The 71,388-nt window shown below is 45.3% G+C and overlaps 2 protein-coding genes and 1 long non-coding RNA gene across 5 annotated transcripts; 1 reads left to right on the top strand and 2 right to left on the bottom strand.

The window, feature by feature from the left end:
• Positions 1-18,380: 18,380 nt before the first annotated feature.
• On the bottom strand, positions 18,381-44,354 carry MAP3K8 (mitogen-activated protein kinase kinase kinase 8). Of its 3 annotated transcripts, none has more exons than XM_083467066.1 (10): positions 43,647-43,853; positions 35,439-35,527; positions 32,934-33,298; positions 30,281-30,445; positions 28,608-28,869; positions 25,852-25,958; positions 24,896-25,048; positions 22,646-22,892; positions 19,667-21,065; positions 18,381-19,321 (listed from the first exon to the last, which is right to left on the bottom strand). In XM_083467066.1, exons 2-9 carry the CDS (start codon positions 35,455-35,457, stop codon positions 20,935-20,937), a joined length of 1,449 nt encoding a protein of 482 aa, XP_083323192.1. In that variant the 5' UTR covers positions 35,458-35,527; positions 43,647-43,853; the 3' UTR covers positions 18,381-19,321; positions 19,667-20,934. The 3 variants fall into 3 exon arrangements, with proteins under 3 accessions (XP_083323192.1, XP_083323193.1, XP_083323194.1); XM_083467067.1 differs by lacking the exon at positions 43,647-43,853 and adding an exon at positions 37,070-38,784; XM_083467068.1 differs by lacking the exon at positions 35,439-35,527 and having other exon boundaries at positions 43,647-44,354.
• A 7,902-nt stretch (positions 44,355-52,256) lies between these two features.
• LOC310689570 lies at positions 52,257-55,516 on the bottom strand. The gene is made up of 2 exons (XR_014517510.1): positions 55,108-55,516; positions 52,257-53,623 (listed from the first exon to the last, which is right to left on the bottom strand). It is a non-coding gene; the product is annotated as an uncharacterized lncRNA (long non-coding RNA).
• On the top strand, positions 55,511-71,137 carry MTPAP (mitochondrial poly(A) polymerase). Its single transcript, XM_083467017.1, has 9 exons — positions 55,511-55,732; positions 57,307-57,479; positions 58,062-58,295; positions 59,999-60,223; positions 63,948-64,159; positions 66,030-66,256; positions 67,134-67,226; positions 67,317-67,390; positions 68,562-71,137. Exons 1-9 carry the CDS (start codon positions 55,561-55,563, stop codon positions 68,898-68,900), a joined length of 1,749 nt encoding a protein of 582 aa, XP_083323143.1. The 5' UTR covers positions 55,511-55,560; the 3' UTR covers positions 68,901-71,137.
• The last annotated feature ends 251 nt before the right edge of the window (positions 71,138-71,388 follow it).

Genomic DNA, 71,388 nt, shown 5'->3' with positions numbered 1-71,388 from the left:
TTGGCAGGAGCAGGGACCGAGCAACGGGAACTCACCCCATTGCGGGGATTTGAACCGCAACCTTCTGATCGGCAAGTCCTAGGCACTGTGGTTTAACCCACAGCGCCACCCGCGTCCCTGCCAGTCAAAGTAGACAGTACTAAACTAGATGAACCCATGGACTAACTTAGTCAAAGACATCCTTCCTATGCAGGAACAGCATGTCTTGAGCTCACCTTGGACTGGACCACTTCACTTCATTGAAGGCATCCATGAAGATGGCTATATAGAAAGCCTCATAATACAGGCCCCTGATGTCTCCCTGTGCTACATAATCTTCTGCACGTCCATTCTAGCTTATCTTGGGACAAGAGAGAGTTGTTTTAGCACATTACACAGCAAAGATTTAACCAGGTTTGCCAATTGGCGCCCCTGCAGGAGGCAGATGCAACTTATTCCTGCCCTCTAATGGATTATTTAATGTAGCCCTCTACATTATTTGTGACCAGCATCAAAATATGCCTTTTTAGGAATTAAAAAAACAAATCAAAGTAATTGAAATCAATCAAAACACAATCAAAACAAAATGGCTAACCTTTTTTCTTTAAAGCAGTCAAAAGTCAAACACAGTGGACAGCATAGATAACTTAAAAGCTTTCTATCCAGAGAAGTGTTGCTGAAAATAAAGTCTGTGATGCCTTCTGAAAAGATTTGCACCAAAGGTAAAAGGTGGACTTCTTTTGGAGGGTGTTCCAAATTGTGAACGCCACCTGTAATGGTTTCTAAGGGGTTGCTTGTGCGTAAGCAGGCACCTATCTCCCTGGCTAGGTGCAAACACCTGGCTGGGCTGCCAAAGTGAACCTTATCTGTCCGAACCGCCACTCACCCGTGGCTGACTCAGTCGCTGGCAGAATCCGTGAGTGGGCGTTTCTTAAACTTCTTCCAGCAAAGAAGCTCTTTGACACCTAGTCTCCTCTTACTCTCTCTGCGTGAAAGCCTTCTGTGCAGGGAGGGCGTGGGCAACGGAGGACCCCTACTCTCCCCGCTGGTCCCAGGCAAGGAGTCATGGGACCACCTCGCCACTTCCCCCACCTGCCCCCCTTCTCCACTGGTGCTACGCTGATTCTCTTCCCCAGAAGATGGGCTGCTTCTCCCGATCCCTGGACGCTCTCTGGAATCCCTCTGGCTTTTGCGCTCTCCCTCCAGTACTGATGGCAGTTCCCTGACACCACCAAAAAGAACTCACATATTTCTTAACCCTGTCTTGGCTCATTATTTCATTGCACGCCTACCAGAACAGCTGTGTTCAGATGTAACACTCAACCTTAGTTTAGCATTCTGTGAATGGTCCTTGGCCTCATGTGCTTCCCTCTCCCTTCTGCACTTCCTGTATGGCTGCAAGAAGGTCAGTAGCGTTCAGTTCCATTTTCAGCTAATCATAGTTCATACTTTTATGGGAACCTGGCCAAACTCTGGTGACAAGGAGCTCTGCAACAGAGCACCTCCTCTGCATGCAGAAAGTTTCAGGTTCAATCCCTGATGTCTCAAAGTACAGCTGAGAACATCTCCTGTCTGTAACCCAAGAGAGCCACCACTAATCAATGGCCTGACTCAGTATGTGGCAGCTTCCTGTGTCTCTAACTACATTTAATTACAACAACTATCCATTCCTGCCATCCCAGTTCCCAAGTAATTTCAAGCAATACTTGAGGAGCGGGAAAGAGAGATAGAAGGTTTGACAGGGGGATTTGCTACCCGCCAGTGTTAGAAACTGAGATATGAAAGCTAGGAGCTAAACGGCACCTTAAACCTGGGTTATGGGCGCAACAACATAATGTCTAGGCGCACTTTTTTATAACAAGAAAACAAAGCTGAAAATGAATGAACTGCAGCTAAAATATTATGTTCGTTTTTTACATGGTTCAGTCCTTCCCCAGCCTACCCCCCTAATATTCTTAAGAGGGTCTCTTCTCCAGTCTTCAGAGAGTGGCTAGAAGTGGGAAGGCAGAAAAGGGCCCTCCTTTCCTCCCACTCTGCAGTTTTAATCTGAAATCTTAGGCGCAGGATTGTGCCCCAAGCTCAGAAACTGTTTGCGCTAATGAAATTCCCTGTCACAAAATGCACCTGGAACAATGGGAGTTTCAAACTCTGCTACCCTCCCACTAGTGGAAAGGTAAGTGGTAGAGACTGCCGCTACAATCATCCACATTATACACAAATGTCCCCCCATGGGGAAACACTCATTGTTGACAAGAGTCCCAGAGTCCACCAACATACTAACCCTAAGCTCAACTTGGAAATCTTCAACAGCAGAAACAGAAACATTTTTCACAAGGGGGCACACACAGAATATATCAGCTTGTCATTTCAGATCAATGTGACTGCCAACCGCAACCATCAACAAATATGAGCCATAGTTACTAGAATGAAACACAAATTTCCTGCCCTTTAAATACAACATAGAGGTCACTCTTCGTTTGAGAGGATGGTTGGAGCATTGTGGCTTTGTGGTGATCAGTGCCTGTTCCTGAGCTGCTGTTGAGGTTGTATGTTTTTGTTTTGAGGTTAGCATTTGCGTCTCAGGGTGACGTTCCTTCCAACGGCTGCCATTGAGAGGAACTGCTGAACATAGAACACTAAGTCAGCCTGGATAGCTGCGTTGGTTAGAGCAGGGTGCTGATAAGGTTGCAACTTCAATCCCTGTATGGGACATGAGGGCAACGTTGATTTACCCTCTGTGATTCCCAGCAGCTAGTATTCAGAAGCATTACAGTGGTACCTTGGTTTATGAATTAAATCTGTTCCGGAAATCTGTTCTTAAACCAAAGCGTTCTTAAACCAAGGCGTGCTTTTCCATAGCAGCAGGGGACTCAATTTACACTCAACAGGAAGCGGAACATGTTCTGCTTCCAAGGAAAAGTTCACAAACCAAAACAACTACTTCTGGGTTTGCAGCCTTCTTAATCCAAGGTGTTCATAAGCTAAGCTGTTCTTAAACCAACAGTAGACGCAGAATATACCAGAGCTTTGAAGTTCGTTTTTAAAAGTAACTCGTTCAAGTTCATGTCCCAAATTTCTGTTCACATTTGTCCCTTTACCACATTAACTAGTTTGGTTCATGTTCAGTTCACAGTTCAATTCAAGTTCATCCAAATGATCCGTGAGGGAGGGGGATTCAGCAGTCAGAATGTTACAAGCTTCTCTGCTGAAGTATAAAATATACCAGAAATGGCTAAGAAAACATCAAGGCACTTAATTTATTTCCCCCAACAATTATGATTTTTAAGCTTAGAGGTCCAAGGAATCTAAACAGTAAAACAGCAATAAAAAAAACACATATAGGAAAATAAACTTGAAAATGAACCAGAAACCATTCAAAGTTCTACCCCAAAAGGAACTTAATTCATGTTCATGGCACTCAGCAATTATGAACACTACTTTCAACTGTAGTTCAGAGATTTTTGTACTGATTCTGTGAACTTAGCTAAACTGAACTCCTTCATTCAACAAACTGGAACAAGCCCACGTTGGCTAGCAGTCATCTTCTCCGATCCCAAATGCATGAGAAATGACAAGGCGGCACACCAGCTTGTGCCACTTACTGGGGGAATTTGTGTGTGGAGCAACATACCACTCCCAAGGAGCTCCCACACATACTGGAGCTGGCAGGAAAATCTTGAAGCCCCAGATGAAGCCACAGTTTACCACCTTGTGAGGGAAGCAGAGGCAAGGAAGGAAGCCGTGTTAAGACCCAGGCATTTTCCCAGAGCTCTGTGGAAGCCACAAACCTTTTACAGAGAGCAGCCAAAATGTCACAGAAATGTGGCGTGCTTTTGACTTCTCCAAAACTCTGCATCAGGGAAGAGGTTGACGTACAGCAAGGAGCAAAGGAAAACAAAACAAAAGAAGTCCTGGAAGTTGTGGCCGTGAGGCCAGCTGAGGCTCAGAACCAAGAGGGAGAATGCAGGATAACAAAATCCCTTCCACATGCTACAAAAACCAGATCCATCCCACACCTTAAACCAGGGATGGGGTACCTTAGATCCGAGGCCTAAATACGGCCCTCCAGGCCTTTCTGTGTGGCCCTTGAGATTCTCCCCAGGCCAACTCCTTCTCCAGCCTTGTTCAACATCCTCAAGAGCTTTGCGTGTCTGTAAAAGTCTTTGAATTGAGCATGCCTCTCAGTTGCCTGGATGGAGAGATGTTGGTGTTCTTAGAAACCTGGAATGTTACGAGCGGCATCCATGGTTCTGTCCAAAATTTACCTCTGGCTCCACGCACCAGTGGCAGATGTCCATCCGTCCCCCCAGCTTGTTACCCATGGTGAAATGCAGCCATTGGACTGCAAAAGATTCCCCCAACCCTGCTTTAAATTAAACATCTGCATCACTTAATATTTAAGGCAGCCTCTAAAGGGTTTACGACAGGCATAGGTAAACTCGGCCCTCCAGATGTTTTAAGACTACTATTCCCATCATCCCTGACCACTGGTCCTGTTAGCTAGGGATGATGGGAGTTGTAGTCCCAAAACACCTAGAGGGCTGAGTTTGCCTATGCCTGGTTTACTAAAATGCCATGCAATCTTAAACAATAGTATAATACACTGCAATAAAACAATAAACAAAAAGTGAAGTGGGGTAAAACTGAACACTTTGATTTTGACACCCCCCCCAAAAAAAGCAACTGTCCTAATCCAAATTGGGTGCGTTGCAAATCTGTGAACCACAGCAGCTTCTTCTTCAACAGCAAAAAAAAAAATCCACACTTCTTAAAAGTGTGAACAACACCCATGTCATGCGGCTTTCGCTCTGTGCACACGTGAATGTTGCAAGACATATGAATGTCAAAAAATCATGGTGTATTCTCTACCCAAGGAAAACTTGATACTCAAATTACAGGCACAAGGAAACCCAAAAACCAACCTGACAAGAGGCTCAGCGAGTCAATAAACCCTTTACTTCAGACTGTAACTTCCTTAATTCAGGGTACTTTCTGAGTACAATTATTTGCCCTTTGGATTTGAGTTTTATAAGGCCTTCTCCAGATGATCTGTCTATTGAGCATTCATCTTGATTTGCTTGCACAAATTTCTAAGTTTCTGATACACGCTTGATTTCCTCCCACAAAAGAGAGACAGCCCGGGGGCACTTTGAGTCTGTGCTGTCCGACAGTGAAGGTGTTTCAATTAATAGGAATACATCTTGGCTGGCCATTATATAGAGATAATGGGGTGTGTTCAAGACTAGTCCCACTCAGCATGGGCCCACTGAAATTAATGGGTGTGGTGAACTCAGGTCCATTCATGTCAATAGATCTGCTCTGAGTAGGCCTTGGTTGCAGGCAACCCATGAAGGTTGCCTCCTAGCACTTCAACACATTCCTTGGATGTAAGGCCAGTTGATGCCAATCAGAGGTCTTCTTCCTAAACAGTGAGCTACTCAAAGCCACCAGCCTCGTACATCAGATATGTAATTAGGCCCACATTTTACGGTCACCGCCGCTGCTCGTTCACCTCTTTAGATCAGACGCATCATCAGTGCGTCACTATCGGCCAAGCGGCAGTCATCAGGACTTTTGCAACAGAAGCTTGTCTTCAAGCCATCTGAAAGCTCAGGTGAGGAACAGGTTTGGCAGGTTGGGTTTTTCTCTCGCTCAGAGATGAGACCAGTCTCAGGTGGCCACTTAGACATTGCCAAAAGGAAAAAGGAAATGCTTCACACACATGAACAAGACCCAAAGAGGGTGTTTGCATGTGCTAAATTATATATATAAATGCAAATCTAGACATAATTATTATCATTTAAATAGAAATAGCATATTCCTTTCACCAGGGTTGGGGAAACTGTGATCATGTCTCCTGGCTCAGTCTGCTGCCCAGGTGTTACCTGCTGCTGGGCAGCTGGATGACCTCTCCTGCTCTCCTTTCTGATGGCTCTTTATTTTTAAACTGGACAGGAGAGTGCTTTAGACTCAGGCCACTATCTGGGGCATGTGGTCATCCTACTCCAGTCTGGCGTGCGCTTGCAAACATCAGTAATAAAAAGTATTCCTTTCTTGTTACTATATCATTCCATCTGGGCTCCTCCGGATAAAGCATCTGCATTTGGATAAGCTGTGGATGCAGCAATTTCAAAATAAGTTTGCAAGCCAAATAATTTGTTAATATATACAAAATCTCACAAGTCCCAGCAGAACCGTAGAACTGTAGATTTGTAAGGGACCTAGAGGGACATCTAATCCAAAATCCCGCAATGCAGCCATCCCTGGGGGGTGGGCTCGAACCACCTTCCTTCTGGTTCACAGCCAGACCCATTGACCCATTGTGCCACATGCTCCTTGTAGATTCATAACATATTACGAATAATTATACTGTACCCTTTTAAAAATGTATCTCTTTAGAATAAGACTTTTTTAAAAAAAGCAAACTGTTGTCTAGCAGGAACTATTGTTTGTTTTTGCCAGTGCCACTGCCTGGCTATGACGATCAAGTTGTGTGTGGGTTTTTTTAACTAGCTCTGCCCCTGTGCCTTTAACATGGCTGGGAGGCCATATTCCTCCATTCCAGACACTCTTGCTATTTTAGCCTAACAGCTGATGCAATTTCTACACTGTCACTATTGTAGAACCATTCCTAAGCCAATAACGGTCAATGGATCAAACTGTTCCAATGTGATAAAGGAGTGTGGAGCAGGGGCGTAGGAAGGGGGGTGCAGGGGGTCCTGCTCACCCCGGGTGTCATCCCGAGGGGGTGACAAAATGGCACACTGCGGGAGGCAGCACTTACCACGGGGCCTGGCCTGCAGCGCGCCCGAGCCATGCATCTCTCCTGGGAAATGGCAGCGTGGGGCTTGCGTCCGCCAGGCGGACTCCGTGGGCAACTCACCGTGCCACCCCGCCTGGGTGGATCACCACCCTGCCCCTATGCACGGATCACTCTGCCCCCCGCCGCTCCGGGTGCTCCTGGTGTGGAGGCAACTGGTTCACCCGCCCTGGATGTTGAGCCAAGAGGGCACTGCAGGAGGTGCTGCAAAAACAACAAAAAAGAGCCCATTTGGCCCATCCCCATTCCTAATGTGGCATCTGGCCTGTTTCTGTCAGAGCTTCCATATAACCGAGCTGCAACGGCTACTCCTCTGGCTCTCCTCCGACAGTGATTAACAACCTAAGCCTTTGAATGAGACTTTAGGCACGCTCTCCATTGTGCAGAGTACTCAGACAGCAGCAGAAGGAGCCATGAAATATGTGCTACATTGCTACTTTATTTCTGACTACACAGGACAGAAAAGAATAAGCATCTGCTCTCTGTGAGAGACAGAAAACAACAGGTCAAAGAAACAGGAAGCCAGTAACTTCAATATCCGTCTCCCGACTCCCGTGAGACTTCCAACAGTCTGGAATGTCAACAGAGTCTTGTGACTCTAAGAACTGCACAGTGGCATAACTGAAACCTAACAGTTTCTGTGCCTTTAGCAACAGAGATTCAGAAATTAAATGAGTTAAACATTCGCCAGTGTGGACATAAAAAGATGGTGAGCACCTTATTTGCGTTCTCTCTTTGTGTCAGTTGCACAAGAGCCCAGCCAGATCGTCTTTAAAGAGAGAGAACTTTTTGGCAGGGACTGCTGCAGCTCAGTAGCAGACAGGCCACACTTGATAGTCTCAGGTTCAGTGTTAACAGGTGAAGTGAAGGATCTCTGGATATGAGACCCTGGAAAGTTGCTGTCAGCCAGATTTGACCGATATGCGCTAGGTGGTCAAATAGTCTTATTATGATTCTAAGCAGCTACTTCTGCTAATCTAGGGGGATGGGGACATGATGTTGAACTAGACCCCTGCCCATCACCCCTGACCTTTGGCCATGCTGGCTGGGGCTTTTGAGAGTCAGAATCCAACCCTGTAAAAAAATAAGCCTCTCTGTTCAATGCGGTTTATTTTCAGGTAAGCATAAGTTAATTGCACCTAGAACCCATTGATATCAATGACATATTTTGTTCCCATTGAAATCATGTCATGATTAACTTGTGTCATCAAAGTCAATGTGATTTAAGTGCAACTAATTCCCCCCCCCCCTGAATCCAGTGACTGGATCCAGTCTTACGTCACAAAGACCAACCCACCAAAAGCTGCTTGGAAGTCCCAGATCACTAGAATTTTAAGTGAGAGCCACACCTATTCATTCTCTTCACTCACTTTATTGCATAAACCTCTGCGATGTCCCTTTATTGTATAAGAGAGTGTCAATAAGCATTGTGGGTGTTACAATTTAAACCAATGTGATTACTCATGTGAGCAATTACTCACCTAGGTAGTTGCAAAATCGGGCCCTTAGGGATGCTGCTACTTAAATATTTTGTGTTGAACTAAGTGTCTAGCAAGAGGAAAGAAAGAGAAAAGATTCACCCAGTTATCATCACCTGATGCATAAATAGCAACCAATGAGAGTGCTTAGTGAGTCAGATTGGAAAAGGGACTCTCCTAAACTCCGACATTTTTCAACATGGAAAGAATTACTACCAACAAGAAATGTTATTCCCCCAGAGTCTTCCCGTGTCTTAATTAGTAATGTTGAGAACAGTTTCATTGTGCAGCTAGCTCCTCCAAAGAAAATTTTTCCAGCTGATGTTTGCCTGCTTTTTCAAGGAGGAAGTTCAAGTGTGCTTGTTGATGGGAGCTGGAATGTGGCAATGCCTAGAACATACCAGGTTGGAGCTGGGTGCTCCAAAACTTTTTGATGCATGCAGCTGCCCTTTGGGGGGCAAAGACAGGACAGCTTTCCTGATGAGCCTATCATCTGGTTACATCTTGTGACTTTTGCAGGAAATTCTGTATAACATTCTGAGAGAATGTGACTTCATGGCTGAATCCTGGTCTCTCAGGTCCCAGTCCAACCCCCTAACCACTACACCACACTGTGGTTTACCCCAAGGAGCTCCTGGCACCTCAGAGAAGGACAATAAATTGGTGTTGAGCATGCAGCAGATGGCCAGTTAGATCCTGCTATCATTCAGAGGTAAAAAAAAACAGGTAGGAGGTGATGGAACATCTCTACTGAAGACTAAGGACAGCTGCCACCAGGCAAATAAATATTTAGCCATTCTCACCCAGGATCCATCTTTCTCCCACACATGAGACCCAGTTCTTAATTTTCAACCATCTATAGTGATAGCCCTGCTGTTGTGACCTTGTCATAAACTCTGGGCCACCAGCTGAGGAACAGCAGAATACTGGACTAGATGGGCTAATGTATGTCTATAGCTGGGGAAATAAAAAGGAATTGAATGGGAAGAAAGAGGAGGTGGTATTGGCCAGGAATTATGTGGTCCATTTTTTCAACTGCAGTAAATGCAGCTTTTTATTTGGGAGCTGCTGTGGTCACATGTACCATTATTATTATACTTTTAAAAATTATTTATGAATTTATAAAAGTACAAAAATACAGAACTGAAGAATAAAACAAAAAGGTGAAAGAAAGAAAGAAAGAAAGAAAGAAAGAAAGAAAGAAAGAAAGAAAGAAAGAAAGAAAGAAAGAAATGATACATTACATCAATCCATAATTTTATTCCATCCTTCCATGGCTCCCTAAAGTTTCCCACCCCTGCTGCATATTCTTTTTTTCCTAACTATTTAAACATACAGGTTCTTCCCATTATAAACTCTCTCGCTCCCCCCCCCCTCTCTATATATATATACACACACACACACACACTATAAATTATTATAAACCATTAATACTATTGTGGGTGAGCATTGCTTCTGGTTCACGAATCCCTTTCTTTACCCAGACAGGCCAAGCACAGATCCAAAGACATTTACACAAAGTGCTTTTTTTGGTGTAGGGCTGTGTGCTGATTCCCTCAAGGGAGATGTGTTTTATCACCATCTACCTCTGACTGTTCACCTGCCCACTGAAACCAAAGCAAACTCCTGAATGTCTTCAAAACTCCACTTATGGAACGCTGCAGCACACAGCTGTTTTCTGTGCTCCAATAACTGGTGGTTACAACTTTCTTCTTTAACACATCAATGACAATACAGCGGTGCCTCGCAAGACGAAATTAATTCGTTCCGCGAGTTTTTTCGTCTAGCGAATTTTTCGTCTTGCGAAGCACGGTGTCGGAAAAGTTTTGGAAAAGCTTCAAAAATCACCAAAAACCTCAAAAAAGGCTACCACACCGCATTCTATGAGTTGCTCCTCGAAGTCAAGTCGCAACTGTATTAACGGTGTTAAGAAAAAGGAAACAAACTTGCAAGACGTTTTCGTCTTGCGAAGCATACCCATAGGGAAATTCGTCTTGCGAAGCAGCTCAAAAACCGCAAAACCCTTTCGTCTAGCAAATTTTTTGTCTTGTGAGGCATTCGTCTTGCGGGGCACCACTGTATAGTGGTACCTTGGTTTACAACCATAATCCATTCTGGAAGTCCGGTTGTAAACCAAAACAGGTTGTAACCCAAGGCACACTTTCGCCAATGGGGCCTCCCCCCAAAAAATTGGTTGTAATAAAAAAAAAGGGTTGTAATCCAAAAAAACCCGGTTTGACATGGTTGTAATCCAAAGCAGTTGCAAACCAAGGTACCTCTGTATAGCACATGTCAACACATGTTGTGGGAAACAGAGGAGCAGGATAGAAAGAAGCCGTTGGTGGGTTGAAGGAAAGTCCTTTCCCCAAAAATTAAGGGTGACATAAACTTATTCGCTTCGATGACCTTTTGCAGCTTGTCTGAAACCATTTTTTTATTTGCTTGTTTCTGTGCGTAAAAGCAGAAGAGGAAGGAAAACATTTCTTCCTCTTTATTGGCATTACTTTTTCTGATCTTTCCTCAAACTCATGACAAACTACAACTTCTGTGGTTGTTAGAAAAGGGTTGAGTTTTGGCAGGCTGAGGGGGTTTCACCAACAAACAACTGGGAAAACAATATTGAAACTCAACACAATGTCTGCAGACTTCAGCTGTACTCCTTGTAACACTAACCTGAGAATAAGCCTTTCTGAACACAGTGGGGCTTACTTCTAAGTAAACATGGATATATTGGATCAGGCCGTAAAGGTATTCTCGTTGTTAAGGTTGTGTGGCAGTTAATTGGTGTGGTCATCATTAGATAAGAAATTTCAGAGTGCACCTTGGCAGTGCTATATGTTAGTGAAAATAACATATGCGATGGGTTGTAAATTAGTCAAAACGACATACAAAAATGTGTTTATTAGGAGCAATCTGCACTAAAATGCTGGTGGATTTTCATGAGGATTTTTTAATTAAAAAATCACAAAAGTGGAGCACCAAATTTAAGATTGGAAAATGAGAAACTGTGAGTGGGGGGAAAATGGACAGATCCTTCCATCTTTGGATGCAGATTTGTGTGTGCATTCCAGCCCCACTAGTGTTTCTCCACACACCATCTCAAGTCACATCTGGGCAAACAAGGGATTTTCCCAGTTCAGAAACAGTTCCAAGGAGAGAAGCAAGGAGGGCTGTGGCCTGGAGACAGTCCTGAGAGCTGGACAGAGATGCTCAAAGGGCCCCATTGGCCTGAGGTCCCTTATTACTGGTACAGATTGCCCATGGTTCTCCCCTGCCCTTTCCTTCTGTCTTCCCACTGAAATCATAGTGTCGGAGAGCCCCCTAGTCCAACTCTCTGCTCGATGCAGGGAATCCAGAACCTGAGCTTCCCCATCAGATTGCTTCCCAGCTTCTGCTTGAGGACCTCCAGCAAGGGAGAACCCAACACCTCTCTGGGTCATTGGTTGCTTTGCTGAGATGCTCTTACCCCTGGAGAAGTTTCTCCCCATGTGCTACCAAAACCTACCAGACTCCCTCCCCCAGTTTGTTCAGGAATCTCACAGAGAACTTTGTTAACTGATAGCTTGGTCAGTAGAGCATGGGACTCTTAATCTCAGGATCCTGGGTTCAGGTTCCACGTTGAGTGAAAGATTCCTGCATTGCAGGGGGTTGTACTAGATGACCCTCGTGGTCCCTTCCAACTCTACACATTTGGGATTCCGTGATTTTCAAGCAAATAAAGGATCCCCTCACTTAGGCTCTATCTATCTATCTATCTATCTATCTATCTATCTATCTATCTATCTATCTATCTATCATCTATCTATTTATTTATTTTATTTTAAAAAATTACCGGTATTCATTTTCTTTTTCATTCATTACATACATCTCAGATTCTTAACATTTATTATGCATTTCTTCCTCCCTCCCCTCCTAGGTTTCCCCCAATTTCTGCTTCTGGTTTGTTTCTCCTTTCACCCACTTTGCTACCTCCTAACAGAAAAAGTTATTAATAACAGAACATCGAACCTAAAAACATAGAAGTAAAAGTAAATACACCATAATATTTCTCTATCTCCTAAACATTTTCTAATACTAATAGTGTGAATGTTTATTTAAATCCTGCCATCAAGTCCATCGACTTTCTTTGTTTCCTCAAGTTTAAAATAAGCGGTTCCCATTCTTTTTCAAAGTCACTGTTGTCTTTTTGTCTGTCATTTTTGCCAGTTCTGCATAGTTCATCAACTTCTCTTGACTTAGGCTATATCTAGACAAAGACCCACAGTCCCCTCCTTGCTGTCTTTAATTTCATTATTTTGTTGTCCTGCAATGTAATTCGCCTATTTCGTTTACACATGCTTCCTCCTCCCAGAATAACCCAATGACTGGAAACAGCAAGCCGAAGTCTGGACTTGGGGATGTGGGCATGAAGTGACTGGGTTTAGCTTCTGTGGAAATTATCTGAGAGGATGGGTGCCATGGCACAAATTCTCGCCAGCCTCCGTGACCCGTTATGGAAAAGCCTGCACTCCTTTAGTGAAGAAGCAGTTTTTCCATGAGAAAAATCTGGATGCCAAGTGCTCCAGGGAAACAGAGAGCACCAGGTCACTGAGTGCAGTGCAGACTATGCCAACCTTGGTATTGTCAGAAGCAGCTGATCATCAGAGAGAGAGAGAGAGATCTGGCTGCCTCTTGAATCACTCTCTCTCACATACACACAGCTCAGCTTCACTCAAGGCTGCTTCCACACTGAGCACAGACTATGGAGTAGCTATGCTCAGTGTTCATTCACTTTTGAAGGGGCCTCTCTGTGACATCACAAACACCCTGCTTCCATTTCCCTTTGTTCAGCTTCCTTCTCAAAGCCCAGAAAACCCGACCTTTTCAAAACAGTGTTTCAACACTTCATGGACTTTAAGCATCTAAAAAAAACCATACAACGTTTGAGATCTACATAGCATCCTATTGAAACGTTACCCAAGAAACAACTTAGCTTCACAACTTGAGCTATTCTCTGCAATATGGTTGGGTGAGCGCCAACTACACTAGCTGGGCTGTCTACCAAGAAGACGCAAATCCAAAGTCTTCAAGTATATACAGTGGTACCTCGGGTTAAGAAAACTGAATTCGTTCTGGAGGTCCGTTCTTAACCCAAAACTGTTCTTAACCTGAAGCACCACTTTAGCTAATGGGGCCTCCTGCTGCCGCCGCGCCGCCGGAGCACGATTTCTGTTCTCATCCTGAAGCAAAGTTCTTAAGCTGAAGCACTATTTCTGGGTTAGCGGAGTCTGTAACCTGAAGCGTATGTAACCTGAAGCGTATGTAACCCGAGGTACCACTGTAATTTCATCTGGGCTCGATATTTCAACAGCAACGAGATTAGAAAGATTCTGTCCCCAGCAAAAGCAACAATTATGAATGTGGCAGTCAAATTACTGGAACTGGCACACATAAAAATGTCAGTTTTTGAAGTCCAGATCAACACGGATTCTGTTGAACTCCCCCCCCCCCCGCCACTGGCCAGGGCAGACAAATAAGTTCTGAATTCAGGACCCAGATCCCCTCATCCATTTTCACTTTCATTTCGACAGATTCCTTAGCAACACCCACAGCCCAGTGTCCACCTCAGACAGTTACCTCTACCTCCCAGTAATGCCTCTCTGAAGCAGGCTTCTCATAGCCCAGCACACAGGTAACAGAACTAATGTGTATCTGAGTAAAGAATCATGCTTTGTGCACCTTGGATTCCCTGACAGCACTAGATGCACATTAGTTGGACCCAGACTCGTGTTTGCTTTTAAGGCCTGTGCTGGCAATGGCAGGGCCTCTGCACAAGTGTGTCTTGTGCAAAGAAGTCTCCTTAAAGAGAGATCACACAGCTTCCCTTTCAGTTGCGGTGAACCACAATCAAGCCCTTGAAATGTTTCATGTCTTGAGACAAGGGCGGGGGAGTTACAGCCTGCATATTTATATGTTTGGTCCAGGACAAAAAAGACTTGTTGTTTTCTCAGTATTGTGTTTCATCTTATTGTGTGAGACAATGGCACAGTCTAAAGGGAATGTGGGGCCGGAGAGAAAAGATTCCATACTTGCTCAAGGTCTGTTTGATTTCCTGTAGAAATTCAGAAGCTGGCTGTTTACAGACTATCTCTGCATCTCAGTGATTTGCTTTTCAACACTGGTGATTTCTGCACAGATAACTTGATAAGTTGGTCGTCATAAGTCTCTCTTCATTGATGATGTGTTACGTCAGCCTGTAGGTCCTTCATCACTTGACAGAATTTCTTGTATTCCAGTGTGATCTTCCAAAGGTTTTGCTAGATTTTGCCTCAGACCCCTTCAGGGAAACTTCTCAGAACCACTTCCTGCTGCTTCCTTTGGGATTTAGAAATATTTAGATTTCATCCTTGTACCCATCATCTGCTGGTTCCAAAGGACCAAAAATGTGACTTGGGTGAGCACTCCATTCAGTACACTTGTAGCAGGAGTACTTGGTCATCCTTGTGGAAGAGGTTCAGAGACTTCTGGTGGAGCTCATGCATGACAACTATGACATGCCACAACTGGCATTGCTTCAGAAGCCCCAGGATGTTTCCAAACCGGCTGTTTGGCCTGTGTGTGTTGGAGCAAATCAAAATGTTCCAGAAGGCCTGCAAATGCCATCTTGGTAGTCAAGATAACCCCAAAACTAATGAGTAGTTGTGGCAAGAATGAGCTCATATATGCTTATGTTTCCTTGCTTGCTTTGATGTTTGCTAATTGGCTGGCTTTGATGCTGTGCTTATCTGTGAGCCTTGGGATGGGCCCAGAGAGGGGAGAAGCTTTGGATAGCTGCCGCCTATGGCCTCAGCGAACAGGTGTGATGGGAGGTTCTGGACAAACTGATGTGTGTCGCTTTGTGCATAAAGGATGCATGAACATTTGCTGGCGTGTGAACAAGTCAAGACAACCTCACATTGCATCAAACCACTTGCTGTAGCCCTTTTTGGGGCCTGCAGTTCAGAACAGCCTGGTATTCATATTAGGAATGGTCTTCCTGCATTGAAGGTAGGACACATCACTATCAGAGCCTTGCCAGCATGGGATGATGGAGGCATTTTAAAAATTACACCCACAGTCTAAAATTACAGGCTTCTTAAAAATTTATAGGCAAATTGAACAGGTGGCCTCATTCTGGATGCAGTCCACTGCTTTCCTGACAGCCATCCTTACAAAACCTTTCCAAGCTGCTCTTTTTATAGATTTGGCTCAGTTCATATAAACGCTCTGCTCAGCCAATGAGCACCAACCAATCTACTATAGGAACCTGCCTCAGTTTCTCAATGGCCCACTAAAGAGAGTTGCCGTGGGAGTGCCCATGGATTGCTCTTGCTCCTTCTACCTTTGGTCTAAAATTTAATCAACCTCACCTGCAGATTTGGGGGCCAGCAGATTTGAGGGGTTTCTTAAATAAAAAAAACATAGAAGACACTTTGATCCATGTTTACTATGTTTTTATTTACGTATCTTTAGTTATAATAAATAATAAAATATATTTATAATAAAACATAATAAAGTATACTAACGGATGCCAGATAAAATAAAAGTAGAACTAAACATATGAGAACAAGTTTCCATACCAAAATCAAACACAATAAATTAATATCACAAGGTTCTAAGTAACACAAATGTGTTTACATCATCTTGAACATTATTACTCCAGTACATTATAGATTCCATTCCTGAATGAAGACATTATCCTTACCTGTTGCCTGTCCTCTCTGGTTCTCGCTATATATGTATTAAGCTTAGCTATGCATACTATGTCCCAAATCTAGTTATTCTCAAAGATGTGGTCATGAAGTGATTGCTTTTAGCTTTTGCATAAACTATCTAGGAGAATTCGGTGCCATGGCACAAACCTCAATGAACCATTATGGAAAAGCCTGTGCTCTTTTAGTGAAGAAGCAGTTTTCCCATGAGAAAAATCTGGAGTGCTCCGGGGAAACAGAGAGCACCAGGTCACTGAGTGCAATGCAGACTATGCCAACCTTGGTATTGTCAGAAACAGCTGATCATCAGAGAGAGAGGTGGGAGAGATCTGGCTGCCTCTCTCACACACATACACACAGCTCAGCTTCAGTCAGGGCTGCTTCTGCAATGAGCATGGACTGCGGAATATGTTCATTCACTTTTTGAGGGGCCTTTGCATGACATCATGAACACCCTGCTCCCATTCTCCCTTGCTTGTTCTAGAACGGGGGTCGGCAACCTGCGGCTCCAGAGCCGCATGCGGCTCTTTAAAGCCTTTGCTGCGGCTCCGGGGCGGTGGCGAGGGGAGGAGGCGAGGGGCGGAGGTGAGGGGAGGAGGCGAGTGGCGGAGGCAAGGAGCGGAAGCATAGGCGCAGACTCCATGGGGCCTGAGGGGGCCTGAGCCCCCTCAAAAATTCGTTTGGGGGGCTCCGCCCCCCCAATAATCTCGGGCGCCCCTCCAGCATCAATCCCCACGCCCGCGCCGCCAGCCCCCGATGGGCGCCCCCTCCCCGGCTTGCCAGCTCCGCGCTACTTTGCTAAAGTGCTACTTTGCATCTTGGGGGCCTGACACCAGAAAGCGAAAGTGGCTGGCATTCGGAATTCCCTAAGAAATTGTATACAGTGGTGCCTCGCAAGACGAAAAGAATCCGTTCTGTGATTCTCTTCGTCTAGCGGTTTTGTTGGTTTTGTCGTCTTGAGAAGCAAGCCCATTGACAGATTAGCGGATTAGCGCTATTAGCGGCTTTTAGCGGCTTATCTGCTGATCGGATCAGCTGATAAGCAGCTTAGCGGCTTAGAAAAGGGGGGGAGGGGGAAAAAACCCCGCAGGAACTCGCAAGGCATTGTTGTCTTGCGAAGCAAGCCCATAGGAGATTCGTTTTGCGAAGCACCTCCAAAACGGAAAACCCTTTCATCTAGCGGGTTTTCCGTCTTGCGAGGCATTCGTCTTGCGGGGCACCACTGTACAGAGTACAGTTGGGAGTCTGTCACACCTTGCATTTATCTATCCAATGGTCAGGGATGATGATAGCTGGAGACCAGCAACACTTGGTGGGCAATGGGTTCCCCATCTCTGACTTAGGAGGACCTATTGAAGTTAACCAGCAGAGGTCAGGCTCTCAGCTGAGTCTCTCTCACTATAAGAAACTATAAGAATGAATTGCGCGCCAAGGCCCAGTGACCTGCAGTTCCCTGGTGGGTAATAAACACATGGACATGATTATTTAGGTTTATGAGTTCAAATAGGCCACAGCTTTATTGGATACAGATGTGAGCTGTTTGGCTTAGGCATTGGGTGAAACCAGGCTACATCTTGATTCCCACCCATCTGTAGGGAGTCCACCTAAGAGTAAACCACCAATAGGGGGAGCCCTATAAGTTACATCAAACAGGGGCACACTGAGGTCCCCGTTGGGTTTGTGGCATGGCCCTAGCCCACGTCCAGGCATCAGGCAGAATCCACACCCCCAGATCCCTTTAACAGGATACACTTAATGAGGACCAGCCAGCGGAGGTGACAACCTCTCCTCCATCCAAAGGCCACCCCAATGCCTAACCTCACCAAGTTGTGACGATTGCTACAAGGTAGGTGAAAACCAAATGGCTGGTGCCAGTTTGCCAAGTGGAAAAAATTCCTACCCGGCCCCAACAACATGGCGGCAAACATTGGTGCATAGCAAGGTTGTGTCATAGCAAAGCATAAAGAGAGGGTGGGTGGGTTGGGAGATCCGACAAGAGAGGAGGGCCCCCTGGCTGCGCCACGGTTTAAATTTTCTGTGGCCACGCCCCCTACCAACACTGATTGGACAGTGTGGCCATGCCCAGCACCAGGGATGCAGCAGGCAGATAGCATAAGGGGGTGTCAATCTCTGCCCCCCACCAGATCACTGCAGGGGGCCGGATGCCCGGCCACAACACTGCCCACTGGAAAAGGTGAGCAGATTTCCTTTATTGATGATCCTCCCAATTGCTTTGAAATTGGCAAGAGTAACTGACCACAAAAAGGGTGATGGAGCAAAATATCTACAGGAATGCAACTGTTTTTACACAGGCTAAGAAATGGGTACACACACTAAGAAATGACAGAATAAATGCACACAAGAACACATGAATTTATACCTTCAAATCTTTAATCCAGTCCTATTGGAATCAGGAGTGGAAGAAATTAATACAAATATATTTTGTATACAAAGAGCCTTAAATATAAACTTTGAAACAGATACGTTGTTTTATAACTAGTTCTATTTACAACATACACAGTATGCCATTAAAAAAGGGAAACAGGTGGTTAAAAGCGACACTAATCCTTAGTACACAACTGTTTTATAAAAGTTTACACATTCATCCCATGGGATGTACCAAACTATGTTCTTGAAACAGCTTTACTGCCCTCTAAAACATCACATTTAAAGGTATTCAACATCTTCAAGAGAAAAGGAAGTCTTTTTCCATAGGAACATAAAATAATGTATCATTCATGGCATCCAAACACATGTTTATTTTAACAAACATGAAGTCTTGCAGCCACAAACTGAACCACCATCAGAACTGGCAAAGATTCCCAAACACAGTGCAATATTGTTCACCAACATTATACATCAAATGGCTCGTGTGTACAGCTGCTCTTTTCTTTGCAGAAGTTTGCAAGCCGGAACTCATTCCGTGCTTTTGCACAGCTCCCATTCATGCAAAAGAACATTCTGGAAAAACTACACCTGATGTGGCTACCTCAGGCTGCAATATGATGCAGAGCAAGCCTCAATGGCATTCACCTCTGAGTAGACATGCCCAGCATTGCACTGTCAGTCAAAAGGCAAGGGTGCTAGTGCTTTCTGAACACCACCCTACTATGTGCAAGCAGGAGACATGCCTGTCGCTACATTTTGCTTTATTTGCTGGTTTTCAGTTCTAAGAGTCTGTCTTCAAGCCACAGGAGTCCAACTATTTCTTGACAATGGGCTAGATCCTGAATCATGCCGCAATCCTAACTCCTGAGAGCATATCAAATTCAATGGGATTTACTTCTGAGTAAGAATGGGGGACGCAGGTGGCGCTGTGGGTAAAAGCCTCAGCGCCTAGGGCTTGCCGATCGAAAGGTCGGCGGTTCGAATCCCTGCGGCGGGGTGCGCTCCCGTCGTTCGGTCCCAGCGCCTGCCAACCTAGTAGTTCGAAAGCACCTCCGGGTGCAAGTAGATAAATAGGGACCGCTTACCAGCGGAAAGGTAAACGGCGTTTCCGTGTGCGGCTCTGGCTCGCCAGAGCAGCGATGTCACGCTGGCCACGTGACCCGGAAGTGTCTTCGGACAGCGCTGGCCCACGGCCTCTTGAGTGAGATGGGCGCACAACCCTAGAGTCTGGCAAGACTGGCCCGTACGGGCAGGGGTACCTTTACCTTTACCTTTAAGAATGGGCAGTGCTGTACAGCATAATGCTAATCATGTCTATTCAAAATAAGTACAATTTGGCGTTTGCTCCCAGGCAAGCGGAGTAAGGATTGCAGCTTCAGTCCCTGTTGAAATCAATGGGACAATTTAGTCATTACTTATGTTTACAGCTCCCATTAATTTCTACAAGCTTATTTCGGATCTGCCACAACACCCTTGGCCTATATACCAGGGTTCTCAAAACTCTGGTGTCAGTCTTTCAACTTAGCTTGGGGGTGGAGGGGAAGCACCTGACTTATTCGCTGCATAGACCTGGGGCAACAAAACCACTGATTCACCCAAGTTGGCAAATTCTAAGTCTGAAAAGCGGGGAGATCAAGTAAGCGCCACAGAGAGAGCTTGGGAAATGTGTCAAAGAACCCAAGGGAAGCAAAAGAAGGGCAGGGAGTGGAAGATAGGGAGTTCCCTTCCTTGGCATCCAAAACAAGCCATCAGCAAAACAAGTGGGTGGTTGGGTGGAGATGGGCAAAGATGCTCATGCCATGCTGGTTTGTGGGTCAACTGAGCTGCTGCTGGATGCAAGCAAAAATCAGCAAGGGGAGAGGGGACAGAAAAAACCAGGCACCCCAACTAGCAATGCTCCAGGCCTTCTTGGGGAAGCCAGCCCCATGCTATAAGCCAAGGATTTGCAAAGTGGAGGCATCCTAGCCAAGGCAACGCTACAAAAAGCCACTGCTGGAAGCAAGCACTGTTTAGAAACAGCCGTAGATCCGATCCAATGTGCACTTTGATGGTTCTTAGGTGGAAGGGTTCAAGGAGTCTTAATGGGGGTCCGAATGAAGCTTAGCTTAACTATTCAGATCCAGTCAGGTCTGTCTTTCTTTTTTCTTAATGCACATTACGTGTGTGTGTGTGTGTGTGTGTGTGTGTGTGTGTGAGAGAGAGAGAGAGAGATAGAATTCTACGATATACATATACAGATATATATACACACACATACATACACACACAAATATTTTTACACACTGAAGATTATTCAAATCACAAATGATGTGTGCACGCAAGACACACACCATATGCCAACGAAACAAGTAATCTGTTGGCGTTTGCTTTCATCCAGAATGTAAAGACAGTGGTGATCCTTATATATTGGTCAGAATTCCCAAAAGGGTTAGCTTTAGAAAAACCTTCAAGTGATAAAACCGACTGCACTCTTCTTCAAAAGCAGTTAGTTCTCCAAGAGGCGTTATCTCCTTCTGTCCAGCACAAGAGATCCTCAGATTTATTCGTAGTCTAGCGTTGTTGCTCCCCGGACAATGTTAAAGTAGCCAGCTAATGCTCCAATGTCTATGTACAACGATCGCTGCCTCTTTAGCAGTTCCGATTCCTCGGTAATCCCAAGACTTGAAGAATCTGACAAGGAAGAATTTTAAAAGAGAGAGAGATCACCATATGATATTATACTGCAAGACACGTTTTAGAGTAATTGGTGGTGATTTTTCAAATCTGCTTCAGCTCACTAAATATGCTTCTTTTCGAGAAAACTAATAAATCAGCAGCCTTTGCAGAAGAAAAAACACAGACTCAAGGGAGATGAACCGTAATAGGTGGTTACAGCCATTCATCCAGTCCTCAGTTTAATTCTTCTGCAGCATCAGTAAAGTTTACAATGAGTAGAAGGGATGTTTCCTTTTTACAAACCTATTCGTAGGGGACAACTTTCTTAGCAAGTGAAGTGCAAAGCATGAAATAGTACCGTTCTTGTGTGCACTAATCTCTCTCTCTCCATCTATCTGTGCCTCCCATTTCTTGGTGCAGTTTACCTCCGGTATACCAGAAAAGGAACCAGCACAGGAAAATCAGGCATCATGAATGCAAATGTCTGACAAACCCTTGCTCTGCCTGTGCTGCAGCTTAGCTACCTATTGCTGCAAGCTCGAAAGGTAGTGGTGCTCCACTGACGGGACCGCTGGCATATAAAAGGTCACCGCTTCCATTCTAAACACACATGCACAGTTGCAAGCCCCATGGAGCACAGCAGGGCTTAGTTCTGAGTAAACATGCATGGGACTGCACTGTTAAAGGGCTAGGATATTGTCCCCAACCACACAATGTATGTTTTAGCAATCATCTTAGAAATGGTCTAGTAGCAGGATGTGGGTGGGACATCTCTGGACAGTCAGACATAATTTTGCCTATTGCTGTTTGAAAAGGCCGGATGCAGGTAATCCCATACTCATGTGTTTTTTAAAAAACCCCACAAAATTTCAGAAATCGCATTTTAAAAATTTGTATGTTGTTTTAACTCTTTATTTGCATTGCTGTTGTTTTCCCTCAACACATCCTGTTTCTTAAAACAAAAACAAAAAACCAAACCTAATACTCAAAATTCTGGAGAAAAGTATTTCACAATTCTGGGAGCTCCAAAATACTTTTTTTTTTCTTTTCCCAAGAGCTTCCTGGGTGACTTGTGTGAGCTTGTCATTGAACTGATTTTCCAGGAATCTGCTGCACTGAAGCTAAACCCTCGCTCCACTGGGAAGCTAATGAGATTTCTGAAATGAATGGGAACCTTAGCCTGACCTTATCCTAAGACTTTGACCACAAGCCCTTAAACTTCAACCTTGCCGTAAGCACAGCCTCCGCCTGGAAAAGACTAGAGCAGGGATAGGTCCATGTCGAGCCTTTTGGATAGGAGCAGCTGTGCACTCCCTCCTCCAGACAAATACTCTGACAAGAGTCTATGTCAGCCTCCCATGTTCATCTCACTCCCTTCACCTGCCGCTTCCACCTTGACCTGTGACCTGACAAAGCGTTCCTGCCTGGTACAAGCTCAGTCCCATACCCTGTCGCTTCTGTTAGAGCAGGGATAGGGGGCCTGTGGCCCTCCAGAGGTTATTGGACTATGATACCCATCATCCTTGGCCACTGGCTGATGGGTGCTGGAGTCCAGCCACACCCAGAGGGCAGATGTAGGAGGATTGGTTTTGTACCAGCAATGTTTTCTGGCAGCTCCAGATCCTCCCTGGTCATCAGCCTTTTCCTTTCAAAGAGTGCCGAGTCCAGGCTCTGACACCGGGGCTGTTCCTCCGGAGGCGGGTGCAAGGCCTCGTGCTTAAGCAGCTCTGTGGCAGATGGTCTTTGGTTTGGGTTCCTTTCCAGAGAAGCTTCCAGCAACCTTCTCATGCAGGCACTGCAGTCCTCAGCAATGTCTTCCAGAGGCGGCGCTTGCTTGTGGATCTATCGGGAGGGAAGAAAAACCGACTGCTTTTAGCACGATGCTCACTGAGAGGGAGAGAGATAAACAGCTTCGGAGAGGCTCCTTTCTATCATAAGGTTACCACCCTAGGAATTTCCTTGCCCTGACTCATGCTTTGGAAAACTGCCACTCTGCCGCCGTCGTGGAGAACCACGGCAAAGCTGGAAACGGAGCCAGTTTCACAACAAACCCTAACAAACTGGCTTAGAGTTCACCCAAAGGTCGGAGATCCTCGCTCCGCAATCTGGGCCAACGAACACAGAGCAACTAGGGGACGATCCAGCTTGCAGGCCAAAATGGAGCATCGATTCAGTTTCGGCAAACATCGGTTTGTGTGCTGGCAACGTGACACACTGGTTGGCAGTGTGAGGAGGCTTGGCACCTCAAGGTCACCATGCAAACACAGGAGTGTAAGGAGCTGCCTTATACTGAATGGGGTCATGGGGACCTGCCAGCTCAGCACGGCCTACAGTGACTGCCAGCAGCTCTCCAGGTTTCCAAGCAAGAAATTTCTCCCCCCACCACCACCACCTTGATATGTGAGGGACTGAACCTGGGAACTTCTGCATCCAAGGCAGATGATCTACCACTCGGCTACTGGCTTGAAGAAAATATGCTAAAAAAACCACGTCTGCACACAATGGCTCCAGTTTGCGAGGCCTAAAACTTTGGGACAGTCACGGGGGCCTGAGATCATTGCCCTAGAGTTCCTCTGCCAAGTTCACATTCTGCCTGTGAACTTCACAGCTTGCAGTTTCCACCTCCCTCCCACTCAGATCAGAGAGAAACAAACAGAACCATTCCCCTTGTTGTTCATACTTCCACAATCCCAGGGAAGTTTGCCAAGTTCAAACAGCAAGAAGGTCAAAACGAAAAGGAAAAAATAGACTTGGGAGTGAGCGATGCAACTGTGGAAATGCACGTCTGGGGCTTCGTTCTCGTTGAGGCTCTAAACCTCTGCTGTGGCTGTGCCACTTCAGACGACAGGCGGGGAGCTCATAACCCAAATGCTCCTCTAACTTTCGATTTTACTGTGTGCAGGATCCTCTGCCGACTGACAAGCGTTTAACCATGTAAGCCCCCACCTGCAATCTGAAGTGCTGTCCAGATCCTGCAGGTTTGTCACACTTTGGGGACGGGGGCAATACAGAAGACACACAAGCATTCTTAGAAATATATTCATAAGTAGCTGATGGAGCAAGCTCCAGTTTGGGTCACAGCAGTGGTCCTGAGTGGGAATCTAACTCTTTCCTTCCATGCCAAATGAAACCACCCCTCATCCTGCTCCTGGGTATGTGGAGACAACAGGTATTTGTATCCTTCCATCCACATAGCTTGGTGAGGCTAATAGCAGGGGGATGGGCAAATATATAGCTTGGGGAAATAGTGTAAACACACAACGGCTGCTGCTCTAATCCGAGTCTCTTGTAGCTTCTTTTAAGTGAAACTTGGAAATCTGGTTTCAGACCTCAAACATCACATGCCTGCTTTGTGTCCCAGTGAGAATTCATTCCGAGTGCCATTTCCGAGTGGGGTTGGAAAATACCTATCTGTGGTGCTCATTGTGTTGCCACTCTGGGCCTGGCAACTGCTCAGGGTGACTCAGCCTGTAGTTTTGCCCTCGAGAGCATTGCAAAACGAGCATTTCTGGATCAGGCTCAGCGGTGGGGCGCATGGAGCGTATGCAGAAAGTCCCAAAATCAACCCTTCGCATCTCCAGTCAAAAGAGCCAGGTAGCGGGAGATGGGGGAGACCTTCCCCTGCCCGACACCCTGGAAAGCCGCTGCCAGGCTGAGCGGACAGTTCTGAGCTAGATGGACCAATAACTTGGACATGGTCTAAGGCAGCTTTCTATGCTAGTTCAGGGAGTACCCCGTTTCCTGCAGTGACCAACCAGGTGCCTATAGGAAGTCAACAAGCCTGAAAATAAGGCAGGTGCTATCAGAAAGGGGTGTGTGCCCACGCGGCCAAAGTCCATGCTTACTATGTAGAGGTAGGAGGGGTACGCCGCACGGGGATAGCGATTCACCCATGGCGGGATGCCAGTCTGCATGTGGATGATTGTTGCTCCCAGGCTGTAGATGTCGGCTTTTGTAGTGTGGCCTCGGCAAAGGATCACTTCTGGGCTCATGTAAATCTGCAAACGGAACCCAGAGGGAAAATTAGCTCCAGTCTTGAATCTTGACAGTCTTAACAGCAAGGAAGATTGGGCAACAGGGAAGTGGTTTTATTTTCCCCACCCCCACCCCTCTTTTAGCATAGGTGGGGGGGAATTATTTTGGTCCTCCAGATGATGCTGAACTACAGTTCCCATCATCCCTGGCCACACTTGCAAGGGCTGATGGGTTTGAAGTGGGTTTCCCATTTCGCGTTGGAGGCAAAACCATTTGTCAAATTATGGCCTGCTAACAAAAAAAGACAGCGGGCGCCCAGGAAAGAGCAAAGTGAGGAGGGCTCATTCATGTAGCGCCAAACCACAGTTTGTTGTTACATCTGAACTGAGACATAAAGAGAAGAAATGCCGTAAGCCAGGCAACTGAAACTTCAGCACACACACATTTGCAGGCCAGCGTTGCAGCCTGCAGATTAGGATTGAAACCTTCCCATGGGATGATGGGATGCAACTAAACCAAAGTCCAGTTTCCCTGCCCCCCAAAAAACTATCAGTTACCACTAAATCATTCCAAGCTTTTTTTTTACCATTACTTTTGTCTATTTTTAAACTTAGATGGTGCAAATCAACTATTTGTTCATTTTCATCAGCACATCAAAAAGGAGATACGGTTGAGTGTTCTGCACGAGCTCCCAATAGATCTTCCAATGGGACTATGACCCCCCCCCCTGCTGCCGCCCTTGTGGCAGCTCTTTCCCATTCAGCTCTCATTACAATGACATGAGAGTAACAGCAGCAAGGCTCCCTTTCTTGCACATGGTTCTTACCTCTGTTCCTCGGAGGTCTTTGGGATAGAAAACATCTTCCGTCATTTGAACGCTCAGACCGAAGTCCACCAGAACGGCTTTGGTTGACATGAAAACAATGTTGCTGGCTAGAAACAAAAGGAGAACAAACGAGGGATTGTTAGGGACCTGGAGAGGAAGCCTCAACATCTGCTTGAGTTGCAGGGGAGCAAAACGGAGGGCAATATGCGCTGTATTTTTCTCCCCAGCAGAACTAAACAACTTGAAGGTGGGTTCCCCTGTCATCCCCCTGCAATGAGGCAATAGTAAATACTGGCCTACCATACAGGGTTGCTTGTAAGGTTTACTGAGGAAATGTACGCAAGGTGCTTTGAATACTAAAATTAAATGCAAAATACCATTATCCCCTAGGTATCTTTAATAGCTAAGAATGCTATACTTTTATTTACTATTCTTTTTACTACTACTACCTATTATTATTAGGGATGTGAGTGGCGCTGTGGGTTAAACCACAGAGCCTAGGACTTGCCGATCAGAAGGTTGCGGTTCAAATCCCTGCGACGGGGCGAGCTCCCGTTGCTCGGTCCCTGCTCCTGCCAACCTAGCAGTTCGAAAGCACGTCAAAGTGCAAGTAGATAAATAGGTACCGCTCCGGCGGGAAGGTAAACGGCGTTTCCGTGCACTGCTCTGGTTCGCCAGAAGTGGCTTAGTCATGCTGGCCACATGACCCGGAAGCTGTACGCCGGTTCCCTTGGCCATTAAAGTGAGATGAGCACCACAACCCCAGAGTTGGTCACGACTGGATGTAATGGTCAGGGGTCCCTTTACCTATATTGTTATTAATAATAATTTTGCAGCCTATGTGTAAATGCACAGGAGGCTAGGGGAAGGGGAAAATCCTTTTGGTTTAGTTCAGGCTTCCTCGGCCCTCCAGATGTTTTTGGCCTACAACTCCCATGATCCCTAGGTAGCAGGACCAGTGGTCAGGGATGATGGGAATTGTAGTCTCAAAACGTCTGGAGGGCCGAGGTTGAGGAAGTCTGGTTTAGTTTCCCTTTCCTGGGGCTGTAAATATCCTTCTAACACTGATGGGGTCCAAGCATCCACATAGGCTGGCTAACCAAGAGATGTTTTTTTAAAAAAAATACACCTGAAGCAGGACATTTATTTTTTTTAAGGCAAACAAACTGGAGCTGCTGTGTAGCTTTCAGGCTTCAGGGCAAAGGCTGGAAGCTGAAGCCTTTGACAGCAATAAACTGAGCAAGATTGGAGACAGGAGTCCCCAAAGACACCAGACTTCATGGCATTTCAGCTGGACACACCTCTCTTAATGAGGCTCTTTGTACAAATCCTGGCCTAAAGCTATAGATGTAGAGGAGAATAAGAAAGGCTTTCCCCCTCCTTGGGCATCCTGGCCTTTGTAACACAGCAATCACAAACTCAAGGGAGCTTCCCCCGCATAACCTGTTTGGCTATGACAAGCAAAATAAATAAATAAGGGTAAACAATTATCCCAAAAAACTTCTGCGGAATTTTTGGCTCCACTACCCTGGGGCTTGATCAATTGGTTTTATTTCTCTGCTGCTGGAGCCTGATGCTGCATTCAACGGTTTTATAGTTTCAAATTGAATTTAATGTGAATTGTTATTGTAAATTGTTGTTGCTAGCAGGCGGCATGCAAATACTATCAAGGAATCTGGAACATGTTTTTCCCGTTAAGAAGTAAGTAATAAGGATGCACATCTTCTAATAAGGAAAAGTAGTGGTTTTCCACATATTAAGGCAGCAATCCTGTACATGGATTTCATGGGACTTATTTCTGAACAGACATGCCCAGGGCTGTGCAGTAAGGACCACTTCCAATCTTGGCTTGATTGCCAAAGGTGCTCCAAGAACCACAGTAGGTGACCTCTGAGGCATATTCTAGATACTCTGTTTACATGGGGGAAATTGCTCCTAAAATGCCATTACTGACCATCTGCCTCATTCTGTATATCCTTCTTACTGAGGTTCATTGGAGAACTATTTATTATTCTGCTTATTAACAGATGTAAAACCTGTCTCCCTCAGAAAGATCACAGGGCTTCATTTATGGTGGTTATTTTAGAAGGCTTGTGAACAGACTGTAGGAAAGTAGTAGATAGGTAGCCGTGTTGGTCTGCCATAGTCAAAATAAAAAAATTCCTTCCAGTAGCACCTTAAAGACCAACTAAGTTAGTTCTTGGTATGAGCTTTCGTGTGCATGTGTGTATCTGAAGAAGTGTGCATGCACACGAAAGCTCATACCAAGAACTAACTTAGTTGGTCTTTAAGGTGCTACTGGAAGGAATTTTTTTATTTAGACTGTAGGAAGTCATCCTTATGCCTGTTTGGCTTTGGAATGCTTTTTACAGCTGCGGCTTTTATTTCTTTATATTTCTAACATTCTGTCAACGGACTCTCCCACATTCGAATGAACAGAAATCATAGGCATAAACATTTACTTAAGATAAACATACAAATCTCACTGACAACCTCCAGATAGGTGGAACTTCCAGGATTATCCTGAGCCCAATTTATAAATAATGGGTATTGCACGTAAGGACAAGCTATAATCCTGTTGCTAGGCTACAACTCCCATCATCCCTGACCATTGGCCAAACTTGCAGAGGCTGATGGGAGCTGGAGTCCAACCACATTCCGAGGGCCACAGCTTCTAAACTGAAGGTTTCAAACACTACACAGTGCAACTGATGTAAGGGGAGGGAACAGCTGTTTAAAAGTGAATTATAACCTACGTTTTATATCTTGATGTATAACTCCCTTCGAGTGAAGAAACTCAAGTCCCTTGAGGATATGCTTTGTCACCCAAATGATCTCGAATTCTCTTAGAGGCCCACAGCTTTCCACCTTTTCCAGGACAGAGCCTCCTTCTCCTGCCTCCATGAAGAGGTGGATTGTCTCGTCCCACAAGATGGCTCCATAAAGTTCGGCAATATTCTCATGGCGGAAGCAGGCCTGGATCTCAACGTCCGATGGCTTGAACTGTTCCACTGGGACCTAGGGGGCCAAAATGGAGGCAGATTAAGTAAAGCAGGAAGAGCAAAGATCCACACACATAATGCTCTGGAGATCATTGTGTCAGTGCTCTGAGCTTACTATTACAAAGGGAAGGAAGGTGGTAGGGAATACAAAAGGCTCAGAAAACAGTGAACAAATTGAGGAATGGCAAGGGAGTTGTCAAGGTTGGATGGAGGGTTGCTTTGCTGCTGTGTGGATGAGGTGTGTTGAGCACGCCTAATATCCAGCACCCACATCCTGGAGCCAGAATGGGGCTTGCTTTGGAAATAAACAACAACAACAATTTATATCCCACCCATCTGGCTGGGTTTCCCCAACCACTCTGGGTAGCTCCCAACAGAATTCAAAGCATAATAAAACATCAAACATTAAAAGCTTCCCTAAACAGGGCTGCCTTCAGATGTCTTCTAAAAGTCAGATAGTTGCTTATTTCCTTGACGTCTGATGAGAGGATGTTCCACAGGGCAGGTGCCACAAGAAGGCCCTCTACCAGGTTCCCTGTAACCTGGCTTCTCGCAGTGAGGGAACCGCCAGGAGGCCCTCGGCGCTGGACCTCAGTGTCCGGGCTGAAACACTTGGGCAGCTGCTTTGAGTACCTTTGTTACCCAAAAGAATACTGCAGCCTTCCTCAGCTGGAGAGGGGTCAGAAAATTTTACCACACAGCATCCCCAAAACTCAAAGCAACTGCAGGGACGGTGACCACTACCACCACCCAGCTGTCAGTTGGAAGAGGCAGATGGGACTTCGCTCATCAGCCTCCCCACTGGTTGACGGAATGCTTGGCTTGAGGGTGAGGGTGACAAGCAGAACTGGAGACTGCCGGTATGAGCAGTTGTTTTGTGATGACATATGAGCAAGCCCTGAGGAAAGCACTCAAAATAGAAATCCATTGGGATAGGGCTACTGTAAAAACATGGAATTTATACAAGGCCTTTGAAGGTGTTCATAGATCAGACCCAGCCTGGGTTCCCATAATCATCAGGCATCTAAATAATTATCTTCACCATTTGTCACCAATCAATGCCTCCCCTTAATGCACATATCCCAAAGTGTCAGACAACAGGGCAAAGTGCTTGCTTGCATCGAGCTCCATTCACATCTCAGAGTGCACCATGCACACCCTGGAGATATTGGGTGCTAGCTACTCAGAGAAGACTCACTGAAATTAATAGGCCCCAAGTTACCCACACTTATTTATTTTACTGGGTCTAGAATCAGCACAGGCTACAACCCATGACATCTGGACAGATATTTCCCCCACCATAAAAGCAACAATACCCTCCTCCCCCCAACTTATAACTACATTAAATGAAAGGCAGAAAGTCCATCTAATAGCAGTACGGACCCAGCACATAACAGACCCTCGGAAAGGGAACCCTAGGAACGTACCAGTTTGCAAGCCATGCGCTTTTTGGTTTCTGTATCTTGTGCCAAGTAGACTTTCCCGAAAGCTCCCCGTGGAATAAAGTCAGTCCCAATATTTCTATAGGTTAGCTTCCATGGAAACAGGAGCACATCGGAGTCAATCTGATAGCGCCCATTTTTCGGACTGATCTATAGAAAAAAATAATAAGATGAGGAGAAATTAAAGGAGGCTATTTTTTTCCCCCATGAGAAACTCACCAGAGAAAGATATATCTAGTTTTTGGAGATATGTATTGCCCTCCCAGAATCAGACTGACTGATCCCACCTTGTCCAGCGCTACCTGTTCTTGCCATGGTTCTCCAGCCTCGCTGTCCCTGCACACACAACACTTCACGAGATCTTTTAAATGGAAGTTGCCTGGGGTCATCTAGTCCAACCCCCCGAGTGAGAAGCCTTCACATTCTGGGAACCTAACTTTGCCTGATTTCTTCTTCGCAGTACAAAGAAGCCTTGAGGCACAAAGGAAGGAGCAGCCTTTATGCAGACCAATCAAATGGGAACGGCACGTGAAGTATTCAGTTCACTCTGGAAATATTTATAATTCCAGTGAGCGATTAGCCTCCCATAAAGACTCAGTTGCACCTTACTCTCTGGCAACAGCAACCTGGCTGAGGGATTTGCGTAATGAGTCCATCTGCTGATTTGTTTGTTCATTCCTGGAACCTGCCCGCCTCTTGCTCCACAAAGCTGTGGGTTTGGTTAGAGAAGGTAAGCAAGCAGTTTTTGACACTTCCTACCCTCAAAGGCGGTACAGGGGAGGGGGAAAGTAGCTCTTTTCCGAAATATTCAGAGAAGATAAGCAGAGAGATATAAAGCCTCATTGCGTCATGTAGGTTTGAATGGTACTTTGAAACCACAAGCACAGCTGGCCGGCAAAAGTGCTATGTTTGCAAGGTTCTCAAACAGTGCAAGGCGAGAGTTTGAGCTTCTCACAATTAAAAGCAGGGCTGCAACATTTAGTCAGCTGTTTGTTTAGATCAGAGGTGAGGAAGCTTTTTGAGCCTGGGGCCACATTCCTTTCTTAGGGGGCCTTGCCGGGGGGGGGGCCCAAGAAGGCAAAGCAATGGATATACCTGAAGGAGTGTCTCCACCGCCATCATTCAGCCAGGACACTGAGGTCCAGCTCCGAGGGCCTTCTGGCAGTTCCCTCACTGCGAGAAGTGAGGTTACAGGGAACCAGGCAGAGGGCCTTCTCAGTAGTGGTGCCCGCCCTGTGGAACACCCTCCCACCAGATGTCAAGGAAACAAACAACTATCTGACGTTTAGAAGACATCTGAAGGCAGCCCTGTTTAGGGAAGTTTTTAATGTTTGATGATTTATTCTGTTTTTAATGTTCTGTTGAAAGCTGCCCAGAGTGGCTGGGGAAACCCAGCCAGATGGGCGGGGTAGAAATGATAAAATTATTATTATTATTATTATTATTATTATTATTATTTAAATTCTACCCATTTGCAGTGGGCTAGCTTCTGCACACATGCAAACATCACCATCCTCTATCCAGGCAACCAAGACATATTAATTAATCAATTGATGACATCATATTCAAACCGCAATATGCATTTTAAAGCCAAGCTGTTTGCAGGATCTAACACAGGGGCTTTAGCACCTTAGCTCTGCTGCAGCAGCTGCCTTCTGCACAACATTTATGTCTCCCAGCTCCTCTGCACTATGCAACTTCAAGAGCCATGAAACTGTCATTGTGTCAGGATACCCTCCCATCCCCTTGGGTGGGCAGGCTTGGTTCACAAGAGTCAGAGCTGTTGACATAAAGTCACACTGTCCATATTGCAAAGAAGGCAATAAAAAAATATTCCAAAACAGCTGGGAAGACCCATCCAGTTCTATCTGACTGCCCAAGTTCACAGCAATGTTATTTCAGTTGTTTAATAAGGCTTCCTCTCTATTACAGGATTAAGATCTGGGTATGCAATTGGAAAATATTGTCAATTTCTATTGCAGCTTGAAGCATGAAACAGATCGGGGGATACTTGTCCCCCAATCCAGTTCATCTCATGGAGGGGAGTGCGATCGCATCTGTTCTCCCTACCAGACACTTGGCACATGGACTCTATCCCTAGGTAGGGCTGTAATGTTTTTACGCAGCTTACACATGAAAAAAAATCAAAACTGTGTGGTCCATTTCCTCAGTAAAATCCAATAACTGACAAGGTTTGGGGAAGAGCTATAGCTTCTGGACATGCTTTGCAGACAAAAGCCCTGAGTCCTGTCTGAAACCTGCTGCGAGATGGACTAGTGATCTGACTCTGTATCAAGGAGCTTCCTATGATTTTAGTCTATGCGTGTTGCATTTTGTGCATCTAGGTCATCCAATCCACAAGCCGGAGTCTATCTAGGAGACCCTAACTTTAAGCCCTTTTTTTACCAGCACATCCCACGGCCTTCAACAGCAACTGGAGGACAAGAGGAGCCTGCTGGATCAGGCCCAGCTAGTCCAGAATCCTGTTCCCACAGTGGCCAACCAGACACACTCATTTTCTTCTCTGGGGCTTCCCATAAGCAACAGCATCCTCCCCATTTGTGACTCCCAGCAACTGCTAGCCAGAGGCTTACTGCCTCTGAATCAAGCGCAGGCCATTTCAAAGAAAAGAACGTACCATATTTAGTATGATTCCAGACTCTTGTCTTCTGGGCCGGCAAAACTGCTTGGCAGTGTTGGACACTTGGTTTGCAAAAGCCAGCAAGTCTTCCACGGTCCCATACTTGACGGACGACAATGCCGAAACTTCCCTTCCGCTGAACAGCAAGGATTCAGCGCGCTCCTCGTTCTTGTTCGTCTCTGGACACAGGGCAAGCAGGCTGTCTTCGTAAACGGCAAGGTCTCCATTTGGGTAAAGGTTCTCCATGATGTCGATCACTTCAGACATATTTAAGTCTGTTAGCAATAAGTCAATCTCCTGCTTATGGTCACTGTCGGTGCTCATATACTCCATCACGGTTTTCCCTCTTCCCCTTATTCTACCTGCAAACCAGAGCAGAATAAGATTTCACAGTTAGTTAAAAAAGAAAGCGAAATGATATCAACTTAGGAAGTTACTGGGCATCTGCAGTTAGAACAAGCATATCTTAACACTGAAGGGGGAGAAGTAGCCTATGGAGTCTGCATACTTTAGGCCACAACCCTGCGTAGTTAAACAGCCATAAGGCAGGGATCCGTATATATATACTTAGGTCACATCCATGCTACACATGTAGCACACATTTAAAGCACATGGTTTCTCCCAATGAATCATGGGAACTGTCGTTTATTCCTCATACAGCTACAGCACCCAATGGCCTTAGCAAATTACCGCTCCCAGGATTCTCTGCAGAAAGCCACATGTTTTATATGTCCTTAGAGTGTATGGAGCAGCTGTGACCTTACTAGGAAGCAAGTTAATTGAACTCAGCAAGGCCTACTTTCAAAGAAACATGTATAGGATCAGATTGCAAGCCCCAGTTAAAGCAACTGGGCAAATTGGCAGATGGCCATAAGGGATTCTTACAGTGGGCCAAGTTTACACATGTTTTTAAGTCCCACCGGACTTGCATGTTAACTGTGCCTTAAGCACCGCTGAAATCAACGGGACTTAACATGGTCTTTTTCAGAGGAGGGTCAAAAGGAGATTTAACTGCCAGCTATACAGCTATATATACTACTGTAAGGATGGGGAATCTGTGGCCCTCCAGAGGTTGCCTGACCAATGCCCATCATCCCTGACCATTGGCCATGCTGCTGGAGTTTGGACTCCAACAACATCTGGATGCCACAGGACCATTTTGGACTAATGTGATGGGAAGGCAGTGCTCTCCGACACAACAGATTGGAAGAGAGCGAAGGATCCAAGCCTGCAGCAGCGAATGCAGTGTGCTCAGGTCAGTGGAGTTGAGGTGCACACTTTGCTGACTGGGCTTAGAAGTACAGAGGAGGAGGGATATCACTGTGTGCTTCAAGGCTGGTGGAGCTGTAAGCTGCCAGAGGTTGCTGGACTTCAACTCCCATCAGCCTCAGGAAGTCTGGCCAATGATCAGAGGTGGTGGGAGTTCCCAATCTCTGGTGTAATTCTGGACAGCACGGATGGCCCCTGCTGTGGGGCTTTCCCTTCAGCTGCCCTCCTCCTTCTGAAAGAGAAGCCATACCTTCTGCTGCAGCCGCCTGCTGGAGGAGAGTCTGCCCTGCCCGTTTCCCCACCCCTGCACCTTCCACAGGCCTCGAAAAGGTGACTTTGGCCACCAGTATATGTACTGGAGAAGTGTGTGTGGGCTGCCTGTGACAGTGGCTGCTCAAGTGTAGCAGCAGGGGGTGGGGAATCTACCAGGGAAATGCTGCAGGCTGGGGCAGCCCCAGGCCACCTCCTTCACTCATTGGTTGAAACCTGCCTAGATCCCCATCCCATCCCCATCCCTTTCCCCCTTTCTGTTTTTTAAAATGCATTAGATGAGATGAGCACTCATCCAGCAAAGAAATTGATGTGGGCAATGCATAGGAATTACATAGGCTGTGTGGCAGGTGTGGTTCATCACGTCACAGGAACTAGCCAATGACTGTCCATGCCATCACATTCCAGCTGCTGCAATCCATGCACCACAGCCATATTGGCTATGTCTGTGATATCTGGTGGAAGCATAATGATTTCCCAGTTTAAAAGAAAACAGAGTGAGAGAGTCTGCTTTGGGCTGAGAAGATGCAATATCCCATCAGCAGAAGTGCTACCATTTGGAGTAAAGATCTGGAATCTGAGAGGTATCATAATCCTTCCTATGCGTTACAAGGAAACCCAGGCTGCAGCTCACTCTGGATTGTGTCCCTAGCTGTGACCAAAGTCACGTTCCCCACCAGGACAATCAAAGAATGTGCTGCAATGGTTGTAACAGGATAATCATTATGCAATTTGTCTTTCTAATTTTTTTTTGCATTCCAGTAATATGTGGTGCAACATTAAAAAGAAAAAAAGCCCTGCAAGACTCCACATTACAGGAAGCTACCAAAAATATTCTGCAACTATAGTGTGATCAGTTAAAATGGCACCCCTCCCATTGTTTTGCTTCCAGCTTGTTGCTGTTTTGTTTTCTACGTGATTCTTGACATAGTTTCAGTAAGAGGATTGGGGAGGGGAACTTACAGGAATCCAAAACTGACATGCCAACTAAAAGCACTTTCCAGTCCACAATCAGAAGGAACCTTCCTATTCACAATACACTCCTTAAAAACCTGGAAAAACAAGGATTGCATTATTCTAGACCATCAGGTGACTGGAAATCCCCCAACACATAACATATCGCCATAGACATTGGTAAGAAGGAAACTGGGACTTGAGCAATTTTTTGGCTTCAGAAGCATATTTATCCTCTGGTGTTTTATTAAAAAGCACAAGTCAAGCCAGACTACCTTTTAGCACCTTTTGCACAGAGGCAAAGGTGAACGTATCCCTTTTGTTTTTGTTTAGGCAACACAGAACTTCTAAGGAACAGCACACACCACTGGAGAAGAGCCTCGTTCTCATGAGACGATTTGGCCCTGAACTCATAGGAAGAAACAGAGAAGTCCTGAGAAAAGGGTGGGGGGTGTATCCTGTCTGAAAGATGACACATGCTAAGTTTCGTGGAAGAATAGGCTGTTAACAGCTACTAGCTATGATGAGGGCTGAGTGATATCTGATTTGCAACTTCATGATATATCACTAGCCAAACATCACGATATACTGATATATCACCATAAGGATGGAGCTATGTAGAGGCATTGTCTGGCTTCACGGTTTTCCCCACATTGTGACTTTTCCATAGTGCGCGCGCACACACACACACACGTGTCATGATTCACAATACACCGCCAAGCCAGAAATTATGAAACCAATACAGTGGTACCTCGGGTTACATACCCTTCAGGTTACATACGCTTCAGGTTACAGACTCCGCTAACCCAAAAATAGTGCTTCAGCTTAAGAACTTTGCTTCAGGATGAGAACAGAAATTGTGCTTCGGTGGCACGGCAGCAGCAGGAGGCCCCATTAGCTAAAGTGGTGCTTCAGGTTAAGAACAGTTTCAGTTTAAGTACGGACCTCCAGAACGAATTAAGTACTTAACCCAAGGTACCACTGTATCATGATATGGACTTTCAACCAGTTTTGGATGATAGATCGCACAGCCCTAACACGCATCGTGATTTGTGATATATTGCCAAGTCGAAACCGATGAAACCGATATCACGATATGGACTTCAAACCGGTTTTGGACCATATATCAATATATTGCCCAGCCCTGGGCTCAATGACTATGTTCTACCTCCTCTGTAAGATGCACCGTGGCTCTGAATACCAGCTGTTGGAAATCACAGGTGAGCAGAGTACAGCTGCACCCATGTCCAGCTCACAGGTATTCCCACATAAGAATGTAAGATGAGTCTGCTGGAGCAGGCCAGTCACCCATCTAGTCCAGCATCCTGTTCTCACCGTGACCAGCCAGATGCCTGTGGGAAACCAAGGAGCAGAACATGAACACAAGAGAACTCTCTCCTCCTGTGGTTTCCGGCAAATGGTATTCAGAAGCCTTGCTTCCTCTGACCACCTAGTAGCAATTGTAAGAACAGGATGCTGGGCTCAATGGGCCACTGACCTGATCTTGCTATATTTTCTCATTCTTTTAAGATGATCAGACCATCTCAGACAGGACTGGAGATGGGCCGTCCTTTGAAAGCGGTCTAAATGTCACCCTGTCTACCCATCACTTTCAAATACAATGCAAAAAATATGCCTACCTTTCTTCTAGATGAAGACAAGTGCCTCTTGACTCACCTGGCTTGCTGAACACAAGCCGCTAGTGTCTACATATGACAAGAAGGAAGAACCGGACAGTGACACAGAGAGATCAATTAACTCCTCCCAAGGTTGGACGGGTGACACCTGATCTGCTGCAGCCATCAGGCAGCCCTGCGTGCCTCGGCGGAGTGGCATGCTTAGTTATCATCCTTGGCCAAGATCCTTATCTTCATCCTTCTCAGAACATAGCTGTGGAAGCCTTCTGGCAAATGTTGTCAAACAGGGTACGTGGAAAACACACCCATCTATGTTAAAGGACCACATCAGGAGGCTGCGGACCTTGCAGCAACTTTGCAAAAAGGATCGGGGCCACCTGCAGATTGCAATCCTCCAGTATGAAATTACAAGAAAGGAGAAGAGGCAGGGCTGAACATGCTGGTCCACAGCCACAATATGAACTGGGGAAAGGGAGAGCCACTCACTAGCTGAAAAGTGTGATTAGATCCATCTTATATTATTTTGAAACAGACCAAGAGATAGGATACTTTCGTCCTTTTACCAGAAACAGCTAGAAGTGTCCCCATCTTAATGTTGTTGTTCTTTTTAGATTGCCAGGGCCAAAATCTCCTAGGTTTCCTGCTGCCTACACTCACATGGCTGTATTGTGAGGTTTATCAGTGTTCTTTTAAAAGGATATAATTGTTTCCATGATGTTATAGGAAAGCAGATCGAGCTCTTGCACAGGGGATTCTTCCAGTGATGCTTTCCAATTCAGTAAATAGATACCTCCTTTTACCCCCATCCCCAGTAGTTGCTTCCACCCACTATTCCAAGGATGGAAAGCCCTGGGTTTTTCACATGTGTCTTACTTTATTTATTTTCCTCCTTTTACAGTTTGGATCACTGGTCCCAGAAGCGAAGTTTCACACTGGCAGACTAAATCTCTAGCACAGCATGGAAGGAGAAAAGCATCTGGCCAGCAGGCCAGATTGTTATCAAGGTTTAACAGATGAGCAAGCAGCCATCCACCTGCCAATCACCTGACATCACAATGACATCAGCTGTCCTTTTTTGCCCTTCCAAAGCACTGTGCAAGACAGGGCACTGAAAGGGGCTTTTGAAGACCCGACAGTCAGCTGATCTTCATGACTTTCTTTCAAAGCGGTATCTTAGGCAACACTTTGCTGGTCACCAGGTTGGTGCAGCTTGCAAACCTCCTTCCAGCAGAGCCAAGTTTTTACCTGCCCCACACTTGACACCATATTTGACTTCAAGTGTATTCACCAAGTTGGCCTTTTTAATACAAAACCTTTAGCACTATAGTATTTAGGGCATATATGCCCTGTCCTCTGAAAAAGAAAAATATGTATTCCTAAGAAGCAGGAAAAGCTCATAAACCCCTTAATTCCAAAAGGAACTCACACAAAATGATGCATCTGATCATTTGACACACTTCCTTACAGCCAAGAGATCTACAATTGCTGCAGAGTTTGTGTAGCAACTGGACTACAACTTCCATCAGCCCCAACCAACATAGCCAACCATCAGCAATGACAGGAGTTGTAGTCCACAATATCTGGAAGGCACCACACTGCATACCCCTGATCTACAGAACAAAACAGCAACTCAAGCGCTTGTCTAGCATACACTCCTGACACAGGTTCCCACAATCAGTGTTAGCATAAAGGTTCCCTACACAACTCCATCCATAGACACTGCAAATGCGCTTAGGATGGAGCCACCCAAGTGATTTTTTCCCAAAAAATCCCCAGCTGATTTTGCAGAGCACAGTGGAGTTTCAGGTAGAAGAACATCACAAGAAGAATTCAACCTTTATCAGAATCGCATGCCCACACAACCCTGGGAAACGTGAGTTTTGGGGCTTGCCAAATTTATATCGAATTCTAGAGCATATACTATTATGCATGGATAGCCTAAAACAACAATACAATGAATCATCCAACAGTGGATACAAAAGTTGCATGAATCTGCCCCTTCTATTCACACATTAAACCAGCTCTGGAAGATCTGGAATACTCTGCATTGTAGATTCAGCAATTTCAGATCAACAACCTTGTGGTGAGACAGGCAGTGAAACCTGGCATGGTGGACCACGCCCCTCTCATCAAAAGGTGACCTAAAACAGCCATCACCTTTGAGTGAATTAGATACTCCACCCTGTCTTCAAGAACCCCTAAATATCCCAAACACCCTTTCCCTTTATCTTCATAGGGTGATAATTAATGGACTCTTTGAACACACACATGCACGCCTTGTAAATATTTGGAATTGAGGTTCCTGAGCTCCTTAGCCTCACTGCACAAAACTAATAAAAAATAAAAAAATACTCCAGTAGCACCTTAGAGAGCAACTAAGTTTGTTCTGGGTATAAGCTTTTGTGTGCATGCACACTTCTTCAGATGCACACGAAAGCTTATACCTAGATCAAACTTAGTTGGTCTCTAAGGTGCTACTGGACTTTTTTTATTATTACAGTATTTTGACTGTGTCAAACCAACACAGCTACCTACCTGAATGCACAAAACCACAACTCCCAGAATTCCCTGAGGAAAGGGAATGACTAAGTAAAGCAGTTTAAATCAGCAGAGTCACACAAGGGTAAGGAACATGTGACCCTCCAGGTGTTGCTGGACTCCAACTCCCATCAGCCCCGGCTAGCACAGCAAATGGTCAGGGATGGTGGGAATTGTAGTCTAGCAACATCTGGAGAGCCCCTGATTCCAGTGTACATACCCCTTCAAGGCACTTTTGCTCTGTATCTAGGTTGTATCAGGACCGGATTTTAATTTTCTTGGTGGGGAAAGGCCTGTGGCTGTTTCCCATTCCTAGCAGTGATGATGGTCCCACACAGACTCTGAAGCAACACCACCAAAGAAATTCACAAGGCAATCTTTCCGAGTATGTGCATGGCACATTTTCCAGGAAAGGAGCTTTGCTAGGACATAGGGAGGAGGCCGGAGAGATTATTCCAGGCAACCTGCAGCACAGCTGACCCTTTGAGCCTCTTGCACAACAAAGTGCCGACAAAGTGCTAAGTCCCCTGGAGGGATGCTAGCTTGGGGAAGCCACTTGTTGTCACATTGGGATTGGCCAAGAAGACCTTGCCCAAGTGCCACACAGGGAATGCTCCCCACGTGAAGGGTAGGAAACGTTGCAGGTTCCCATTAAGGTGGCATTCCAGATAACTCTGGAGTAGCTGACCAGCAAAGCTATTAAGAGGAGGCGTAAGCAAGCATTCCTTTATCTGGGACAAGGACACCTGCCCATGTCCCCATTGGGCAGAAACATGACCTAATTTTGAGGCGGGCCTGTTTCCTTTCCCCTGCTTACTACACTTCTCTCCACAAATCTGATTCATGCAACGTGCTGCTATCAGGTAAACAAACAGACTGCAGGTGAGTCAGGTCGGGAGCATCCAGACAGACATGACATTGGGAACTGCGGTTGGCAGCATATTTTCACCCTCTCCACCCCAAAGGGGAAGGCAGTGGCTTTCAGGGGATGCCAGTCGTGTTTCCAAGCTGGGCATGTGAACGAAGGCAGAAGATGTTGGCCCATCTCGCTAGCACTGCCCCTCCGCTCTCGACGGTTAAGCAGCTCTCAAAACCCCCAAACTGGTGCTAGGGAGAGCCAATATAGTGTTGATGGACTACAACACCTATCAGTGCCAATGCTCAGGGATGATGGGAGTTGTAGTTCAGCAACATCTGAAGGGCGAAGCTTTGGTTGCCCCTGACAGGGGCCTCTTTCCCAGCTCCCAGCTCCATTTAAGCGGAAACCCCAGGGACCTTCTGCACACAAAGCGCATGTCCTATCACTGAGCTCTCTTCAAAAGGCCTAGACACCATTTGCCACCCTCCTGTAAGTCTTAAGAGAAAGAGCAGAGAAATCCCCGGTGAAATTTCCTCAGGGGGTGACCCAATGAAATCAAGAAGGCTCCCTTTCACTTTCGTGTTCACTCAGGAGAACCTCTGCTTCTGCTCACGGCTGCCCCTTCACTCGAGATGATGCAACATCTCGCGCCGGGAGAGCCCAGCACCAATGAAAAGTACGGTAGAAAAAGGAACTATGGCAACTTCCGCATACTACTGTTTTACGTGCTCAACAACTGCCCAAGTGACACGACAAGCGCTAATCACATTTCTTTTGCTTGCTATTCTCCATCCATAGTGTTAACATACAAACAACGGCTTGATTTTAGTGATGGCTAACTGAAACCCCACTGACTTCAAGGGGTCTTCTCTAAGTATAAGCACGTTTGAATTGAACCCAATTTTGGCATCTCCTTCTTTCAAAACACCAAAGTCAGGAATAGCCAGAATATGTTACTGTTGCTATTATAATCGTCACATTTATACCCCACCTCCAAAGGAGCTCACAGTGGTTTTCCCCGCTCTCTATTTTATCTTCACAACAGCCCTCTGAGGTAGGTTAGGCTGAGAGGCAGGCAGTGACTGGCCAAAGGTCCAACACACTAACCACTATACCACACTGTTATGAACCACAGCTCCCAAAATTCCTGACAATGGGTGACCATGTTTGCTGGGGCTGATGGGAGTTTTAGTCCAAAGCATTCTCTTTCTTCCTCCAGACCTTCCTTTCTTTCCCACAAAACCTCTGGCTTAACCCCTTAGTTCTCGCCTGTCACCTCTCCCACTATTGAAATACTGCAGCCTCCTCGGGGCAGGAAAACATTCCTTTTTGCTTACATTATTAGAGTACATCAATGGCATCATCACCAAGCTCATAGGGTCAGATCCAGACTTAAGTTAGCTGCATGTACTTTGAGGCCCGTTGATTTCAGTGGGAGCTAAGTTAAGCCATAACTAACTTGTCCCACTGATTTCAAGCTAAACTCATTTATCCTGGCTCCAACCATTCGGCAAATGGTACCAAGCTGACTTATTTTAAATAATGATCCGCTGGCATGTTTGATGTAACAATGGGCAATAGGGAAACGCTAGTCCTACTTTGGGTTGACCCACTGACGTCTATGGACATTGCTAACTTAGGCTTCATCATTTCAGTGGATCTACTCTGAGTAGGACTAGCACTGAATGGCACCCAAGGCATTGCACTCTTAAGATAAGTTTCAATGGTTTAAGGCTTTAAGACATAGGGATTTGGGTACAGGCGCTGCAGGAATACGTCCTGACACAATAACCTGCATGGATAAAGACCTTCTATCTCAATCACACTTAACCTGAGCAGCTGCTACTTTTAAAATCACAAATACTTTCTATGTTCAGTTTCTTCACTAGCCTCAGATATATTGAAAGTGTTTCCTTTTTTGCAGTGGGATGGGAACTCATTCAGCTGCCAAATACCTTTTTTGCATTTAAAAATGCAATAACTGATCTATTTTTTAAAAAAACTATTTTATATAGACAAACACTCCATTTTACAGGTACAAACTGATTTAATAGGGACTATTAGTGCAGGGTTTATATGAAAGCTTTGAACACTCTGACCCTAAACAAATTTAACAGTACTTAGCAGCTCTCTAGAGTATCCACAACCCTTCACACATACTATTCCTTGCAACAATGCTATAAGGCAGACCAGCCTTATTATTCCCATAGCTGTCATGGGAGGGTCTGAGGCTGAACGCCAGAAGCTTACTGCCAGAGGGGAGCTTTGAATGGGGACTTCCCAAACACACTCGCATTCATTTCCTCTGCAGGGATGGGTGAAATCACAGCTGAGATCCCCTCGCACTAGCACTGTGAATTATCTGATGGGCTGTCAATGCAAAAGACTGAAGAGGCATTTGCTATGCAAGTGTGCCTTCTGGCCAAGACACTTTCCAGATTCACATTACCAATCAAAAGCCACTTGAAGCTGCAATCCCATGCACGTCTGCTCAGAAGCAAGCCCCACTGAGCTCAATAGGAACTTACACCCAGATATAAGGTGCACAGAATTACAGCCTGGTTAACTTAAGGTCAGAAACCCCATTATCTCCAAAGGAAAAGTATCTGAATATAATGTCGCTGGAATGGGGCTGTGGCACTCTGGGTAAAAGGATTTGACCTTACACATAAGTGAGCCCCATTGAGTTCAACAGGGCTTGCTCCCAGGTTAAGTGTGTACAGGATTGCAGCCCAAGTCTATATAAGCTTTTTAAAGCATCACAGCGCTTGGGAATGGGATGTTGTCATCATAAGTTCATCTCCTTAATAAATACGCCCTCTTAATGAAGAGGGATCACCCCAGTGCTATTCGGCATGATATCCCGCGGAAAAGTCACTCTCAGCCTCAGTTTCCCAGCTGTAAAATGGGAAGGGAAAGTGCCCCTTTTTCCTATCACCACGCAGCTGCTGCGGAAGTTTGAACTGCAGGTCCCTTTTCATATTAAAACTGAATGGGAGATGTCTATAAAGCACTATATATCTCACCATATATCAGAAGCTCAGAGCGGGCAACAGGTTAATTTAATTTCAATATGGGAAATTCGGAAAGCGGAACTCGGGGCGAGGGGGAACCTTTCAGCAAAAGTGCGCAGCAGCAGCAGCAGCCGCCGTCGTTCTTTGGGTGGGTGGCCCCGATGCTTACTTGCTTTCTCTCCCTCGGCTCTCCGAGGGGGCTCTCCGACCGGGCGGGCGTCGGTCTCTGCCCCGCTTCCCGGCGTCGCGTCGCGCGCAGCCAGCTTCACCTCCAGCGCCTCCGCGGAGTTGGCGCCCCGGGAGCAAGGAAGGCAGCAGCAGCAGCCGGAGCCGGGCAGGACGGCCACCTCTCTCCGAACTCGCACCCGGAGCCACTGGCGGAGCAGTCCCCGCCGTGACGGGGGAAAGCCCGGCGGAGGAGAAGGAGGCGGAGCTCCGCCTGCAATCCCGAGACCAGCCGGGCGGCCGACGGACTGACTCACGGCTCCTCGACGCGCAGAGACTGTCCGGCCGCCGCTTCCACCTCCGGTTTCGATTTCGCTTGTTCCCTTAACCCGACCGAAGCGGGAACTGGCTGGCGCTTTGCAGCCTCGGGATCGGATCCTTCAACTCTTCGTGATCTTTATTGATTGGTTGCATTCACACTCCGCCTTTTTCTCCGAGGTGGCGCGCATGGCTCTCCCTCGCCTCAATTGATCCCCACAACAACCCTGTGAGGGAGGTCGCGTCAGGATTTGAACCCAGGTCCTAGTCCGACACTCGAACCACTGCAACACACTGACTCTTGCATTTGCTCCAGGGAGTTCAAACACCTACCTTGGCTTCCAAATTCCTCTTTTTTTGCGGGGGAGCTGCAGGAATTTTCGAAGTACAGCCTTTTTTTTTTTTTTAAGCCCACGAAACCTTGGAAACCCTGACATTTTTGTGTACGTCATAGCTTTCTGCTCCTTTCCCTCAAAAGAGGCAAGCAAAAATACAGTGATTTTTTTTTTATTTTTTTTTTGAGGAACAAAATCATAAAAACAAAGCTAAACTAATATGGTGGTTATTTCCTCAGGAGCTCAGGCTGGGTGCAAGATGTCTCTCTCCCCTTTGCTTTGCTTTCCTCGCAACAACCCTGGGAGGTAGGTCAGGTTGAGAGTTGGGTGGATGACTTGGCCCAAAACCACTTGTCCAGCTTCGTGGCTGAGTGAGAGATTTGAACCCTGGTTTCTGTCAGGGCTCCAGTCCAACATGCAAACCCCTTCAACACTTTGGCACATTCATGGTGCTTTGCAAAGCGTAAGAGGGCAGGTCTCTGCCCCCAGGACCTTACAAACAAAAGTGTGGCACACAGGAAACAGCAGGAAGGAGTTAAGTGGGAAATAGCATATATTTATTTCATTTACCTATCCTTAGGCTTGTTTGCAGTGGGGGATAGGGATTAATGGCCTTCTGAATTGTTCTAGCTATACTTAAACTGCCTCTCCAAAGCCAGAGGGGAAGGCCGCACCCTGCAGGCATTTCTGCAGGTGACTAAAGAAGCGGAAATTCTCATTTCAGGGGGATTTCCACAGCCACAGTAAAGGCTCTGCTCCCAGCACTTCACAGCTCTCCTCTCTCTGCTGTTGGAAGACAGATCAGAACCTGGTTAAAATAACGCAGATATTGTAGAGCAGCCTTTGCCATCCTGGTTCCCTCCATATTTTCCTGGATTATAGGGGCTCATATTAGGATGGAGAAGTTTCTAAGGCCCCCATCTGCACATTTAAGCAGTTTTTAAAAAATATTTATTTTTTATTAATTCCATATTAATAGTAAGGAACAATCCCCTCTTCATCTTGCAGAGAAAGGGAGTCTTAAGTAAAATTAAGAAAAAACATTAATTTGTCCATACAACTCCACAGGAAGTATCAGAATTTTAGTCTCTGATGTATCATGCCAGTTTAAAAGAGATTTGGCTATTCTAACAAATACAGTTTGTAGTTACATCCCTATGGATGTATATACCCTTTGCCCTCGCTTCCCGGTGGGTCTTTACTATGTTTTGACATAGGTTAATGCCTACTTATTAATGTTGATTGTCAGTTTTGATGTGACCCCCCTCCATGTGTGAGGCCTGGGGCCAATTCCCCCCAACATCTGCCTCTGTTCTCCTATTTTTTATTTTTTATTTTATTATTATTATTATTATTATTATTATTATTATTATTATTATTATATCCTACTTTTTTTCTCCAAGGAGCTGAAAGTGGCATAACCTCCTCATTTAATTCCTGCAACAACCCTATGAGTTGGTTGGGCTGAGAGGCAGTGACTGGACAGAGGTCACCCAATGAGCTTCATGGCTGAGTTTTCTCTTCACCTCCCCTTTCTCTTAATCTCCATCTTTTCCCTTCTCTTAAAAAGGTATTGCTGGCATGTCACTTCTAGAGTAGACTACAGTTCAGTTGTAGGTCACAACACACCCACTGAAGATCAGTGATAAGCCATGCCTTTTACTGGCCCAGCTTCCCTGGGTATGCAGGTGCGTCATCAAGGCAGGACTTTGGGGCAAAACGAGTATCAGGGTCCCTCCCCCATGCATCACGGAGGGCTTGTCACATTTTGAAGCAGGTTTGAGTTTATTAAATTTGTATATAGCTTCTCACTACAAAAAGTCCCAAAGTGATTTACAACCAGAGCAATAACAGAACAATAAAAACACACACACCCCAGCGAGTGTTAAAAACATGAGGTCAGGATATGAGACTATAAAAGGGTTCACCCACACCATAACCACCCCAGCCAACCTCAGATGAACATGAAAACAATCATTGGCGCTACCCAGATTCTGCAAGATCATCCAAATTAAGTCGGGGATTGACTGCACCACTCTTAGTACCAGCATACTGTTCTTGGAAAGATTTGAGATAAGGTTTCGATGAACAGCTCTGGCTAAGCCTTACGTTCACATTCTCATTTCATCAGATGCTGCCCCAACTTTCTCCAAAGTTATCACTTCACTCTTCATTTATTTTATATCTCTTCCAACTTCAACGATGCCTAGCATATGTAACATTTTTAGCCCACATTTTCACCCAGAAGTCCAGAACAACCCTGGGAGGCAGATTGGAGAACAGTGATCGGTCTAAAAGCGTTTTGGGCCACAGTCTCTCCCAATGAAATCCTTGGAGCCCTACTTCTGAGTAGACATGCTTAGGATTGCACCGCCAGTGGGCTTTCTGACTTAAACATTGCAATCCTATACGTGTCTTGCTCAGAAGCAAGCCCCACCGAGTTCAATGGGAATTACTCCCGAGTAAGTGTGTGCCAGATTGCCGCTTGGATTTGAACCCAAGTCTCTTTAGCCTCAGTCCAACACCAGCTAAAGTTCACCTTCCGCAAATTATTTCGCAAAACTCTCCACAGAACATTTCCGCGTGGAAGCTCCACCGAAGTCATCTTTTCAGGTCAAGATTTTAAGAGCCTGGGGTGGAAGGGAACTTTTCCATTCAAACGGGAAACGATTAAAAAAAATACATGTCTCTCTATGTCTTCCCCTTTAATCCACACCAGAGACATGTGAAGAGGCAGATAACATGTTAGGGGTTTCTCTTATCTCTCCTCCATTCCAGCCTTGCTTTTCCTGGGCTCACCTTCTTGAAGATGGAGTCCATGTGATTCATCTTCCAACGAGATCCTCTCTCAGCCTGCTAATCCCTCAAGAAATCCGTGCAAAGGAAGTATATCAGGTGTGGAGCGATGGGAGGAATACAGGGCGAGGAACAGACAAGTGGAGCAGAGGAGCAGTGCGTCCTTCTGAGCACCTAATGTGCAGCCAGACCTTCAGGTGTCACTATTTTAAAAAACCTGCCGGGGTTATTAGCATTCTGAAACTCACAATTAATTTTAATGACACCCTTGGTTCCCAACAGGGCCAACCTCACAGGATGAAGAGGCGTCTCTTTCTCAAGTTGCCACGGTGCATTTTTGAGGGTGTGCCACACGAGATTCCATAGCCCAAGCATGTGCCGTGACTCCAGAGGCGAGGTCCATGGAAAAGCTTTATCACACAGCACATGGAGGAGGAATCAAGCTATCAAGGAGCTTAGCACCCGGCCATGTGGCCCTTGGCTCATCTCGAGAGCAGGGTGGAGATGGGTAAGTTGTAGTAGCTAATATTATTATTATTCATAGTGGTAGTAATAGTTTTCATTTATGAATCACTCCCGCGGGGAAACCCCGAAGTGAATTGCAGCTAAATAAAAACATATATAAAACAGTTACATATATGAAAACTGTTTTTAAAAATTACAAATATAAAACATTCTTTAAAATATACATAGGCAGGTTTTTTTTTTAAATGGTGTGTACATTAAACCAGGGATAGCACCTAAAGCCAAAATTGTGTATACCGGTAGTTAAAACACAACAGGTGCAACGGTGGGAGGGATTACCAAAGCCTTTCCCCCCAGACTCCTGTCCTCTTTCCACCCCCTTTTTAATTTTTTAAAATTTTGTCGCCAAGCGCGTAAAGCTGAATGTGCACAATTTAAATGCACGTAGATTGCGGGCTTACTGTGTGTGGAGAAAGCATATTTATATCTATATATCTATACACACACACACACACACATACTCCAGCCCTCCAGAAGTTTGGGACTACAATTCCCATCTTCCCTGACCACTGGTCCTGTTAGCTAAGGATGATGGGAATTGTAGTCCCAAACATCTGGAGGGCCGGAGTTTGCCTATGCCTGAACTAGGATAAAGATCACTTAAGAAGGCTTGTTAAAAGTGGAAGGTCTTTAGTTGCTCCTTAAAGAGGCAGCAGAGGAGGAACTTATCTGATACACAATGGGAGGGAGAGTTCCAAAGAGAAGGTGCTACTACGCTAAAGGCCTGATCATGACATCATGCAGAGCAGGCTTCCTGGTAGGAAGAGGTCTGTAGCATGCCCTCTCTTGCAGAGTCCTGGTTGGCAATCTAAGGGATGGAACAATCCTTGGAGTCTCCTGGTCCCAAGCTGTATAGGGCTTTGTTCACCAGGACCAGCACCTTGAACCTTGTGGCTGTAGCTAATTGGCAGCCACTTGGCACCCTTTTAGAAGTACAAGCACTGTATCATTGGCACCACTGCCACACAGGGATGGCGACCCTTGATTGGTCTGAGAGCTGCACTCGCCCTTGACCAGCCCTCCTGGGTCCACAAGCTGCAGTGGACGTGGCCAATGGCCTTCATAGATACAGGGCCGTCTTAAGCATATCCGGCACCGTGGTTCAAAGATCCCTCCGGCGCCCCCCCTCCCCGTTTCCCAGAGTTGCTCTCCTTCCTTGGAGGCTTGGGAAGGAAGCTGCATGCCCACCAGCCATATAGTTGGCGGGGTGCAGCTTCCATCCTAAGCCTCTGCAGGGATCACTCTCTTCCCGCGGAGGCCTGAGAGGCAAGTTGCATGCCCGCCAGCCATATGGTTGACAGGGCACAGCTGACGGGCGTGCAGGGAAAAGGGAGGCCACTGGCAAAGCCACAGAGCTCCCCCACTCGCTGGGGCGCTCCTGAGAGGATAGCACCCTGGCGCAACGTGCCAGTAAGCCCAATAGGAAAGGTGGCTCTGCATACATCCACATGCCATGCATAGGACATCCACACGCAACACACACAAGCCTTTTGCCCGCTCCCCGCTCATCCTCTACCAGGGAAGTGCCATAGCTCAGGTGGTAGAGTATTTGCATGCAGAAGGTCTCTGGCTCAATTCCCATCATCTCCAGGTAGGGTTGGTTAGAGCTTCCCACCCCCCACCCCCGAAATCCCAGAGTCTTTGCCAGTCAGTGCAAGCAATGCTGAGCTGGATAGAGCAATGGTCTTACTTGGTAAAAGGCAGCTTCTTATGTTTCTCTTCCAAACAGATGAGCAGGGAGGGGGCAATTTGCATCTCAGTGTGATGGAAGGATTTAAACCATGAGGATGAAATTAACTCCACCTCTGTTTCTTTTGCTCTAGTACTTAATTGCCACCAGAAAATATGGGCTGCAGGGCTGAGGGAGGGCACTGGAGAACACATGGCGGGCCAGATCAGAGGAGCGGTTCTCTGTTCTAGAGCATCTGTGACCTTTGTCTGGAATCTCTCGGGTTTTTTCACTTCAGGGTGGGATTTTGAGATGGACTCACATCATCATAGAATCACAGAATTGTAGAGTTGGAAAGGGACCACAAGGATCCTCTAGCCCAACTCCCTGGAATGCAGGAATCTTTTGCCCAACGTGGGGCTCGAACCCACGACCCTGAGATTAAGAGTCTCATGCTCTACTGACTGAGCTATTCCAGGTTTGCCAATGCATATAAAGTACCATATTTTTCCATGTATAAGACTAGGTTTTTCCCCTTAAAAAATAATGTCAAAATTAGGGGGCGTCTTATACACAGATACATTTCCCCCCATTTTCTTAAATCTGAGTCCCCCCCAAAATAGGGGACGTCTTATACATGGGGGCGTCTTATAGATGGAAAAATACGGTATTACCTAAAAGACAGATGCTTCAGCATTAGACACACACACACACACACACACACACACGGTATACAGTTAAAAGTGTGGGAGACATTGGTTTTAATTCCTGTGTGATAATCAGGTGACGCATCTGTCACTTGATTGCTTAGCTAAATACCAGCGGCTGGACTCTGTGGGTGGGGTTGAATTACCCTCCATAAGGACAAGCTCCGAGCTGACGGCTAATCCTGCAAAAGGAACGGCTCTGGGGTAACCCTGCAAACTGTTACAAGTGGTGGTGGGGGGGAATAGTTGGTAGAATACGAGTTGTGTAATTGCACTTCATTGCACTTCCTTAACACCCTGGGATAGATTTGAAAGAAAATCAGACTACAAATACAAGGAATAAATAAATAAGTGGAATATCTCGTGCCTTTGTGTTTCACTGGAAGGTTTGGGAGCACACGGGCTGTGCAGCATTTGACTATTCATGGCCTGTTTACAACAGGGGTGGGTACCTCAGGCCTTGGGGACACCTGGTCTCTGTATCTGGCCCTTGGCCTTCTCTCCAGACCATGCCTCCTCCTCTCCCCTGGCCACACTGCAGCCTATGGACTATGGCGGAGATGGCGAAACTGAGAGCAAAAATAAGAGACCCCAAAGAAGAAACGCTTGCAGAAGAATGGAGACCCTTTTTGGATTATCTGAGAAAATATTACAGTCAAATAGAAATCGCAGGCAGGACTTGAAATATAAGCAAAGGAATGAGAACAAGGAATGTAATGTAGGATATATGTTTTAGAGAAATATTACATTTATGGCATTCCTCAAATGGTTCTGCCTGGGCGGACTGTGTCTTTGGTCTTACAATGCCTCTTGCTTGCCTGAATGGAAGATAAGGTGTGAGTGTGTGAAAAACTAGCCTTCTGAACAAATGTGAAATTTATTTATTTCTGCTTAGCCCACTTTTGTCTCTGGCTCTGCCCAACACTGGCATGTTGCCCAGGAGGCAATGTGGCCCCCAGTCTGAAAAAGATCCCACCCACCCCCCTGCCCTCAAATTATGTGATTTATCTTGACAAAGCAATGCCAAAACTCTCTGTAACTCCCATCCCAACCTCTAACTGGTTTGTAGATGTCAGGGAACTGCCATCGGCACAGAGGCAAGAAATAGAAAGGCAGTTGTGTTACAGGGAGCCTCCGAAAATCTTGCGAAGCAGTTCCTCTTCTGGGGAGGAGGAAAGCCCCACCTCCAGTGGGGAAGAGGTGCAAGGACCAGAGGATGCTAGTGAGAGCCTAAACGCCGCTCCTGAGCAAGCCGGAGAGGAGGGAAGCACGCCCTTGCCATCGCCCATCCTGCGCAGTAGTCTGCGGCACAGAGAGGGGCAGAGACGGTTGGAGGTAACAAAACGTTTATGCTGGGGGAGGTACAAAAAAAGACCACTCCCGGATTCTGCTAGCAATTGAGCCAGACATGAGCTTTGGGGCTCTTCACTGTAAAGCGGTTGCACCAAAATAAAGCCTGTAAAACACAGGTAGGAGTCCTGCCTGGTTACTCTCGAGCAACCGCAACAGCACCCGACAGTAGATGTAAGGGGTGAATCAAATATTGAAATGAGCTGAGAATCAGTAACCCCACTGGTGTGATCATGGGTTCCTTAATCATCAGGGCTGCAACCGTGTTATCTCAGATGGGTGGGGTTCGCTGTTCCATAGAGACACACTGCAGCCAGCAATTGACCCAAGACAGCAAATGGGTGTGGATGAAGCATGTCAGAATTAGCTGAGCAGCCAAAAAAATTGATCTCGCAGCCTCTCTATCTTGACTCCTTAGAAGGGGCCACAAGTGGTGCAGCGTTTTCATCAAGGAACATCAGGGGCAACAAGGAAGAGCCAAAATAGTTTTCAGCTGATGTGCTTTCAGAACATAATGAAAGCTCTGCTGGATCAAAGGTCCATCTAGTCTGGCGTTCTGTTCCCACAGTGGCCAGACAAGTGCCTAAGGGGAGCCCACAAAAGCACAACGCATCGTTCGAGTTGTATTATGCTTCATTACGGTAACTCTGAAAATGGTTTTCAAACTGGCTGAATACAAACTGGCAATACATGTTGCATGTATTGTTCGTGGGAGAATTTGAGATGGCATGTTGAGAAGACAGATAAAACTTCCCCCATTCCCGCCATGGACCACTTGAAAATTGCAGAGAGTCTTTCTTGGACCACTTAATGATTTCCCTGCCTGTTGCAGAAACTGTAATTGGCTAATCTAGATGCAGTATGATTTTTAGTTGTATTTTTACAGGCACACCAGGAATGACTGGCAAAAAGGGTGGCAAAAATAGTATTTTATTGTACTAGCCAAAGACCATGACAAAACCATACAGACACATATCAAAAGGAAATATATGCATATATAAAAACATAAAGGCTCTGCAGAAGCCATCAGAACTGTATATTGTAAGCGAGACTGTAAATGGGGTGCCTCTACAACTTCATACAACATATTTCTATTTAGACATCTGAATCTCCCTTACAGTTTACTGCAATTTTATCCAGTTCCTTCTTCCTGATATTTTATTGCTGCCAGGGCAAAGAGGACCAAATTATAAGGCAGGCATTGAACCCTCAGTGCCCAGGAGAGACTGCTTTCCTGGACAAACAAGGGATTTAGAAAGCATCTCTGGACCACTGGTGATCTGCAGAGCAGTTTAGGAACCCTGTAATAAAGTTAATAGTGTCTACCACAGTCTTTAGGCCTTTCATGATTATTTCACAAAAGCACTTCTAATGATTCCTTCAGCCAGTCTTCAAGAACAAGGAATGTCCCCTGAAAAACAGGAAGGGTGGTCACCTAGATTTCTGGGTGTGGAAACTGAAAGCAGTCCTCCAGGCTCACGTGCACACGCGTCATAATTGGCAACCCAGACAGTCCTGCTGTGATGACTCCTGCCTGCTCAATGGGACCCATGCGCAGAAGACTCCTCCTTCTGGAAGCATCCAGATAATAGGAAGCTTGGGATGGACAGCAAAATCCCTCAGGGATCATTCATGAGACTAGTCAAGATCCAGTTATCTTTGGGATAACCATCGCTTTGATGAGGTAAAATAAAAGCCTGAGAAAACAGGCAGCGGTTAACATGATCGCTTATACACACTTAGAACACCTTAATTTACTTCAGTCAAATTGTGCACTGGGCACAAATCACTAGCTAGTGTTTTATTTCCGTTGGGGAAATTAGAGAATAGATGGAAGTAGAGGCAGACTGTCATTTCCCAAGCAATAGAGTGATGGGGAAGGGAGACCTGTGGCCCTCTGGGTGTTGCTGTGCTCCAGCTTCCATCATCCGTCACTCTTGGCCATGCTGCCTGGGGCTGATGGGAGATGGGAGTCCAACAGCAGCTATGCAGGTTCCTCAGTCCTGCCCATTCTGTCTAAAGCTTCCCCACAGGTGACGAATATGGGCCACAATTTAGGGATGAACAAATGTTGCTCCAGTTCACCTGTCCTTTGGCTCAAATCTAGCTGGGGCTGATGGAAGTTATAGTCCAAAACATTTCTAGGACAGTGCATTGGCAGAGGCTGCTTGAGGAAACCTGTGCACAATACACGAGTTGCTCTGAAGAAAAGCACAGAAGAAGAGTCCTGCTGGATCCGGCCAATGGCTCATCTGGCACAGCACTCTATTCTCATCCTGGCCTGTGCAAAGCCAAGAGCATGACCTGAGTGCAATACCATTCTTGGTTTCCACGGGCTGATACCGCTGGAAAAAATATGTTCCTCATAATGAATATATCTAAGTGTATATGCTACCTTTTCATTTAATAAGATGTCCTGCCCCCATTCTCTCTCTCTCCACATAGTGCCGAATATAAAAATGTAATTGACATAAATATTATTGATGCAACTGTGGGGAAAATTATTGCAAAGATTTCATGTTTTATTCTTTTCATTTGTATATTTCACAAATAATGTGTTCATCTTGTTGGATTAATAATAATATTGTTTAAGAGCACACACTTTACCCCTTATTCCTGAGGACTAGGAAATTGACCAGGGGCAGGTGAATGAGCCATAAGGGGACCACAGTTAAGGGACAAATAAATGGACGAATAGCAGCTTCATCTCTTCACCTCAGGCAGCAAAAAAAATCTAACACTGGCCCAAAGTCAGAAGGGGAAATTTAAGCAGGTGCAGCATGCCATCAAAGTGTAGGAGTCTGGAAAGGCACCCCTGTTCCCTGCAACTGCTGTCTTCTGTGGAATCCAGTTGCCCTTTGAAGTTGAACATTATAGAAACACACCTAGTCAATGACCTACTAAGGATGGGGACAGGACTGCAGCTTGGTAGTGGAACACATCCCCTGCAGGCAACGGTCCTCAAACGCAATTCCAGGCATCTCTAAGCAAAGCTGGGGAAGGCCCCCTGTCTGAAATGTGCTGATGCCAAAAGGACCAGTGGACTGATACATCAGGGGTGGCCAACTCTCAAGAGACTGCGATCTACTTTCAGAATTAAAAACTGGCAGTGATTTATCCCCGTGTTTTAGGGGTTTAGCTCAAAGTTCTTGAGCTTTTTTTAGGGAGGACAAAAGCCCCATGGGGCGGGGGTTAAAGGAAAAGCTTTGGGGGGAACTTCCGGTTTGGGGGGCTTAAAGGTAAGGGACAAAGGGGTAAAGTCACTCACAAAAAGATCGCTATAGGGGAAAACAGCAACACAGAGAAAGCTCCATCTTTCCCTTCCAGAGATAGAACAACAATGGAGGGCGAGGTGGGGGGGGGGGTTAGGAGTCAGTTTTAACAACGCTAAGGAAAGAAAGCCAGGGATCGACCGCGATCTACCAAAACCTCGCGGGGATCTACCAGTAGATCACGATCAACCTGTTGGACATTCCGGTGATACATCATTATCAGGCAGCGTGTTATTGTGTTTTTTATTTTTATCACATTGCTTTTGTTTTTATCATATTGTTACTTTATAAAGTCCATTCCTACAACATTCAATCTCATTTCTCAGTTTGGCTGCACGTGTCACTACAAATGGTGCTAAGTGGGCTCAGAATTTAGGATACGTTGCTATTGCTGATATTTCCAGGTGCCTTTTTTATTATTCATATGCAAAGATTTAAGCTCTGTCCTGATGTTTACTTGGACGTAAATTCTGCTTAGTTTAACAGGACTTACCATAATCCTAAATAGATTGGGTTCACTGTAGCACAGTTCAAACGCTCTATCAGCAGCAACTTTGGTGACCCATCCTTAAATAAAGCCAGGATTACTAAAAATTATGGCGTTGGAGCCCTGATGGTGGCTGAGACCAGCATTCAGTTCAGGTCTTAGAACTGTTGTTAGGACAGCCAAACAAATTTATCGACAGGAGTCCCGATGGGCCATTCGCCACGACAGGTAAAAACGGAGCCTCCCCATTCAGAAGCACTCTATCCGAGAATCTATCACTTCTTCTCGCGAACCCCGGAGATTTGCCCTCTCCGCGCTCCCGTCGTAGGGAAAAGAACGTTCGCAGCGCGCACGCGCAGGCAAGCCGAGGAATATTGACCCTCGCGTCGCCCCGTCAGGTGCCGCCTGCGTCGGGCGCGCGCGTGCGCAGTGCGGGCCCTTCCCGCGCTTCTTTCAGGAATGGCGGCCCCCATGGGGCGAGTGCCTCTTTGGCTCCAGTGCCGGGGTCTGTGCTTCCTACGCCGCGCCGAGGCCAGGCTGAGGGTCGCCGGGAACCGGTTCAGCTCCACGGAAGCTGCGGCAGCTGCGCGGAGCGAGCCGCAGGGCCCCGGCAGCGAGGAAGCGGTGGCAGGTAAAAGTGGTTTCGATTTCTCGGGAGGCCCCTTCCCGCCCGGCCTCGCGTCCCTTCCCTCTCTCTTGATGTCAGCCTGCTGCTTAGCAACTTGAGGGGAGAGGCTGAGGGACCCTCGAGGGGGTGAGCAGCGAGGCGAAGGAATGCGCTGGTGGCAGCCGACTTAAAATGGCTTTGAAAAGGGACGAGTGATAAAGCTACCAGTGGCTATAATCTTGAAAGCAGTACAGTGGTACCTCGGATTAAGTACTTAATTCGTTCCGGAGGTCCGTTCTTAACCTGAAACTGTTCTTAACCTGAAGCACCACTTTAGCTAATGGGGCCTCCTGCTGCTGCCGCACTGCCGGAGCCCGATTTCTGTTCTAAACCTGAAGCAAAGTTCTTAACCTGAAGCACTATTTCTGGGTTAGCCGAGTCTGTAACCGGAAGCGTATGTAACCCGAGGTACCACTGTATCGCCTCCAGGGCACCTGTTGATAGTGTTTTAATATTGCATCCATACAGGGCCGACCCACCCATGAGGCAACTGCCTCAGGCGGTAGGATCCAATTGGGGCAGCAGATTCCAATGTCCTGTTCCTGATGTAGATCTTCCCTTGCCTGTTCTTCCCTGGTAGGGATGGAGTTGCCCTTTTCGGGTCCGCTTCAGTTGAACCTATACTGGTGTGGCCAGCCAAGTTGTGCAGCACCAGCAGAGTAGTCCAGCAAAGCTTCACAATCTTCGTCTTTTCCTGTCGTAGGCCTTTCTAGAATTGACAGTGAAGAAAACACATTGCCCACACGGTTCAGTATAAAGTGTTTTATTGACTGAAGACAATTCAAATACACTATACACACACACATGCTTCATAAGTTGTATTAATGCATCATAAACTGAACTGCTTACAGGAACTTGGTCTTAGAGGTTGAAGTGAAGAAATTCAAATACACAGAAAGATTCAAGTTTGAAGAGAGATCCACCACCACCACAAATAGCAATTCACCACCACCACCCACATTGCTGCTGAATGCAGCCATGGCGTTAGACCTGTCAGTGTGCCTGCACAGATTCTTTGGAGAAAGTGGGTATGGATGAGTCAAGCCAAAGGCCTATGGCCTTGAGCTGTTTCAAGATGCCCACCACAGCTGGCATCCTAACCATGAATAGATTTCAGGTGTTGAGGAAGGGCACCTTGAGAAACAGACCGAGCTGTTGGTGCAATTTTGCGCATATTCCCAAATTACACAAACACCTGTGAATACTAATGTTACTGCAGTCATGTCTCCCTATAGGCATCTGGTTCCCCACTATGGAAAGCAGGGTGCGGGCCTTTGGTCTGATCTAGCAGAATTCCTCTTATGTTCTTATACCTGGTGCCTGGGGCTGTTTTCAGTTAAGCATAGTGTGCGTTCACACACAGAGACTTTTATGTAGCAAAACAAAAATGCACACAAATTTTTATGTAGGGTTTTTTTGGGGGGGGGGTTGTCATGTAGTACGTACCTTTTTGCTTTTAAAAATGGAAAGTACATGTACTAATATCAGGCTGCAAAACTCTGCTCATATAATCTGTTTCCCCCTCCCTTTCCATCCAGATACTGAAATTAGCACCAGAAAGAAGACATTCAGTAAGATCTTAGCAGAAAGACGAGAGCAGGCACAAAGAACCGTGTTAATTAACTGCCCATCCAAAATCAATGAGAAAAAACTACTCAAATACTTGTCATCTCATGGGAACATTAAGAATCACTTCTTCTATGAAAGTTACGTAAGTATTTTCAGCATTAGCAACTGAATTTGTGTGATTCAAATAGAAAGACCCAAGAGCAGATGGACTTGCGATAACTCATCTGCATCCTTTACAGAAGTGGATAGCATGGAAATTAATGTTTGGCAGATTTTAAAATACTTGCACACAAAGGTCTCCCAAGGCAACTTACAAAATACAGTTAGTTTCATATACATAGGAGGAACATTTAGCTTTACAGTGCAACCTTGGTTCTCAAATGGCTTATGGTAGTTGACGAACACATTGGCTCCCGAACGCCAAAAACCTGGAAGTAAAGTGTTCCAGTTTTTGAACATTTTTCAGAAGCCGAACATCCGACGCGGCTTCGCTTGAGTGCAGGAAGCTCCTTCAGCCAATCGGAAGCAACACCTTGGTTTTCGAATGTTTCGGGAGTCAAACGGACTTCCAGAACGAATTAAGTTTGAGAACCAAGGTACCACTGTAGTCTTAACAGGTTAAAAAATGAAAAATCATTCTAATGCCCAGCCTATGTTTACAGATAAAATCTGTTATGTATCATACTACATAAATGTTACTATTTCTTCCTTTCTATTACTTCAGGGGATGTATGCAGTAGTAGAATTTTCTGAGACCGACAGTATAGCTTCACTGCAGGATGCTACTGGTTCTGTACAGTTGGTGGATGAGTGTCCTGTTCCATTTAAATCCAGAATTTTTACAATAACATTGAAAAACCCACCAAGCGAAGCTTCCAATCAGACTCCAGTTTACCGTCATAAACAGGCAACTATTCAAGTTGGAGAGCTGCTGACGAACCTATGTAATGCTGACAGTGTAAGTTCATGTTTGCAATTTCTCTTATAAGAAATAAAGCAGCTTTTATTATTGTGTTGAATATGTAACTGAAAAGCTGAATCAGAAACGCTGATCAGAAAGAGGGTGAATGGTTTTTAATGCATGTAGTAAATAGTTCCGTTAATATTTTTGGAAAAATCGGTGCAATACTTGTTAATACAATAGAACTGTTACCAATGGAATAAATATCAATTTGTGATTTTTCTCCAGATCTTTTAAATAGGACAGAGAATGGTCATGCTTACTGATAATGAAGTAGCTCTTGCATTTTCAATACTAAGAAGCTGAAAGCAAAATAAAGAACTTCTATGAAGGATTAGATAGTTCATGTTGGTAGTAGCTACTAATTAATCTGGATCATGAAAAACTAAATTTATAAACAGTGCTTCCATTCATGCTTCTGAGAGAGGCGGCAATAATGAATCGTATAATATCAAAATGAATTTTCATGTAAAGAAACTTAACTTTTTCAGAAATCTTGATTCCAGGAATAGGAATCATTAGTGAACTCTCTTTGCATCAAGTTGCCTGGCATGAAATCACCAGCACAGTACAGAGATTTTTAGAGAACACAATCAGTTAACTGAGCCTCACCATTGGCTCACATAAACATCCTAGGACCCACCCAACATTCTTTGTGGTTAAACATTGCAGGAGAAGCCTTGTAGCATTGAGTAATTTTGTTGTTTGAATAGAACCTTGTGCGCCATTACAGATCATCAAGTTGCAAATTCCTGATAGAATTCTGATGAACTTCCATGCCTCCGAAACCCAATAACTTGCACTCATGTATGTTCTCAGTACATTTAGTGACAAAGTTCATCCTTTGTCTTCAAAGTCGATGTTGTGCCTTTATTCTGGGTGCAAAGCTATATAGCGTTAACTTATGTCTGTTACAGTGGCTGTGTTTGCACTTTGTAGTAAGCCATAGTTACTGACTTACTGTGACCAAGCAGATTGCTTCTGCTTCACTCCTCCCCAATAGTTTAGCTTTCCAAACATGGTTTGTTGGAAGTGAAACAAACCACGGCCCCTGGTTTGGATGTAATGCTAAGCCAAGGATCATGACTTGTTGCTCCCACTCACTAGTTGAGAGGAACAAAGCAGGAACAGTTAGCACATTCACAGTAAACCACCAATTATAATTTAATAACATGTGAACAGGGTGACTTTACATATTTGCTAAATGTATCACTTGGTACACTCGGATAACAGTAGATGTTAGAACTTGAGACATTCTGATGATTAATATTAGGATGAAAATGTCAGTGGGTTGTGGTGGCTTACAAATTCCATCCCTTTTAATCTTCAATAGTGCACAGTAATTTAACAAGCACCAAATAGCAGGAACAATTAAGCCAAAAGGTGATGTTTTAAGCCAAATATGTAAGAATTGCTGTATATAGAAGTTACTTGTGTCTTTTCTGAATCTGTTGATCTTCCATTGAACCAGTATCTATTGTGTTCAGTGCAGAGAGAAATGATGTTTAAAGTACTTGTATTTAAATAATATTTAAGGATGGATTTGGAAAGAAAGAATGCTGAGTTTAGCCTCTGCTTGCTTTATGTTGTAAAGTTGTACCTTGCAGACAATGCAGCTGTTTCTCAACTCTCAAAGGTCACCCAAGTGCCTCACATAACCTGAGATTGAGTTCCCTCTCTCCCTTTTTTTGTCGTTGCAGGTGAGTGACCAGTTGTACATGCTCGTAGAGAAGTATCAGCTGACGGAAGAAAACACTAAGCTCCGATTTTTTACCTGCTCTTTAATTCAAGACATTGCAAGTGCTTATTTTCCAGACTGCATTGTGAAGCCCTTTGGCTCTTCTGTGAACAGCTTTGGTAAACTGGGATGTGACTTAGACATGTTTTTGGATCTGGATGCGATCCGAAAAAATGCTACCCAAAGGGTAAGGTCTTTCTCTAACAGCGTCCTCCATTGATTTATCTTTTGATTAGAGTGTGGAATGACTGTTTTGCAATCATGACCATTTTTATTAATTTGATTTGTTTTAATTGCCGTGATACAAATTAAAGTTGGCTACATCTGCAGCTTTTTTGGTTTGTTTTTGTCATTTTGCACAGCTGTTACTGAGCTTCCTGAATGCCATGTATTCATCTTAATCTGCTTTATGTGCATCCACTGCTCCCAGTCTTTCAGTGTATATACTTACTAGTTTATTCATACAACTGGGCAGCAGGCAAGTTCTAAGCTGGAAAAAGCCTACCCTTGCGTGTGTCCGTTATGGCTTCATTTGCCGTACTCTAATGAAATTATCAGAGGATCAAAAATTTGTAGGCCTAATCCTTTCTCAAACATGAGCTTATAATTTATACATAGCTCCTCGGAGAGCATCTAGTGACATTATCTTCAATTCAGCCATCAGAAGAATTGCATTGCGGTTGATGTGTGAATTAATGTTAAGCTTCAACCCAAATTTCCAGCCTGTAACTAAATGGCTTTTTCTTCAAGTACGAAACAATATCATTGCATTGTCTGGTTACCGTTTGTGTGTGTGTGTACTTCCCCTCCCTGCTAACTCTACTTCCTGGAATTCCCTGACACTGAAATCCTACAAATTACTCATATTCAAGAGTGCTGTGTACATAGATGGTACTATAAAGACTAATTACCACCATCTTCAAGTGCATGGACCTCCTAGCAGTCATTAGAGCATCACCAGTACCTTATCCAGTCATTGTGGACAAATGGAAGAGTCCTGCTTATGCTGCAAGTGGTAAAGAAGGCACTGAATTCCAGACCCTAAAGTCAAGGGTGGGAAACCAGTTGCTCCCTGGATGTTTATGGAGCCCAGTGCTCATTATCACCAACCAGTAGTGAGGTGAGGTGAGAATATTTTGCGGAGAGTATTCTCTGATAGAAAATTCTCCAGAGAATATTCTTCACAAACTGTAAATTCTAATGTAAGAACCAGTTTTACAACCCACATTTTAAAAACCTAGTAAATAATAAGTCAAGCTGAGATTTTAATTATTCCTTTTACTTTAAAAGCTACATTTCATACATATACAACATAATTAGAATTCAAAGTTGATGGTAAATATACGGTTAGTGGCAGGCTTAGTGATTAACGTGAGTCATTCCCGTTGAATTTTCAATTTCAAGTTTCGTGCAAAAAATCAAAGAATGTGAACCCCCTGCATTGTCGCATTGAATAAAAGTATCTGTACAGTTTTTGGTTGCCATCTGAACAAGTTTACCCATGAATAAACATATATATTAACTAATTATATCATTTTCAATGCATTAAAATGAATATTCATCTATTTTAAATGAAAATTCTCTAATATTCTCGTTAATCAAGAATATTCTCCAAAAGATTGTTTTCGAGAACTTAACATCACTACCAACCAATGGGGTCAAAGGTCAGGGATGATGGATTCAGGGAGTCCAGCAACATGTGGAGGGCTACAGCTTCCCCACCCTGCCCTAAACCTTTGACAGCGTTTAGTGCTTTTATCAGCACCCACAAAACAGTCTGCTCTCATGCATCTTTGCTTTCTGCAATGAAAACGGGACTTGGGTGCCTGTTCCATGTGCTGCATGGCAGCCGGTGGCCACGTTAACATGCTCCTGGACAATGAATATGCAGGCACAGGAAGGGTTAAACACAATGTCCACACGGGGATAAGCAAACTAAGCAGGTTTGTTCCAGGCAGCTGCAAAGCCGTGTACATTTCCTCTATGCAATTAGCCAATCTTATCTCAAACAGCAGCATATGCAAACTGCAGTAATGCAGTTCACGGTTACATTTTTCTCATGACAGTGTAATAAAATGCTGCCCATCAGCACAAAGGAGTCGCACATATACCACTTCCTCCTTTTGCGTAATTTTGCCAGAGTGTATTGGCCAACGCTGCCTTGTTTTGCTCATGTAAACAGAGGCTGTGTGCTTAAAAACCATTTCCCCGTCACATGTGGGAAACCCCTGACTTTCTCCAGGTTGGTTTTTCTCTCTACTGAGAGAACTGGCTCAGTTTCAGTCTTTGCCTTGAGGCAGCTTTTCTTGTCATGGATATGGATGGTGCATGTGTTTCTAATATCTGAGCATTTCTCTAACAGCATTGCTTTTATATAAAAAAAGTTAAATCTATTCCTCTGAAGGGTCCATTAGAGCTGGACATGATTCAGATTGGCTGGGCTCCAAGTGGTTGCATGCGGCATGTCTCTCTCTGTCCTTTCTCCTGCTTCAGCCTCCATATGCCCCTCTCCCTCCCAAGCTGAAGCAGCATCTAGGGAAGCCAGGACAAGTTAGTGGAAACCAGGTATAAGTGGGGCTCTTTGGATCCTGAACATTTAATTTTAGGGCTATAACTGCTCTTCCCTATTCCATATAACACCAGTGCTCCGAGATATGCATTGGTCGCCAATTTGCTACCAAGCCAAGTTCCAGGTGTTACTATTAGTATACAAATCCCTTAACAACTTGGGGACAATTTGCCTGCAAGATGTGCCCACTCAGCTTTGATTGGCAGAACTGGCACTGTTACAGATGCCATGTAATACCCATTCCACATTTGTAAGGACTCGATCTTTTAGTGTGGTGGCACCTACACTTTGGAACTCCCTGCCTATTGATATCAGCCAGGTGCCTTCACTGTAGTCTTTGCTAAAAACATGTTGTTTAGACAGGCCTACTGAGATATCTAGGGACGCGGGTGGCGCTGTGGGTAAAACCTCAGCGCCTAGGACTTGCCGATCGCATGGTCGGCGGTTCGAATCCCTGCGGCGGGGTGCGCTCCTGTCGTTCGGTCCCAGCGCCTGCCAACCTTGCAGTTTGAAAGCACCCCCGGGTGCAAGTAGATAAATAGGGACCGCTTTATAGTGGGAAGGTAAACGGCGTTCCGTGTGCTGCACTGGCTCGCCAGATGCAGCTTGTCACGCTGGCCACGTGACCCGGAAGTGTCTGCGGACAGCGCTGGCTCCCGGCCTCTAGAGTCTGTCAAGACTGGCCCATACGGGCAGGGGTACCTTTACCTTTACTGAGATATCTAGAATGCCATTGTGTTTTTAGATTATTGCTGGTTTTAAGTTTTTGAACGTTTTCATTATTTTTACTAATAATTGTACAGTCATAACTTGGTTCTCAAGTGGAATCCATTCCGGAAGTCCGTTCGACTTCCAAAAACGTTCGAAAACCAGGGCGCGGCTTTCAATCAGCTGCAGGAGCTTCCTGTACTCAATAGGAAGCCACATTGGACATTCAGCTACCCCAAAACGTTCGCCAACTGGAACACTCACTTCCAGGTTTGCGGCATTCGTGAGCCAAAACATTCGAATCGCAAGGCATTCGAGAACCAAGGTGTGACTGTATTGTTTATTCCTTTTTTGTAAACCAGTTTGAAGTTGTTGGTTTTTTTACGATCAAGCAGTATAAAAATTATGTTAAATAAATAAACCACATATTTGAGTTCTAGCTGTGTAACAATAATATTTTGCTCATTCGGGGATGGGAGGCAAAGACTAAAAAGAGGCAAGTCAGTAGAAGATGCAGGTGACAATCCTAATTTTCAAGTGCTCATCACCTTATACAAATTTCTGAAGAGGACGCTGTGTCAGGGGGCTTGCCTTTGTTTTGAACGTTTGACTTATTCTGTCTCTTTTGTGTTAGAAAACAGGTCCCTTCAACATAGACTATCTAATGAAGAGAGTACCTTCTGAACGAATAGCAACGCAGAGGACTCTTTATGTGATTGGCGAATTTATTGATAACTTTGGCCCTGGGTGTGTCGGTGTCCAAAAAATACTTAATGCTCGCTGTCCGTTGGTACGATTTTCTCATCAGCCTTCAGGATTTCAGTGTGACTTGACAGCTAATAATAGGTAAGCATTTTCAAATGTACATCCTACCGTCCAGGAAACTCAGGGCAAGGGTAGCCAGAAATACCCTATAAGCTTAGTAATGTCTTTCCAGCCTGGTACTGCATCCATTGCACCAGAGAAAGGGAACCAGGTAATCTCCAGCTGGTGGGCTCTTAACTCCCATCAACCCCAGCCAGTGCAGCTAATGGTCAGGGATCATGGAAGTTGTAGTTTATCAACAGCTGGAAGACTGCAGGTTCCCCACCCATACAGTATACCACACCATATTGGGTTTAGATATGGGTGCATAAGTGGCTATAGAGTGGCAATGTATATCAGCATTCTAAAGCGGGAGCAGGCAAAATGCAGATTGGGATCTGCTAGCATCAATATAATCTCTCTCCCGCCCCCACTTTATTCCTCACCCCACTCCAGCAATGGAGACTGAGATTGTTTTGACCAAGCAAAGCTGGATTATCAGACAGGCCAGCAAAGCCCTGGCCTAGGGCCTCTGTCCATGTGGCATTGGTGCAGCCTGCAAATTTCTCCCTAAAAATTACAGGTAAAGGGGCCCTTCTCAACAGGGCCTGTGGTGTTCATAATTAGGTGCTGGTTTTGACAATGATGACAGCACTAAAGGGTGTGGGGAAGGTCTGTTAAGTGGTCCACCAAGACTAACAGCAGTTTTCAAGTGGTCTGCTGAGGGAAACCACTTGAGAACCGCTGGATAAAAATATACAGATGGGCATACAGTGGTATATACAGTGGTACCTTGGGTTAAGTACTTAATTCGTTCCGGAGGTCCGTACTTAACCTGAAACTGTTCTTAACCTGAAGCACCACTTTAGCTAATGGGGCCTCCTGCTGCTGCCGCGCTGCCGGAGCCCGATTTCTGTTCTCATCCTGAAGCAAAGTTCTTAACCTGAAGCACTATTTCTGGGTTAGCGGAGTCTGTAACCTGAAGCATATGTAACCTGAAGTGTATGTAACCTGAGGTACCACTGTATTAAAGAAAACTTCGTTTTTTTCACTTGGTGACCAGTAGGGGGAGCAGGCTTCTTATTAATAACATTTCTGGCACAGTTTCTTTTTTTCCCCTTTGAGCGTTTTTCCTTTCCTTTCTTAATTCCGTGTATAGGGGAAATACCAATCGTATGAATACTTTACAGTTGCTTTTATAATAAACCACAGGAGACACCTGTGTTGATGTTATATTGACCAGATTAGCATTTGTGAACTTTGCCATGTTGAGTTCTCTGTGCCAGAAAAAAGCTATTGTTTTGCCCTCTGCAAAGAAAGATCGCAGTGCTTCTGTGTTACCACTCATGTCTGACCCTGTCTGCCAGTCCTCCCTGAAGCCTCCTGATACCGTTTCAGATGGCCTTAGTTGCTTCCCTCTTTACCCTTCTGAGTGACAGCCCTGTTCTTATGAGGAGAAATAGTGGGTGAAATCCAGTTAAGTTCTACTCAAAGTTGAAATTAATAACCCTGCATTATCCATGAACATTAATTTCTCTGAGTTATGTCTAGCATTGGATACAACCTAGTATCTCTTAATGGGTCCACTTCTGGGTTGTGGAGCAGATATACTAATAAGCACAATGCCCTCTACCTTTCTAAAGTTTGCATCTCAGAGAACATCATACATTGAGAATTGTGATTCTGTGTTGATTTGACTCTTCAGCAATAAACCAGCAAAGGTTTATGCAAGCCTTACAGTTGTAGATCCTTTGTCTCCTGTGAAACAGTCTGTTGCCATTTCTTTAAAAAGGATACATGCTTCCAGTTTTCCTGTTGGCAGGGGCTCTCTTCACAACCTCATGTGTTGCACTTATAAGTTGTTGACATTCTATATTGTCCCTTTGACCCTCTTCCATTCCTTTTCCAACAGAATTGCCCTAAAAAGCTCTGAGCTCCTATATATCTACGGCAGCCTCGACCCGCGTGTGAGAGCTCTGGTGTTCAGTGTGCGGTGCTGGGCACGGGTCCAAGCCATAACCAGCAGCATTCCTGGCCCCTGGATTACTAATTTCTCGCTCACGATGATGGTCTTGTTTTTTCTGCAAAGAAGAAAGCCCCCCATCATTCCAACTTTGGATCAGCTGAAGGAGCTAGCTGGTAAGAGGGAGGATTTGACAAACATGTGCAGGTGGAATAATAATTATAAGATATTTCTCCTGCCCTTCCTCTGGAAGGGGCCCAGAGCAGATACAACAAAGCAGAAAAGACAATGCACTTAAAAAACAAAACAAAATGCAAAACCAGATATCCTCACAGCTAAGTTTCACAGTTCCCAGCACTAGCTGCCGTTCCCAGACAGTCTTCAAGGCCAGCCCCAGATGAAGCACATTGCAGTAGTCAAAAAGGGGGGGGGGTCATTGGCATGATTGACTAAGGCCAGGTTATCCCAGTCCATAAATGGCCAGAGCTAGGCATAAGCACTTGTAGCCACAAAAGCTGCTTGGCAGTCCAGTTACAGATTTAAATTGAGGGACTACTTCCAGACTATGCACCTGTTCCTTCAGGGAGAGTCTAACCCTACCCAGAACTTCACAGTGGTTGCAATTTGTTTTTTAGTTGATAAAAGCAATGGAAAGAGGGTAAAAGTCAAGCATTGCAAATTGGAGCAGTTGCTTGGATTTTGCACCACTTTCTACCTCTGCCTTTCCAAAAGGAGAGGCCACTGTTAGGAGCAATGAGTACCTTGCTTACTCATTCGGGCATTCAAGGGGTAGTGTGTGTATTTGTTGCTGTTTCAGTTGTATTGCCTTTTCATATGCTGTATCCCACCCTGGGACCTTCCGGTGAAGGGTGAGTAAGAGATATAAATAATCATTGTCTTTTGTCTGTGCCTGAATTGTTTTAATGCTGAAGTGCTTGAACGGTTGTTTTTATAATTTGTCACACACTAATTTCTATGCGATTAACTTCATCCCTTATCAAATTCTATAGTATCTGTATGTGATAGTTCAAAAGTGTTTGTTTTTTGCTTTAGATGCAGAAGATAAGCACGTGATTGAAGGTCACGACTGTACCTTCATTAGTGACTTGAACAAAATTAAGCCCACAGAAAACACAGAAACCCTAGGTAAGAAGGCCCCCTTGTAAATCTTTTCACCAGTCAGACCTGAACTTGGGTCTCTTCTTTCCTTACGGTGCTTTCCTCCCTTTTTTCCAGATGTACTACTGAGTGACTTCTTTGAATACTTTGGAAATTTTCATTTTAACAAGTATTCACTAAATATCAGGAAGGTAAAAGTATTTAACTTTCACACCCTTGCAGGGTTTATTGCCAGTCTTTACGTTACTGTATGAAAATGTCTGAATATTGGAGATGGGGTGGGGGGAGCAAAATTGATATTAGTAATTCTTCCTGCTTTGCTGTGTTGCTATGACTGAATTGTGCAGCCAGTATGGGTTGGCATTCAATTCAGAAACCTCCAAATGTATTATTTGGGTGAGAGAGGGGCTGTTTGCTGAATGGATGTGGGTGGCTTGTGGCATTTTTTGAGAGGCCATATTGGGAGAACATTTTAATACCTTGCTAGGTCCCTGCTATGTTGGATCTAAATGGGCCTTGCTGGCTATAGCCTTAGGACAAAGCATCTAAGGCCACCCCTTGGGGTTTTTTTGTTTGATGCACAGACTCCAGCTAAGAGCCCCCTTGGGCTTATTCACAGATGGGGGCAAAAACTTGAATCCTTCCTCCTCTTGTCAGTTATTGTGAGTGAAAGAAATATGCAAATATGAATTTTGCTGTGTTTGAGTATGTGGAAATTGCTGCCTTTCCACTCTTGAACTTTCCCTCTGAACCCAGTTCATTGTCTCTGCCACCGCAGTCCTGGCTTGCCCATCAAAATGCTTCTCTAAGAACACAGCATGTTGCCTGTATATTGTACTACAGGGGTAGGCAAAGTCAGGATTGTTGGTGTCTTTTGCTAGATCTGCAAACCAGAGCCTGGCAGAAAAGATATTCTGCTAATATTGTAGAACAGGGTGCCTCTGAGCATATTCTATGCCTAGATATTCCCCACCCCTCCACCCCCAGTACTAGAACTGAACTGAGCACTCAGACCTTTCACACACGAATCCATTTCTGGTTAGCTTACTTCATTTCAGCAGTCTGCTATAAGCAAGAAAAGCCATTACACCATTACATTTCTGAGAGTTGGAAACTCTTGCTCATCTACTGCAACTTACTAGAGATCCACCAGTAGATCCCGATCTCCCTTCTGCATACCTTTGCATAGAAACACCTGGCTTTCTTTTGAAAGGCCCAGTAAATGGGTGGTGGTGGTAGCAGTTTTTGGACTTTGCATGGGTTTCTGCTTATTTACGCTTGCCTCGGGGCAGTCAGTAATACACGGTGCACATGTTAAATGATTTTTGTTTCACCACCGCCTCCTTTTTTCCAAATATACAGGGGAAAGAGCAAAACAAGCCAGAAGCGTCTGCTCTTCACATACAGAACCCCTTTGAACAAAACCTTAATATCAGCAAGAACGTAAATGCAACGCAGCTTGAAAGATTTGTCAGTTTGGCCAGAGAGAGCGCCTGGCTTTTGCAGCAGACAGGGAAGGGTCCGTCCAGCAGCAACCAGCGCTGGGGACTGGCAGCCCTTCTCCTAACATCAGCAGGAAATAATGCCAGCAAGGGTACGAGAAGGAAGAGGGGACCAGCCAGCGAACGGATCAAGGGCTTGTTGGAATCCTTGAAGCTTAGCGCTGAGAATGGGAAGAGGCCTTTTAGTACTCGGGAGTAGTAGTTTCTGCAGCATCAACGATGATTGATGGCTCCGTATCTCTTGAGCATCCTGGTTTCTGCATGGAATGAAAAGGTAGTCGTAGCAGCGCAGCCTTCAGGTCTTCTGCAACTGGGGAGGTTGATACGCCAAATCTCCTCTTGCTCTTCTTGACTGTTTGTGCTGCTCTTTTGGTTGAGAAATATCCAATTTTTTATGAATTAAGTGTATACTCAGTAGCGATCGGAAAGGCACGAACAAAGGATCTGAGAATCTGGGCCTTGGAAATATTATTGGTTAAATAAGAGAGAGGTGAAATGTACAGCAAACCTCTTCCTTCTGGGAACAGCTTGCACCTGCCAAGCACACTGATGCACAGCAAACCATTGTAGCCAAAGTACCTATATCCATTTTTGTAACCACATCCATAAACGATGCAAGGTGAAATAAAGTGAGCAAGGCAGAGTGGTTGCATGTAGTTCTGCTGTCCTGGAAGTCTTCAGTGCTGAACAAGAAATGTCTTTGTGAGTTTCAGTATGAGAACAAATACTGCAGATGATGCCTTTGTAGAAGCTGCCTTTGTGCATCCAAAACAAAAAAACAACGCTTTAAGTTTTTAAACACAATATTACCATTACCTTACTGTCATGTTGTCTCTATATTTGAAATCTTCATTTAATTTTAATACTTGAAAGGTTTGGGAAGTTGAAATCCAGGAGGACTGCAGCCTGTGTTGTTGATACTGCCTGGAACTTGTATTAACCTGCATTGAAGGCTCTGAATTGAGCTGTCACAGACCTTCCTGTGAATGTGCAGTTTTTTCCGTTGGTGTGATCTAAGGACTCATTACATGTGCAGGAGCCCAAAGCACAGCACACACAGCTCCTGCAAATTTAACAGCTTTCCCATTGAGCTGCATGTTGTAGGGTGGCACAGATCCAAGTACGCATCCCTGAATTAATTTGTGCTGTGCTTTTTGCGTACATGTGTGATTACGCGCACAAACCTCTTCCTTTTTTTTTTTGCTGGGGGGGTTGCTTAATATTTTTGTAGGTGGCTGCTGTGCTTAACAACTCACTCCATCTCCCCTCTGTTTCAGCATTGTCCTTATTTCTGACTTTCTCCCTCTCAAAATCACTCCGTTCCTTTCACTTTGGAGACCTGTCACTTTGACTGCTCTTCTTCCTGCTGGAATGGCATTCTTTTCAGCCTGAAATAAATGGATGGTGACTGGCCTTCCAGACTCTGGTAGGCAGCTCCTCTAATGAGTAATGGGGAACCATTAATATGAAATAATATTACCCCTTTTTTCTATTTTTAAAAAGGCCAATTTTTCCTTTGACTATTTAACAGGCTTCTAAGGCTGCAGTGTGAAACTAAACGGCACATGATAAAAATGAATCAAGAGTGAAATGTTTAGCCTACTGTCTTCATCCTCTTAGTTTCTGTGTTAGTTATCCTGCTTGTTTTCCAAATCTTTGCATTGCTATCAAAGTGCCATATGGTGGTCTTCCCCCCAAGCGCCTGAAATCAAGGGGGAGGAATGAGGTTGGGGCAGTCCACTGCTTGTCACTGAGTAGGCGAGGAGCCTGGCTGGCTGGAGACCAGCATCCTGTTTCTGACAGTGGACAGCCAAATTCTTCTGGGTATCTCACAGGAGGGCACAAAGGCTGCAGTCTTCCCCTGCTTCCAAGCAGCAGCAGTGCAAATTTATGGAGTATGGGGTCCAATTCCATTTTAAAGCCATCTACAAGCCTGCGGGCAAGTAACCTTCCATTCTGTGTGGAGCTGTGATTTCTTTGGCCTCCCCTGAATCTAGGAGCATAGGGACTTACCTGCCTTACGTTGAGCCAGACCATGGTTCCATCCAGCTCAGGATTGTCTACACTGACTGGCAGCGGTTTCAGGTAGGCTTTTCTCCCAGCCCTACCTGGAGATACCTGGGGGTTAAACCTGGGACCTTCAGCATGCAAAGCAGATGCTCTGCCACCTGAGCTGCAGCCTTTCCTGCTGCCAGTCTGTTTCATTGGACAACCTTGAGTTCAGGAGAAGAATACACTCACGCCAGGTATAATTGTATAATCCTTTATTGTGTGATCCCTGCATTGCAGCAGGTTAGGCTAGATGGGCCCTAGGGGTCATTTCCAACTCTGCAATTCTGTGGTCATGTACTCTGTCCATTTTTTAGAAAATAATGATAATAAATTAAAACTGAGTGACCTTTCTCCGTAGGAAAGGTGCTCCAATCTCTTGATTAATTTAGTTGTCTTTTTCTGTACTTCCGTCTTCCCTACAATGTCCTCATTGGGATGGGGGCAATCTGAACTCTGCACAGCATTCCAAATGCAACTGGCAACCTGGTTTTTATATACACGCATTATTGTATTGTGGTGTTTCAATCCTATTGTATTGTTTTTGTTTTAACTACTTATCTGTGGTTTTATCTTGTATTTTTATCTTGTGAACCCCCTGAGATCTTTTGATGAAGGGCTGTATAGAAAAGCAACAA

Source organism: Podarcis liolepis, assembly GCF_965112155.1.
Source record: "Podarcis liolepis genome assembly, chromosome: 12".
NCBI classification, from domain to species: domain Eukaryota; kingdom Metazoa; phylum Chordata; class Lepidosauria; order Squamata; family Lacertidae; genus Podarcis; species Podarcis liolepis.
This window is presented reverse-complemented; position numbering and strand designations above follow the sequence as displayed.

Bases quoted from the DNA above. Each gene is read 5' to 3' on its own strand.
- MAP3K8 (XM_083467066.1), bottom strand. The intron at 25,959-28,607 runs GTAGGTTATAAT...TTTTGTTTCTAG, and splicing joins TATACATCAAGATATAAAAC to CCAGCAACATTGTTTTCATG. The intron at 25,049-25,851 runs GTAAGAACCATG...TTCCGTTTGCAG, and splicing joins AAGACCTCCGAGGAACAGAG to ATTTACATGAGCCCAGAAGT.
- MTPAP (XM_083467017.1), top strand. From the start codon at position 55,561: ATGGCGGCCCCCATGGGGCGAGTGCCTCTTTGGCTCCAGTGCCGGGGT. The intron at 58,296-59,998 runs GTAAGTTCATGT...TTGTCGTTGCAG, and splicing joins ACCTATGTAATGCTGACAGT to GTGAGTGACCAGTTGTACAT. The intron at 64,160-66,029 runs GTAAGCATTTTC...CTTTTCCAACAG, and splicing joins GACTTGACAGCTAATAATAG to AATTGCCCTAAAAAGCTCTG.